The sequence below is a fragment of the Trichosurus vulpecula genome, chromosome X, assembly GCF_011100635.1.
Source record: "Trichosurus vulpecula isolate mTriVul1 chromosome X, mTriVul1.pri, whole genome shotgun sequence".
Lineage (NCBI taxonomy): Eukaryota > Metazoa > Chordata > Mammalia > Diprotodontia > Phalangeridae > Trichosurus > Trichosurus vulpecula.
In genome coordinates, this window is record NC_050582.1 from 7,814,523 (window position 1) to 7,886,209 (window position 71,687).

General features: G+C 44.6%; 2 protein-coding genes across 3 annotated transcripts in view; one reads left to right on the top strand and one right to left on the bottom strand.

Annotated features, from left to right (window-relative positions):
- The first annotated feature begins 28,156 nt into the window (after window positions 1–28,156).
- On the top strand, window positions 28,157–45,314 carry RAB9B (RAB9B, member RAS oncogene family). Its single transcript, XM_036739846.1, has 2 exons — window positions 28,157–28,472; window positions 41,795–45,314. The coding sequence occupies exon 2, from the start codon at window positions 41,837–41,839 to the stop codon at window positions 42,440–42,442; it is 606 nt and encodes a 201-aa protein (XP_036595741.1). The 5' UTR covers window positions 28,157–28,472; window positions 41,795–41,836; the 3' UTR covers window positions 42,443–45,314.
- A 14,997-nt stretch (window positions 45,315–60,311) lies between these two features.
- PLP1 (proteolipid protein 1) overlaps window positions 60,312–71,687 on the bottom strand; it is a 17,071-nt gene continuing 5,695 nt past the window's right edge. Inside the window, exons 2-7 of one of the 2 annotated variants that reach the window (XM_036740347.1) lie at window positions 66,722–66,908; window positions 65,757–65,913; window positions 64,508–64,676; window positions 63,848–63,921; window positions 63,087–63,152; window positions 60,312–62,422 (exon numbers count right to left, since the gene is read on the bottom strand). In XM_036740347.1, the coding sequence (XP_036596242.1) occupies window positions 62,351–62,422; window positions 63,087–63,152; window positions 63,848–63,921; window positions 64,508–64,676; window positions 65,757–65,913; window positions 66,722–66,908 (725 nt within the window). In that variant the 3' untranslated portion in view covers window positions 60,312–62,350. Of the gene's footprint in view, window positions 62,423–63,086; window positions 63,153–63,847; window positions 63,922–64,507; window positions 64,677–65,651; window positions 65,914–66,721; window positions 66,909–71,687 lie in introns of both variants that reach the window. The other variant, XM_036740346.1, reaches the window with a different exon arrangement.

Consider the following 71,687-nt stretch of genomic DNA (forward strand, 5'->3'; position numbering starts at 1 on the left):
GGAATAGGGTTGTAAAGAATGTTGACAAAGGTCAGTTAATATTAAGCGAGGTGGTCTTTCATGGCATTAGGGTCTCATCCTTTAATGGCTAACAGGGGTAAGAATGTCCTTAGGTCAGTCTAATCTGGCTTTGTTGACAGAGGTAAGGGTATTTCCTGAGCAAACTTTTAGAGAGAACAAAGAAGCCCAGGTCCTGGATCTTCATCCAGTTACTCATTAATTCAGGCTCTGGGTCTGGTTGAAATTAAAAATGATATAAAATGGTACAAAACATTCCACAAGAGGAAGGCCATGGATAGAGTCTCTTGATCCCCCCCCCCCAAAAAAAAGAGAAACAAGCAGAAAGAAGGCCACAATGAATCACAGATGTTATACCAGAAGCGAGTGAGACACACGACAAGAGTTTAAGTTTTAAATGGAGAAGTTTATTAGCCAGCGACCGTTCGGGGAAATAGAGTCTCCCAAATCAAAACGGCCCCTGATGCCAGTGAAGAAGCAGTATTTATACAAAAATCTAAGTACAGATGTTAGTTATCTCTTGAAACTTACATGTTATTTTTAGCAGGCTCAATAAGCCTTTGTTAACTTTACAGAAAGAAAGGAACCCCCTAAATAGATTGTAAATACAATATATCAGATAGCTGACTTAAGGGTTGACTGAATTACAACCCAGGATCTCTTCGTCCAATCTGCCATACATCCCACGGGAGCATGAGATAAGAGCTAGGAGCAATCACATAAGAAAAGGAATATCCGGGGCTGAGGCTTTCATCCTTCAAGGCCATAGGCAGACCGGGACAAATAGTCCAGCTGGGTTTTGTTGAGACAAGAGATAAAGTTGTCTCCAAGCCAACTCAGTTAGATAAAGGAAGATCGTTAGGCTTTCCTGGTAACTAGCTTACATTCCATGGGAATATCTTAGGGGCCCAGGGAACTCGCCAAAAGGCAGGAACTCAGCCTGTTCTTTTATAGCACTCTGGAGTTTGCGATTAGGGGCTGGGGGCAGGGTTTTTAGCAATAGCTGGCTACTCAGGTATCACACAGATATTCAGGAGAGTTTTGGAAGTTACTCTTTGAAGCTTTGTTTACATAATGAAGATTCACATTTTCATGTATAATCCTCTTGTGTTCTGCAACTATATGAAAATGTTCATTGCATTGGGTATTTGTTAGGTTCAGAGTTGGGGGAAAAAGGATTTAACAAAAAAAGAAAATAGGAAGTGAAAACAAGGCCCCTTAAGCCTCAAGCAGCACCGAGTGGAAAGACAGCTGGATTCAGTCAGAGGACCTGGGTTCAAATCTTCTCTTTGATATTTACTACCTGTGTTACCCTCAGAAAATCACTTGCCCTCTCTGAGCTTCAGTTTTTTTTCCTTTGTAAAATGAGGAGGTTGGACTATTTGACCTTAAAAGGCTTTTTCAGCTCCAGATCTAGGATCTTATGATCCTGAGTTTGACACACTCTACAAGTTTCTCCCTTCCCAAGATCTCTAACTCCCGATATCTCTGGCTCCCCAGGTTCTATGACTCCCTCTGTCTCTGGCTGTCTGGCCCCCTTAAGTGGAGCAAGCCATGAATGCAAAAGGCTAAGAGACACAGCACAGGTTTTTAACATGGAAGTCACAGTGTTCCTACCTCAGAATATAGGGCAACTGAGTGACCAATAGGAAGGCAAAACCAGAAGTTGATTTCAATGCTCTGGGTCACTTTGCCCCTTCTCCTTTTTACCCCTACAAGGCATGGAAAGGGAGAGCATGGGAACTTGCTCCAGGGCCGGGGGGGCAGGAGTTATCCTTAGCCATGTATCAATCTGGGAACAGAGGAAAAGAGTGAAGAAGCAGATGCAGAAGGGGAAAGAGTCATGGCCAGCAGCCTGCTGGGGGCAGGGCTCTGGCTCTAGCAGAATGGCACCAGGGCCAGTGGTTGGCTCAGCAGGAAGTTTTCGCTTTCTGGAGGGCACAGCTTTCCTAAGGGCCATAACCATCCCATCCAAGCTAGAGAAGCTCAGAGCCAGCCCAGGTCCTTGGCCTTATCACTTGAGAAGGCTCTTGCCTTAGGCTTCTTGAGGGCAGGGCCTTGTCTTCTGGGTTTGTATCCTCAGGGCCTAGCACAGTGCCCAGGCTTGCAGAATTGAATAAACTCCAAAAGACCACCCTTTTACCTTGGAAACAAGACTCAGGTAAGGCAGAGAGGCCTTAAGACTACACTTGTAGGGGGAAAAATGCTCCTTTCTGAGTTCCTGAAAGTCCTCTGAGTTCCTGGGTTGTGTGTATGGGTATGGAACTATGAAGCCATGAGCCGGGGATAAGGCACTGGAAAGATACAAGGAGATTCCCAGAGTCTGATCCAGCTGCTTGGGAGAGAGCCAGGTACACAGTTTCCTGACCCACAGAGAGCAATATTAACGTATTGGGATGGGCTGGAGGCATTTCTAGGAAATGTTCTGGGGCCCATGTTCACCACCAAAATGGGACACAGAGAGAAAGCTGAGCTAAGTGATGGGTCACTAACACCATAGTCACTATGACCCTCAGATCCTTTTGTACATGCTGAAGGATGGCTTTTTGTTCACTTTGGAAATGCGGGGAGCCCCTGTTCTTGGGAGGAAGTGGCCTGCTGTACCTCCTGTAGCAGACGAGGAAGAAATATGCCGGGAATGTGATTCAGATGGGATTCCTCAAGGCCTGTTGGAAATGGAGTAGTTGAGAAATAGGGGAGAGGAGAACACAGGAACGCAGACCTTTCACTCACAGGGCAGGATGAAGGAAGTGAGCGGCTCTATGTGGAATGAGAGCTTTCTATGAATGTCAGGTAGGGTAAACATACCTTTGGTATATCTGATTTGTTCTTACTGCCAAACTACATTCATCTTCCTGGCGATAGTGGCTTACTTGTAGTCAGGAAGATTTTGGTTTAAGTCCCACCTTAGACACTTCCTCGCTCTGTGACCCTGGGTAAGTCATTCACCTGAGTCTCAGCTTTGTAATCTGGAACATGGGGTCACAGGTTGTTGTGAGAATTTTGTACATAAAATGCTTTGTAAACTTCAAAATTCGACGTAAATGTCCACTGGACATGCTCAGGGCTTCTTCGGTTTCTCCTTGAACCTGCCCTCCTGTTGAGTTCACTCTATCTCTCAGTGCCTCTGCTACTCAGTCTTGTGGATTAATCCCGGAGGGCTCACCTCTGACTCTCTCCTCTCTTACTCATGCACAAGCCCTGCACTCTCACATCTGCTCCCTCTCCTCCATTTCTACTGTCAACATTCTGCTATAAGCCCCTTCTCACCCACTAGGACCTGGGTGGCAATAAATACCAGCAGGTAGTTCTTCCAGCCTCTTCTCCATCCCCTCTCCAATGCATAAGGTTGCCAGAGAGACTGGACCAGGTGCCTCAATGGGAGGAAAGACCACCCAGTCCCAGATGCCAACTCCAGCAAAACCCTGATGTTCCCATCTGATTGAATAGTGATTGAGAAATTCAATGAGAAACTGCACAAGAGGTCAGCCAGAAGCCCAAGGGAAATAGAAAAGGGGGCTTGACCAGAGATGCTTGGAGCCTGCCAGGATTTGTGTCCAGAGGCAGCAAGAGTGGAGGCTCTCATGTGGTCAAAAAGCTCCTGGGGTGGGCCTTGGAAGCCCAAGGAAGAGATAGTGACCAGAGAGGCACTCAAACTGGGTCACCCTGGGCCCAGGCCAAAGGAATGAATGAATGAATGGATGGATGGATGGATGGATGGATGAATGAACGAATGAATTTCCTGGCAACCCTAGGCTTATCCCTGGGGAAAGTAAGAGTTCTGACCCCAGAGATTTCTTCCTAGACAGTGAGCTTTCAGAAGAAAGCTAAGCTCAAGTTAAACTAGGCCCAGAGAGGTTTCCAGTACTACAAAGAGAAAGAATCCTAGCCCATATTTCCACACTTGGGGCTGGAATTTCCTGAGTCCAAGGTTTAGTTGTTGTTGTTGTTTTAAAATAACATTGAAGAAAGTGTATCAACAGGCCCTTCCATGACCCAGCATCCAGATCACAGTATACTGCAGAGACCAGGGGGTCAGGAGACTTGGCTTATTGTCTTGGCTTTTCCCTAACTAGCTGTGTGACCCTAAACAAGTCACTTCCTCTTACTGGGCCTTGGTTTTTCTATCTATGAGGGGAGGAGGTTGGGCTGGATGGCCTCAAAAGTGCCATCCCAGATCTGGCATCATGATTCTCCTGCCTTGAACAAGGAGGTCGGGAACAGAGGAAAAAAGGGAAAGGAAGATGCATGAGAAGGGAGCGGAGGAGGATGAGTAATAATATGATGAAATGTCCGACAGTCTGGACAGGCCTCCTGCTTTGAGAGAGAATCTTCCAGGGAAATCGGCCATCTGCCCAACTCCTCGCCTGGTTTCCAGGCTTAATGCATAGACTTGAGGTAAGCATATGGGCCTTTCTGGCGTGGGCAGAGCTGCTGTGCCCAATACTGGCATCTTTCTCCAAGGCTCAGCTCTATGCCTCCATACTAAGTCCCGCACTTTTCCATTGCTCCTGATGCCTATTTTGCTTTTTCATTTATTTTTTAATTTATTTTCAGTTTTCAACATTCATTTCCACAATATTTTGAGTTACAAATTTTCTCCCCATCTCTACCCTCCCCCACCCCAAGATGGCATATATTCTGATTGCCCCTTTCCGTAGTCTGCCCTCCCTTTTGTCACCCCACCCACCCCCTTATCCCCTTTCCCCTTACTTTCTTGTAGGGCAGAATAGATTTCTATGCCCCATTCCCTATATATTTTATTTCCCAGTTGCATACAAAAACAACTTTTTTTGAGCATCTGCTTTTAAAACTTTGAGTTCCAAATTCTCTCCCCTCTTCCCTTCCCACCCACCCTCCCTAGGAAGGCAAGCAATTCAACATAGGCCATACATGTATTATTATGTAAAACACTTCCACAATAATCATGTTGTGAAAGACTAACTATATTTCCCTCCATCCTATCCTGCCCCCCTTTATTCAGTTTTCTCCCTTGACCCTGTCCCTTGTCAAAAGTGTTTGCTTTTGATTACCTCCTCCCCCAATCTGCCCTCCCTTCTATCATTCCCCCTCTCTTATCCCTTTCCCCCCTACTTTCCTGCAAGGTAAGATACTCAATTGAGTGTGTATGTTATTCCCTCCTCAAGTCAAATCCAATGAGAGCAAGATTCACTCATTCCCTTTCACCTGCCCCCTCTTCCCTTCCATTATAACAGCTTTTTCTTGCCACTTTTATGTGAGATAATTTGCCCCATTCTGTCTTTCCCTTTCTCCTTCTCCCAATATATTCCTATTCTGTTGTGGGCATGAATTTACCCACAGCTCTCCCCAGCTGCTCAGGCAGGGCCAATGTTTGCTTGGACCAGTTTTGGGCTGGCTGGCTCCTTGACCCTCTGAGTTCGTTGTCTGTGCAGAGGTTGGATTTTTAGAGAAAGGAATGTTTGGGGTTGACTGGGTGGCAGGAAGCCAAACAAGAAGTCACCACTATGGTGTGTGGGGGCAGGGGCAGGAGGGGAGTTATGTGGTGGGAAGGCTTGGCTGTATTCTGGCCCTCGTGTGTCTCTGTTGGACCACAGCAAAGTCTCTTAGAAAGAGGTCTAAGTGACTGTCCCAATAACTTTGAATGCTGCCATGACTGTAAACTCTCTGAGGGCAGAGATGGTGTCTTATATTTTTCTCGTCAAGTGGAGCACAGTTCTAGAAATTTTATAGGCACTCAACCGATACTGAAACTGAGTGAGTTTGTTTTTGCTGATTTCATGATCTCATCTTGTACATGTATGAACATATACAAACATTTTTTAAATGCCAGGTAGGGTAGGATGCCATGGGGGGTAGGATAGAGGGAGAGAGCACTAGCATCCAGGGAGATCAGGGAAGGCCTTATGTAAAAGGTAGATTGAAGTCTTGGAATTCTAGCATAGAGGTGAGTAGGGAGGATGTTCCAGGCACAGGGAACAGCCTGTTCAAAGGTTTGGAGGTGGGAAATGGGATGTTGTATGTGGATGACACATAAGAGTTCTGTCCTCTACATCATCAATGCCCCTCCCCCTCACTGAGGCTGTTCCCAGCATCTCCACAGCTGCACCCACCCCTAGCCCCACCCTCCTCTGTCTTTGCCCCATCAAAAGACTTCCTAGTTATGGCTCTGCCTCAAGCAAGGGGTTTCTTCACTTTGGGCCCATTTCTGTTTGCTCTGTGAACTACAGCACCAACAGTGGACAATGGCTGAGAAAGTTGCACGTGTGTGTGGAGGGGTGCTATGAGAAGAACTCAAGGACTTGAAAACACAGTGGGAGGCACTGAAGGATGTAGTGGGGAACAAGAGGAGCAGCTCTCATGCACTGCCCCCTTCACCCTCCACTTCTCCTCCGATCAGACCCCTGTTGGGCATGTGACCCATGGGGGCTCAGGGCCTATGGACTACTGCCTTTCACCTGTCTCATCCAAAGGCTTAACCACCAAACCCAGGCAGAGATTGGCAAGAAATTGTGGTTCCTTTTCCTCAAGTCAAACAATTGAACAGTCAAGTGTGGATGATTTTCCTCCCCTATCTGAGAAGGGGAGAAGGGGCCTAGAGTCAGTTGGGTGTGAATGATTTCTCTTTGCTTGCTGCTCATGGGGCAGCCTTTAAAAGGAGTGGCTAAAAGCCAAAGGCTGGAGCCAAAGAGCTCTCTGGCCCAGGCAGACAGCTATTGAGAAAGCCCGGCGCTCTGCCCAGCTGCAGCCTTTCTTCCCCACACAGGCCCGGGAGCCCCTCCATTGGCAGACAGCCTGCCATGGTGCAATTTCATCACCAGTGTCTGAGACAGCCTCTGTAGAATTCATCTCTTGTCTCTACTACTAGAGCCCAATGAGAGTTTCAAGGTGATGCATATGCTCAGGGCTTAGTGCCCTCATCCCACAATGGAGGAAGGTCATGGAAAGTCTTAAACTGGCAGCTTCCCTTGGCGGTAGTGAGGGTGCAGGAGGAGGCCCTTGGCCTATCTGCTAGCTTGTCTGGCAGTATGGCAATAGGCTGTTTCCTGCTGGAGAGATGCTTCATAACTGGCATGGAGGGAAGAGCACAGGAACGGCACCTTGACCCTTGGGGTACACTGGCCTAGCCTGGCATAATATCAGGGTGGAAGGACGGCAGGTTGGGCTCTTCCTAAATCCTTGGCACTATTGGTGTTCCTATAAAATGCCCTGGAGTGGCAAGGTGTAACCAGAATGGCCTTTGTTTTCTTTGAATGACTCAGCTTACCTCATTGAGCCTCTGGATGCTGTGGTTTGCTCTTCCAGGGCAGGAAGCCCAGAGAGCATGTCAGGAAGCGCAGAATACTTCCTGTGTGATGAGTCATGGGGCTGGCTGAGGGGAGGTGTTAACATCTACGCTAGGGGGAGGGGCCAAGTCAAGAACCAATCGGCCCTGGTCATTCAGGCGGTGCTTGATGATGTCAAAAACTCTATAAGAGGGGAGAGGACAGCTTGAAGCTCTCTCTTTCCTTTTCCGGTTGGTGTGGGAGCAAGTGGGGAGCGTGACTCTGGGCCAGCCCTTGCTCTCGGGCCGAGCCCAGATGTTGGTAACTATGAATTGTATTGGGTCTGTCTGTTGATACTTGTAACTTGTTTGTATTTTGGTTTTGAGGTTCGGGGTGCTGGTTTGTTTTCCCCCGAACTAAATGAATGTTTTGAACCTCAGGGTGCTGGCTTTTTTTTTTTCCCCTGAAGTACGTGAATCTGTATTTGGTATATCTCTTGATCGCTTGTCTGTATGCTCCCCTGAACTAACTGAATGCTAACTGAATGCTGGCCTTTTCCCCTGAACTAAATGAATGTTGTCTGTATGCTAACTGAATGCTGGATTAAAGTAAGCTGGTCAACCCCTTCACCACGCTTTCCTTGTTTAAGCAGATAAAAAGAACCTGTGCTTTTCCAGCGTCCAGGCAACGTCCTGGGTGCATCTTACGCCCCCACAGAAGCTGCTAGCTGGGTTGTTAAAACACAAGGGGGCACAGAGGCTAGGTAGTCCAACCAATACCTGCCCAAGAATCCCCTGGACAACAGGAGGCAGTGTAGTGCTCAAGGAGCATGCTGGTTTCAAAGCTGGCCTCTGGATTTGCTCCCTGTGACACCTTGGACAGGCCCTCTCCAGGCTGCAAAAATCAGGGGCTCAGTCTTGGACTCACAGACAGCTCCATGAACTTGGGGGCAAAAAGAATGCTATCTTTATATTCTCTGATCTCTAACAGAAATTTGACATGTTCTTCAATTACGAATGTAGGCAACAAACGTGATTGTGAGCAGGAATGCTCACAATGTGAGCAGGTGGGGTCCATGACACACAGAAAGGTGAAGATTTCCTGGACCGAGATGGGGCCAGGGGAAGAGAGTCCCTCTGGCAAACTTATGCTACGATTCTGCTACATACAAGGTACTGTGCCCTCAGGGGGCTTACACTGAGTCTGGGGGGTACAAGTTATACACAGACCACTAAATATCATTTGGTAGGTGAAGCACTAAGAACTAGGAGAGAATCAAGGAAAAAAACCCTCATGTAGAAGGTGGCCCTTGAAGTGAATCCTGAAGGCATTTGCAGACTCCCAGAGTCAGAAGTGAGGAAGGACAATATTCCAGACTGTCCCTGCAGGATATGAGGGAGTGTGCTTATCTCTTTTCCTGGGAGAGGTGGGGGATGACGGGTGGAGAATACTGTAGACACTGTCCAACATGGTTACTCTGTTGGTTGACTTTGCTTAAATGGCTTGTTGCTTTTGTCATTGCTACAAGGAAAGGTCCACTGGGTAGGTGTGGGGGTGGAGGGGATATTGTTGGTGGTGTTTAGTCATTTTCAGCCCTGTCTGACTCTTCCTGACCCCATTTGGGGTTTTCTTGGCAAAGATACTAGACTGCTTTGTCTTTCCCTCCTCCAGCTCATTTTATAGATAAAGAAACTGAGACAAACGGGGTGAAGTGACTTGTCCAGGGTCACACAGCTAGTAAGGGTCCGAAGCCAGATTTGAACTCAGGAATAGTCGGCCGGTCTCCAGATCTAGAGTCTGTGAACTATGGCACCACCTAGTGCCCATGGGGGGTATATATCTAGAAGCAATTGTAACATAAAAACCAAAGGCATCAAGGAGAAGATAGGGAAACGAGCAAAGAACGAAGAACAGGGATGTGTGACAGTTACAAAGAGATCAGTTTAGGCTGGATGTCTGGAAAGCTGTCCTAGGAATCAGAGCTCACCCAAATTGGGACCGGCTGCCCTCTCCTCAGCCCCTGCCCCTACTCTGCTGCAGGCCCTCATCACCTCCTGCCTGTATGGCTGCAGTAGCTGCTGGGGCGGGGGAGAAGGGGGTGGCGGGAGAAGGGGGTGGCGTCTGCTGCCTACCTCAAGTCTCTCCCCACTGCAGTCCAACCTCCACTCAGCCACCAAGGAGACTTTTCTAAAGTGCACTCCCTTATTCCACAAACTCTAATGGCCTATCCCCTCCAGGACCACATATGAAATCCTCTGTTTGCCACCAAAGCCCTTCCCAGCCTGGCCCAGACAGCTGAGGTCCATGGCCCCCCATGGGAAGTGGCAGAACTCAGCATTTTGACCTTGGACTCTAACTCTAATGCTCACTGGACCACACCTGAGAAGGGGAACACACTATTTCTGAAGTATCTAGGCAGGCACAACCCCTGTTCAGTGTGGGATACTTGTAAATTCTTTCAGAATATTCTTTATAATGTCTCTATAGCTCAGACCCTCACCCCAAATCCCAATGGGAAAAATCAGAATCGGGCTCCCTGGGAACTGACTTTCTACCTCCCACCACCAAACCAAGGTTTCTAAGAATTTAGAAGCCCAATACGACTCCTTCATTTTTGGCTTGAGGGAAGTCCCCCTTCACCTCCAAAGTCCAGGATGTTTTCTGTGAGGCCCTCTCCCCCTCACCTGGATGCTCTCCAGTTTCTGGACATGACTGACTGGGTTGTTCAGGAGTGAACACACTATTCTGGATGTGGTATGCTCAGGATGGAGGCCAGGGGGACCATTAATTCCTGTGATCTCTCCATCATGACACTCAAGGTCGTGTTAGAAAAACAACTGAACACGTTGTCCTGCATCTTCCTTAACCCCATCCCCAGCAGATCTGTGCTTTCCCTCACTGAAGGGGGCCCTCCCTTCGTCCCCATCCCCTTCTCTTAGACCCCGACCTACCCCTCCTCTAAACGTCCTTCCAGGTGCTCAGTTTCATAGCCCCAGTGGCACCCTTGACTCGTCATTCTCCCTCACCCTCCATGGCCCACCAGGTGCCAAATCCTGCCCTTCTAGCTCCAAGACATCTCACATTGACCTCCTCTACTTCTAGGCCCCCTCCTAAATTCAAGCTTTCAGCAGCTCTCACTGAGATTGGTGCAAAGGTCTCCTACTGGGTCTCTCTGCCTCTAGTCTGCCCCCACTCCAGATCATCCTCCACATAGCTGCCAAAGTCTGACTATGTCACTCTCCTACTCAATAAACTCCAGTGGCCCCTCTTGCCTCTAGGACACACTCCAAACTCCTCGGTTTTGCTTCAAAATCGCTTTATGACATGGCTGCAATCTCTCTTTCCAGCTTCATACCATCCCCCTTCACACACTCTGTGATTTGGCCAAACCTATCTTCTCTCCGTACCTGATTCTCCAGGCCCGGTTCTGCACCTTGGCACTGGCTGTCCCTAATCCCTGGAAGTACTGCCTCCTCACCCTGACCTCCCAGAATCCCTCTCTTCCTTCTCAATGAAGCTCGAGCACTGCCTTGTCCACATAGCCTTTCCTGGACCTCCAACCCTTAGTGCCCTCCTTCCATCTCTCTCAGTAAGCACTTGTGAAGTATTTACTCTGCGCCTGGCACTGTATACAAAGAAAGGCAATAAGACAGTCTACCCTCAAGGAGCTCACTTTCTAACTGATGGGGTGGGGGAAGGAGAAACAACATTCCAACACCTGTGTGCATACACAGATCCATACAAGGCAATTGCAGAGGGAAGGCACTCACATTAAGGGGGAGAGTTGGATACACCTAGGCATGTACTTGGTGCCCCACTCCATAACACTGGGAAACTCCTGCAGGGCTTGTTTCATTGTTTTTGCCCTTGTCTTTTCGAGTGTCTAGTTTACTGCCTTCCCGACAAGGGGTGCTTCAAAATGCTTGCTGATTGATTTGGTCTTTCCCTATTGCTATCTCTCCAGCTGGCCTAGCTAGATCTACATGCCCTTGGGGTGCCTGGGGCATGCACCGGTTCTCAGGGTCCTCCCCAAGTATCTAGCCCTTCTGGGGAAAAAGCCACTCCTGTAAGAGCTTGGATGAGTACAGCCCCCTTTCTTCTCCCTCCTGAAAAGGGGGAGCCAAGAAGGTGGAGTTGGATTCTCATTTCAGCAAGCCAGAGGGGTCAAGACCATCCCCTTTATTACCCATCCATTCAAAGCCTGATGACAGAAAGCATCCCCCCAACTTGCTCTCCCCTTACTGTTTTCCAGGAGGCCACAAATAATGTTCCTTTTGAATGTGTAGCTTCAGTCTAGACCTTGAGAAGCAGTAAGTTTGTTGTCATCTGTGGCCTAGGAGACTCTTCCTCACTTCTGCTGCTTAGAGTGCTTGGTTTCCCGTGGGAAGCCTTTTGTTGTGATGGCCTACTCCCAAGATAAACGTGCAGTTACTTGTCTCTTGTTTCCTATTGTTGAACACAAGCTCTTAGAGGGCAGGGGCTAGTTTTCATTCCCTCTTGGCATACCCAGAGGCTAGCACATAGTAGGTGCCTGACAAATGCTTGTTGGGTTCATCGAGAGCATCATAGCTGGGAGAAAATGTGAACAAAGTTAATAATAACACAGTTATAATAGAAATATAACAATAGAAAAGCAACAACTCATCCATACTCATTTGGCCATTTCCAACATTACCCAGGGATCCTGGGAGAGAGTTGGGGAATTGAGGAATGGAGGAGTTCTGATGAATGTCTTGTCCAACTTCGGGAAACTGGGAGGGGTCAAGTACCCCACCTGAGCCAGGGGGCTTATAGGAATGGGATCTGGTGACATTGTCACTGGAAATGGACACCCCATAATCAGACATATTATATAATTTGCAGGACCATTCTTCTGCTGGCTGCTTATTAGGGAAATGGTCAAACGTCCCTATGGGACTGGAATTGCATTTCTGTAGTCAGACCAAAATGTCTAGTTTTCTTTCTAAATTTATTAGTTCTCTGGGATCTACAGTCAGCAACTTGCCCGTCTTTGTGGAGATGCAGCTCAGTAACTCATCTGTAACTACATGGTCTTAGAGGCAATTAAGGAGCTGAGAGGTAAATTGAGTTGGCCAGGGTCACACAGAGAGCACATGTCAGAGACAGGACTGGAAGACCCATTTTCCTGACTAGGAGGCATCTTTTCTCTACTACACCATCTTAATATAGGTTGTGTGTGTGTGTGTGTGTGTGTGTGTGTGTGTGTGTGTGTGTGTGTGAGAGAGAGAGAGAGAGAGAGAGAGAGAGAGAGAGAGACAGAAAGACAGAGAACAGGGGTGAGAGAGAGAGAGAGAACAAGAGAGAAACAGAGAGACAAGAATGAATTGATACTTACTAAAGCTGGTTTGAGCAGGGAGATATCTTATTGGATTTTCCCCCCTTTTTCTTGATAGCTTCCCTTTTTGCATTCTCTTTATTTCTAAATATGACCATCCACCCCCCTCCCCTACTCAGTGAGCCACTCCTTGTAACAAAGAAAAGAGAATGGTTGGGAGGGCGGTGCCCACATATCACCTGAGTGACTGTATGAAGTATTCCACACTGTTAGTCCCCTACTTCTGCAAAGAAAGGAGGGAGGTCCATTTTCTCATCTCTTCCCCAGTGCCAAGCATTTCATGGCCTCTTTTTTTATAGCATAAAATAGATTTTGACATATAACCTCCCCCTTTTCTAACTAGTTTATAATAAACAACTTTAAGGAGCAACAAGACCAATTAAATATACACTAGTTACTTGAATGTTGAAATTCTTTTAAAATGCAAGCAATTTGGGGCAACTAGGAGGCACAGTGGACACAGCGCCAGCCCTGAGTTCAGGAGGACCTGAGTTCAAATCTAGCCTCAGCCACTTGCTAGCTGGGTGACCCTGGGCAAGTCACTTAACCCCAATTGCTTCCTCCAAAATGCAAACAATTTAAACTACTTTGAAGCAGTCAAGGCTGCTAGAAGTTCTTTCTCTGCCTCATAATATTTTGTGCATATGTCTTTATGCCAGGCATTCTTAATTACCTCGTAAGATTCCATTGCTCTGATCCACCAGAGTGTGGCCAGCCTTTCTCCTAGAGTTGGTCATTTGGATTGGTTCCAGTTTTTTGCCATTACAATTAATAACACTATGCTTAGTTTCATAGAGTTCTTTACTTTAGAAAAATAACTCTGAATGTGGAACTCAAAGTTTTAAAAATGAATGTTAAAATTGTTTTTCCATGCAACTGGGAAATAAGATATGCAGGCAATGGGGCATAGAAATCCATCTTGCCCTACAGGAAAATAGAAGGGAAGGGGATAAGAGAAGGGGTGGGGAGGTGATAGAAGGGAGGGCAGATTGGGGGAAGGGGTAATCAAGATGCATGCCGTCTTGGGGTGGGGGAGAGGAGAGATGGGGAGAAAATTTGGAACTCAAAATCTTGTGGAAATGAATGTTGAAAACCAAAAATAAATTAGGTAAAAAATAACTCTGAAGTGTTGCATATTTTAAAAAATTGCATATTTAAAAGCTTAGTTAACAGACATTTCTCAAGCAGTATCTTTTCACCTGTAAATGTTTCAGAGTCCTAATGTGGCTTTGCTCTCCTGTCAGATCCAGTTAGAAAACAGTCCTGGCTAGCCCCCTCAGCTACTACGTGGGTTCTCTGTAGCAGTGCCCTGAACCAGCCAAGCTACAAGACTGTTCATTCCATCCACAAACAAAAGTGGACACAGGAGCCATCATGAGCTAGTGAAAAACAAAGGGCACAATCATTCCAGTCAAAGTAGCAAATGTGTTTGATATTTGGACTGGAAATATGTATCAAAGGAGGCTGGGGGGGAGGGGGGAACTCAGTGGAAAGAAGGTTCCATGACAAGATCCTTGCTTGTCACTGCTTACCTTTGTGACCTTCACTGAATCTCTCAGTTTCCTCTCCTGTAAAATGAGAGAGGAGTAGCAGGCCTCTCTGATTCCTTCTAGCCCTAAATCCATAACCCATTAGACATTAGCACTACATGCAATGCAGTGAACAATCATGGCTTGAGTGACTTGGTGGTGAAACACATCTCCCTTAACTCCTCAGAGAGGTCTAGGGACATGGAATGAGGTATACCTTGTCATACAGGGTCATTGGGTTGACTTTCCTTTGCTTAGTTGTATTTCTTTTGTTTTGAGGGAAGGTTCTGAGTCATTGAAAATTGACAGAGATGGTTTTTTAAAGCATCAATAAAAACATCTTTGTTTTAAAAAAGAAATAGCATTGGGGCAGCTAGGTGCCACAGTGGATAGAGCACTGGCCCTGGAGTCAGGAGGACCTGAATCCAAATCCAGCCTCAAACACTTACTAGCTATGTGACCCTGGGCAAGTCACTTAACCCTAACTGCCAGGAGAGAAAGAGAGAGAGAGAGAGAGAGCGAGTGTACACACATGCATTATGAAATCTGTCAGGTTCTTTCCATATAGGGGCAACACACTAAGTTGTCTAGGGGGTGGCCAAAGATGTGCTTTGGGAAATGTTTGAGTATAAGCTAGGAGCCTGAATCCTTCTTCAGACACTAGCTATACAACCCCAGGGCAAATCACTTAACCTCTCTGGGTTTCAGTTTCCTCATCTGTAAAATGGAGCTGATAATAGCACTGATCTCATTGGTTTGTGGTGAGGAACAAACGAGGCACCAGATGCAAAGCGTTTTGCAAACTTTAAGTCATGATATAGATGCTATAATTGTTATTATACCACAGCTGAAAACATCAGCCCCTGGGAGCACAGGGAAAGATGTAAGAGAAGGACCAGGCTCCGTGAAGAGGGAGAGGGAACTTTAAGAAACCTTATGAAGATGATGGCTTGTAGGCTGCAGTGGGGGAAGATAAGGAAACAGGGGGCCAAGGGCGCTTGCCAAGGAACAGAGTCAGAAAGCTCCATCTCAGAAGAGATAGCATCGTCTCAAGGCCACTGAGGAAGAAAGGAAGAGGGGAACAGAGAGAGCATCTGGAGAAATGCATGAAAGGAAACACTGGGAGAATAACAGACCCAAATTCCAGAAGGAAGAGGAGGATATGGTGGGGTTCAGGGGCAGAAGAGGAGGATTGAGAAGAAGAGGGAGTGAACCTGACACAAAGGGAAGGGTAGGACGGAGAAGTCAAAAGTAGGAGAGGGTCAGGGGGGAGGCAGCAGGGACAAAGAAGAGCAGAAGTTAAAATGGAAACGTGGGGTACAAAGGACACCAGAGACAGACAGCCTGTGGGGCTCCAAGGGCAGAGTCAAAGACAAGGCCAGAGTAGTTTGAATGGGAGGCCAAGTTACTGCCCAGAAAAAGACCAGACTTAGTGGAGGGGATGTCTTCCAAGTGGCCAAGAAGAAAAGAAAATCCCATGAGGGAGACACTTTTGCTTAACACAAATCATGCAAATGTCTAAAAGAAATGGCATCTTAGATGTTGACTGAGGAGGGGAAAGGCTTGAACTCATCATCACAAAGCCTCTTGTGCACTCTGCCTCCCACGCTTGTCCCAACACTGCTGGGTCAGACCCTTGACCACCTTCTAGGCTAGCCAGTGTTGACAAAATGATGGCTCCTGAGGCTTCAACAATGGGCTCACAACAAAAAGGCTTTTAGCCTCGACAAAGCACATCATCAATCCCACCAGTGCTCAGTATCTTTTGAATTCTCTCATGAGAAATACCAAGTTTTGTTGTTGTTGTCGAGTCATTTCAATTGTGTCTGACTCACTGTGATTCCATTTGCTATTTTTCTTGGCAAAGTTTTGCCATTTCCTTCTCTAGCCCATTTTACGGAGGAGGAAACTGAGGCAAACAGGGTGAAGTGACTTGCCCAGAGTCACACAACTAGGAAGTGTCCGAGGCTGGATTCGAACTCAGGTCCTCCTGACCCCAAGGCTAGTCCTCTATCTCTGCCACCTATCTGTCTAATGTGATTCCATTGGGGGAGGTGGGGTCTTTAATGACCATCTATAGATCAAGATTCATTTTTGTTTTTGAAGTCAAGGCAAAGGATTTTTGCATTAATTATTTTCTTGGGCCAGCCCTGTGATCCCACCACACAATTGAGTTCATAACCATTTATAAGCTTACTTTCCTTCTGACTTTGTCCATGTGCCTTTAAAACATTGATAGAGCTGAGTAGAAATCAAAGCTGGCCTTCAGCCCTGTACATTTTGCTGTAAGTACTTCCTCTACCGCCATATTGGCAAAGAAGTCACCATGAATTCAATACGCTTAGAAGATATGGATGTTTTAGCAGCCTTACTTATATGATCTTTGCCAAGTTCACCTGGGTTAATGATGAAGTTTGAATCAATAAAGGGCACTACTTCCTTGGAGGCCAGTCAGTGGGCACTGATGATTGGTGTGGGGTGAACTGTCTGCTTGACTGGTTCATCAGCATCTCTTTGATGTCCTGAAGCAATACTGACCACAGATATCATCCCATCTCTAATTTCTGTATCTTGTGGATCAGCCAGTTCACAAAGAACATTAGCTGCTGGATATTCTGCCTCTAATGAATTCAGGATGACTGTACCACCATAAGTAATAGTCACATAGCCAGTGTTCTCCACCAATATCTTATTCAAGCCAAGTGGGCTGAGAAAATTTTTTCCACTATTGGCAATGGAAACTCCAGCCTTAACCTTCCCAGAGCAGACCAACACCCTGGTTGCCTGTTCCCTGACCATGGACAAGGGACTCTTCTTCTTCCCTGTCTACACATATTTGTGAGCAGTCAGACCCAGTGACCACATGCAAAGACAGGGGTTCAAATGAGGGACAAGCTATAATTCTCAGCTTGGTCTGAGACAGCTTGGAAGGACTTGTGATGAAAAACATTCTCCATCCCCAGAGAAAGAGCTGATGGAGTCTGAATGCAAATCGAAGCAGACTTTCTTTACTTTCTCTATTTTTCTTGGGGTTTTATTTCGGTCTATGTTTTCTTTTACAACATGACTAATATGGAAATATGTTTTGCATGGCCACATATGTATAACCTATATCAAATTACTTTCCTTCTCAATGAGGGAGGTAGGGAGGGAAGGAGAGAATTTGGAACTCAATTTTAAAAACAAATGTTGAAAATTGTTCTTACATGTAATTGGGGGAAAATAAACTACTAAATAAAAAAGAAATGGGGAACATCTGAAGGCATGCATTTCTATATCCTAGCCTAGTGCTCTATCCATTACAACAGGCTGTCTGTGTCCTAGAGGAGCTGAGATCTGGGATGGTAGACACAGCTCCCCAGTTCACCCTGCTGATGAAGTCACAGCTATCACAGACACATGTGTGTTCTGTGCCATTCAAGGTATCTAAAAACTACGGATAGAACGAAAAGATACATACAATGTCTATTCACGAGAATATTTTGCTAACCCAGTCAAATAATGGAGGTGGAAACTGGGAATCTACTAGACTTTTCTCTTCCATTGCCAGCTCAGTCAGAGCTAAAATCTTCTAGAAGCCTCTGTCAATTGTATGTAGCTGAGACTCCCTCTTCCCACTCCCCAACCCCTGACCATTGGTCCCCAGAACTTTCTACCAATAAGCAGTTAGCCATAAGCCCGAGAGTCACAGGGTTGCTGCTTTAAGGCCATGGGGACCCATAACTTATATTCCAAACCCTAGAGAGGCTCACTGGGGGTCCTAGAGATCCTCTGGGCCACACAGTGGCCTATTCTTGGGATGTTTCAGGGCTTCTGGGTCCAAGATAAGGGTCCTTGTCCACAAGCACTCCCACATGACAATATGCCACCAACCCTCTTGGCAAGTAGCTCTTCTCAAAGCCCATGGCTGGGGCTTTCTCAGCCATTTCCTGAGATCAGAGGAACTGGGGAACCAAGTCCCCAAGCTGAGGAGTTGCTGATATCTTGCCCTGTTCTGTAGTACCCCTCTTCCCCTTAGGGACCCACAAGTCATCTTTCTTACTTTCTTGAAAGTATCGCTAAGAAAATCAGATTGAACTATGTCTAACCACACGTGTAGAAATGTATTCCAATGCAGAGTCCTATTTTCAACTATTCTCCTGTCCTTGTAGGAGCTCTACAGCATGGTTTCAAGTGCCCATAACAGAGAGTCAAAAGAGAATCCCGTGAGCCTTCTGGCTAGATGTGGAGATGGTGTCAAGAGGTGCAAACTGGAAAAAAAAGATAGACGTGAGCAGATGGGGCACTACCTGGGAAAGGAAGTCACTGGGGTCTTTCTGAGCTGCCTAGGTGAAGAACTGAACTGGAGAAGCTGATGTAAAGGGCATTGGTATGCTGAGCACGAGATGCCAGCACTTCAGTTGAAATTCAACATATTTGGGTTCCATAGAACTGGCGCCCAGGAGATTGACTCCACATAGACAAAGGTATTCGATCTGAGCCAGAGCTGAGACAAATCCAGCCCTGAGATGCTGGAGATCTTCATGCAGAAGAGGAATGACTGGCTTTCTAGTCAGTCACCCCATCCACCCATCCACAGGAGGGAGTGTCTCCATTCCTGTGCAAGCTTTTCCTAAAAGGCTTTTCCCCTCTTCTACTACTGGGTTTCATACATTGGAGGTAGGAGCGGGGTGTGTGTCAAGAATAGTTCTATTTTCCATTTATGTCTCTCTTGTTACTTACCTTGTTTTATGTCCTAATTAAATGCTTTGCTATTGGCCTTGTGGCTCTTGTATGGTCTGTGCCGAGAAAGTGTGGCACAGCTCTGAGATGTCACAATTTCCATAGCCGGTTTTTAAGGTTCAGCGTGGAGATGTTTTGGACACAATGACAAAGAGTTGGGATAATAATGGGCCAACCAACTTCTTCTTCCCATCTACCTGCTTAGAAAGTAGCAAATTCTCCTAAACTAAAGTTGAGCAAGGCAATATCCAGAGGCAACTCAGTGGTGCTGCAGTAGCTAGAGTACTGGGCCTGGAGTCAGGAAGACATGAGTTGAAATCTGGTCTCACTTACTAATTGTATGACCCTGGGCAAGTCACTTGACCCTGTTTGCCTCAGTGTCCTCATATGTAAAATGAGCTGGAAAAGGAAATGACAAACCACTCCAGTATCTCTGCCAAGAAAACCCCAAATGGGGCCATGTAGAGTCAGACACAATTGAAAAACAAAACAAAACAAAAAACCCAACTGAACAAAAACATGGTATCTAGAATCTTCAAGAAAAGCCCATGAGTGGGTTGCTGCCACCTGGTGTCCTATTGTTGGAGAAGCAATTAGTGATTTCTCAGGACAGTGCTGCCATCTGCTGGTGGGCACATCTCTGTGGGCACACAACACTTCTTAGGTGGTTCTAAGTACTCTTTCCATTCAGGGGGCAGGCAGGGAGGTGCAAAATGAAATGATTACTCAAACTTTTAGTATCTGTATCTAGAAAGTGGTGAGCAAGGCATTATGTAATTGAGAGAGTGCTGGATGAAATTAGGAGAGACCTGGGTTTGAATTCCATCTCTAATATTTACAAACTGTGTGAGCATGGGCCAGACTCTTTACCTCTCTGAGCCTCAGCTCCCTCACTTGAAGACTGGGGATAAGACAAGATGGAAAGAAAACCAAGTGAGATGATGTCCTTTGCAAATCTGAAAGTGCTATATAAATGTCACCTATTGTTATTTATGGGGACTTCCAGGGGTCAGACTCTGGGGAAGAGTCTATTAGAGAGGACAAAACCCCCTGCCCCCACCCTGTCCTCGGTAAACCTATGGGAATGGACCAGGAATCTGCATGACTTTTGTCAATACCATCAGGCTTGAAACTTGGGGCATCTTTGATCCTTCCCTTCTGCCAGATCCCTTGCATACTGCATATCATCCAATGCTGTCTCTATGTCTAAAATCTTTCTCCCCTCATAATAGTGCAAGGCCTCCCTTCCATTCCCACTGCTACTCCCAAAGTTAAGCACTCACCATATCATGCCTAGATTGGTACCATAGCCTCCTAATTAGGTTCTTTGCCTCTAGTCTCTGCCACCCTCTAATCTATGCACTGTTGCCACATCAATCTTCCTAAGACATATCCATTTGATCATATCATTCCTCTTCTCCCAAATTGTCGATGACACCTTATTACCAATAAGATGAAGTAAAGCCCTTTGCCTGACATTCAAGGCTCTTCCAAATCTGATCCCCATTCACCTTGGCTTTATTACCTACTACTCTACTATAACAACTCTTGTCCAGCCACACTCATTGAGTCCCAGATAGGTCTGGTACTTTACCATTTCTTTACCTTTTGCTCATTCTATTTCCCCTCCATGCAACACCCTTCTCACTTTCTTACTGTTTGTCTTTCAAGGCACAGCACCAGACTGAACCTTCTCAGGAAAGCTACTTGGGACCAAGGCAATCAGAAGTGACTTTTTTTCTCCTCTGACACTTATTTCTTAGACCATTATTGTTGGGGTAGATAATGTCTTTGGTCTCTTTGAACTTTTGATTATTCTGTTTTTATGTGTACTGAATTATAAGCTCCAGGAAGGCAGAGATGTCTTATCTAAACTTTGCATCCTCCCCCAGTGCAAAGCTCAGCGCATAGTAGGTGCTTAACATTTGTTCTATTATATCAACATTTACATAACTTATCTCCTCAAATGTGAGTTTTGGGAGGGTGAGGCTCACGTCTTCCACTTGTTTCCCATGGCACCTCATCCAGTGCTCCAATTACAGTAGCCGTTCAATAAATATTGACTGATGAAATACTAATGTAGTTTTAAATGGCTATAGAAGTTAATCTGGGACCTGCACAGTTTACCGTTTACTACTCCCAGGACTTCATCACATTCTAGCTAATCTATCATGAGAAAGGATAGTATTCTAGCTGATACGCCATATCTATGCAGAATGAGCCCCACATAACTCTAGATCCCCTTACCATGCCAACTTCAGTGGGGGAGGGTATTGGGGGTAATCATAGTTATGCAAATATGTCTTGAGCTTCCATCCAGGATCAGCAGAAGAAGGCAGAAATCTTAAATCAAGTAATAAGGCATTTAATTGGGACAGAACAATTAAACAAATAATAGAAAAAAATCATACATAGACTCATTCTCAGCCCCCAACACCCAAAGTAGTACAATTTCCCACAGACTCCCCAGGCAGGGAGTGGGGAGCAGGCAGGAACTAATCAACATATTTTCAGGGACACATATAAGCAGCCAGACCAGAGGGCTCCCCTGAGGATGCCCCAAGATGGTGACGTTGGAAGAGCAGGAAAGGAGGAGCAAGTAGAGACCAGCATGGCATCACAGCACTCAGACCAGGGGTTCTGAGGTCTGTCCTCAGATGCCATAGAGGACTCTGAAGACCCAGAACTCTAAACTTCAAAGATCCAGGGGTGATACTTTAATCATAAGAGGTGGATACCAGCACAGGAACCCAGGGTGAGACCAAGCAGGAGTGATCACTCTACCCAAAAGCACAGTAGGGAGTGGAGCCAAGTCTTGGCACAAAGCTCCAATCAAGGAAACAGAGCTGTAGGCATGACTCAGTCAATAAATATTTCTTAAACACCTACTATGTGCCAGGCACTGTGCTAAGCATTGGGGATACAAAGAGAAGCGTAAGATAGTTTCTACAGTCAGAGCTCACAATCTAATGGGAGAGACAACATGCAAACAAATACATACAAATAAGCTCTAGACAGGACAGACAGGAAATAATCAACAGAGGAAAGGCACAAGAATTCAGAGGGATTGGGAAAGGCTTTCTGAAGAATGTGGGATCTTGGCTGGAAACTGAAAGAGGCAGAGATGAGGTGGGAGAGCATTCCAGGTATAGGGGACAGCCAGGGGAAACGCCCAGAGTCAGGAGACGGAAGAAATCAAAATGGAGACATCAGGGTGATTGCTAGATCCTATCCTGCCTAAGAATGAGGGGCCAGAGGTAGTAGTGGTATTTATATTACTCAGATGAGCCTTTTATGTATTTTTCTGACAGAAGGAGGAAGTAGCAGAGATGCTAATGCAGTGTGAGGCCAAGAATAGGAAACTAAAATTTTTTTTTACAAATGTAGTACATCTGACTGGCCTGGTGTAAGTAGACAGAGCCTTTGTGTTTACCCTAGTTGAACTGATCTCCCATACTTCACTCTATTGTACCCTACAAGTACCACAAGGAAAGTCATGGGAAGTACTTCAGAGACACAGACAAGTATCAAAAATGATCTTAAATCTAGAGATCCCCCAAAAGAAGAAGAGAATAACACTCAAATAAGTGTCAGCAGAGATTCAAAGGAAATAACATGGATTTGCCACAAGAACTATATGAATACCTAAAGAAATGAAGCACAAGGTAAAAATGAAATAAAAGCTCTGGATGAAAAAATTGGAAGGAGAAGAAATGGCTTAGAAAATAAAGTATCAAACCTTACCCAAGAAATGGACTCCCTGAAAACTAAAATAGACCAAACAGAAATCAATGATTCCATGAAGCAGCAAAAAAATATTACAACAAAAGCAAGAGACTGAAAAAATGGAAGAAAACGTAAAATATCTGATACTTAAAAAACAACGGATTGGGAAAACAGGTCAAGGAGAAATAATTTAAGAATCATTGGACTCTCTGAAAACTATGAGTGAGGCAAAAATAAAGCCTGGGCACTATAGTTCAAGAAGTCGTAAATGAAAACCAACCAGATGTATTAAAACCTGAGGGCAAAGTGAAGACAGGAAGAATATACCAATTAATTCCTGAAAAGAACCTCAAAAGGAAAAGTCCCGGTAATGTCATAGCCAAAATTCAAAACTCCCACCTCAAAGAAAATAAACTGCAAGTATCCAGAAAGAATTAGTCCAAATATCAACTGTACCTAGGTGGTCTCAAACTCTCTCTCAGAACAAGACCAGCTGCATCTCCCCTTAGAGTCCTAAGGTACACTGAGGGGTTGGGGCATTTCACTTCTCTATCACCATTAGCTCAAGCCACCCCTCTCCAACCATGGCAGTGTTAGAGTCCTATGACTAGCAGCCCAGTTCCCCTTAAATGACTTCACGTTGATTAACTTTTACAAAGAGACATTTGCTTCAAAGAATTAGCAAATACAAAGTATGGACATCTCCCCTAATACCTCAGGGACATAATCTCCCCTACACCACCTCAGTTTCTGGGGGGATTTGAGACCCAGCGACTTATATTATAAACAGAAGGAAATTTAGAATACAATATTTCAAAAGGCAAACGATATGGTTTTACAACCAGGAATAATGTAACCTGTAAAACTGTGTATAATCCTACAGGGGAAATAAATGAATCTCTAATGAAATAGAGGACTTTTAGGCATTTCTGAGGAAAAGACCAGAGCTAAGTAGGAACTTCAAAATACTAACGCAAGGGTCAAGGTATATAGACAGGCAAATTTATTTGAGCATTTGTAAGGGAATTGTGATGATATATCAGGTGTGTGCAGGAGCCAGCCTGAGTTGGCTCCCAAGAGTCAGTTGTTAAATTTTCAGTGTGAGCATTTACACCTTGGAAATTAGCAAAAGTTGTAAATCAGGGCTTGATTTATTATTTTGTTGGTTGTTTAGACTTAAGAAAGTGATAGTGCTACTATTAATAATGCGGGTTAAATTTAAAAGTGTGTCATGTGTACATTTTTTTCAGAGAAAGCCAGTTGTTAAATATTTTACAGCATAACCCTGAATATAATGCTAACATCCTAATTGAGCAAGAATTAACAAGTATCCCTTCAGGATCTTAATGTCCTCAAAGGGTAGTGGGTGAGTTAAATGAGAAAAAGATGGAGGATCTAGGGAGTAGATGCTCTGTTCTGTGGGTTTGAATAAGAAAAATGGAAGGGTAGGTAAAAAGAGGAAATAGCATAGAAAGAAGGAAGAAGGGGGTGGAACTTGTTATTTCTCATAATTGGGGTATGTGAGGAGCACATGGAGAAAGGGCAGTATATGGGAGTTGTGCAGCTTTTCTGTAAATGGGCTTTCTTTAGGGGCCAAGATCTCCCCATGGACAATCAGAGAAATATCGTAGACTCTGATTCATGGGGGGACCTTCCTCAGTCAGTAGATGGCAACTATTCCATGACATAGTTCCTGAGTCTTAGGGAGCTGGACAGAGGTAAAGCACCTCACAAGCTTTAAAGCAACATCAGTGGTCAGTTATTACCATTGTCTACCAGGGTCACCCTACTAGTAACCGACAGAGGCAGAATTTTAACCCAGGTCTTGATTGATTCCAAACCCAACAATCTATCCACTAAAGCTAAGCTATATTGCTTCCACATTGTTGCATTCTCCATAAATTCAATGTTTACAGATGTAATTGTCTTTTTTGTAAAGATAATTTTAAGCCCTGAGATATACAAACACCCAAACTGAATAACCCATCTATTTGGATATGGATTAGATTGTTTCCAAGGTCCTTTCCAACTCAGAATCTGTGATTTTGCAATATGAACAATTCCTAACCAAGAAAAGTCTGGGCTAGTTCAAAGCTGAGTGTCTTCTCTTGGTTATTTGGCGGTATTCTACATGTTTTACAAAGGCATTTATTTGGGCATTTTTTCTCCCTTCCCTGTTCCAGAAAAAGAAAAAAAGCAACATCATTGTAACAAATGCATAGAGTCAAGCAAAACAAATTCCTATATTAGCCATTTCCAAAAGTGTGCACATGAATCCATCACCTGTCCACCAGGAGGTGGGTAGCATTCTTCAATGTCAGTCCTCTAGAATCATGGTTGGTTATTGCCTTGATCAGAATTCTTAAGTCCTTAAGAAATTGTCCATTTTTATAATTTTGTATAAATTGTTTTCCTGGTCCCACTTATTTCACTCTGCATCAGTTCATGCAAGTTTTCTCAGTTTTCTTGGGTATCCATAAAACTAACTCTCCCTCTCTCTCTCCCTCCCCCGCGCCCCCCTTCATTTTTTTGCAGCACAATAGTAATCTATTGCATTCATATCATAAATTTTTCAACCATTCCCCAATTAACAGGTACTCCCTTTGCTTATTGTTTTTTGCTACTACAAAAAAAGTTGCTGTCGATATTTTTTGGTATATATAGGACCTTTTCTTTTTTTTAATTTCTGTTGGGTATCAGCCTACTAGTGTCCCTAGGTCAAAGTTTAGTAGCTTTGGGGACATAGTTCCAAATTACTTTCCAGAATGACTGAACCAATTCACAGCTCCAACAACAGTGCATCAAATCTGTCTATTTTCCCCATCCCCTTCAGCATTTGTCAATATTCTTTGCTGTCAACTTTGTTAATCTGATGGATACAAGATGGAAACTCCGAGTTCCTTTAATTTGCATGTCTCTAGTTATTAGTGATTTGAAGTATTTGTTTTCTTATGGTTATAGGTTCTTATGGCTTGGATTTCTTGAGAATTGCCCATTTATATCCTTTGACTATTCATCACTTGGAGAATGCTGTACATATTTTAGGTACTTTATGATTCATAAGAGGGTGGGGAAAGATTACCCTCTTTTGTGAGGATTTCCTCTTTAAGGAGGAAGCACAGTGTGCTAGAAAGGGTGAGGTTCAGATCTGGAATCACAAGACTTAGATTCAAATCTCCTCTGACACTACCTATATGAGCAACCTGGGCTGTGCCACAATCATCTCGAGGTTTGATTTCCTCATCTGTAACGAGGAGAGAATAATCCCCGCCTCCCAGGGTTGACGTGAGGCTCAAAAGCTATAACACCAGTAAAAGACTTTGTGAACTTTCTGCTATTTTGATCACTCAGCTGTAAGGAGGCCACTGGCTATGCTGCTCTCTAGCTGGCCATAATGGTTCACAGCTCTCCAAGGACGCCCTTCCAAAAAGGAGCTCATTTGCTATCTATAAGGTAGTCAGGAGATAGATTCTGATCTTTGTCTTACACGTGAGGAAACTGAGCCTCAGGGAAACTGACTTGCCCAAGCTCACGCAGCTGGTAACTAGAATCCAGGTATCCCTGTTGTCCCACACTGCCTCCTCCCCATGTGAGCCCTATATGGGGCTGATTGAGACACTCTGAGTTGACCATGGCAAGCCTCTACAGCTTCAGCTCAAATTCCTCCTGGATTCCTCTGAACCTCTCCCAGCCAGTCACTGTATCATGGTGTTGGCTGCCAGACTCCCACATTTTGGATTTCCTGCTGCAGCATTTCACCCTTGTGAATGTCTGCATGCTGGAAGCTGTTTCCTCTGGCAAAGGATGGAAGGACCTAGTCCTTGTCAACATAACAGTAGTCCATCATCACAAATGACAGGCAGGCTCATGCAATTTCCATCTGGATAGAATAAACTCTTCTCCTAAGACAACACTTCTCTGATAGCCCAACACACTGTGCACCCCATTTTCTCTGTGTGGGTGAACTGTTCCTACCTTTATGGTATAGCTAGGTGGCATAGTGGGCAGCTCGGTGTTGCAGTGGATAGGACACTGGGTCTAGAATCAAGAAGACCTGAGTTCAAATCTGGCCTCATATACTTCCTAGCTGTGTGACTCTGGGCAAGTCATTTAAACTTGTTTGCCTGAGTTTCTTACCTATAAAATGAGACAGAGAAAGAAATGGCAAACCATTCCAGTATCTTTGCCAAGAAAACCCCAAATGGGGTTACAGAGAGTTGGACCCAACTAAAAACTGACTGAACAAGATGCAATATAGTCTGGTGGCCAGAGAACCAGCCTTAGAGTTGGGAAGATAAGTTCAGGCCCTGACTCTGATACATACCAGTTGGGCAACCAAACACAAATTGCTGAATCTCTTGTTGGCACAGGTAATTATAGAAGACCCCGAGTTCCACATGAAATGCTTACATTCTGCATTATCAGAGAGAGTTTCCATGCCTGGAGTACTCTCCAGCAATGAAATCACAGGTTTGAACAACGACAACAAAGAAAAAGAAGATACAACAAAAAGGCAAATGGAATATTCAGTAAAGGCAAGCCAATAAGAAAAATAAAGGGTTGGAAAATAGTCCAAAGTAGAGACCCGAGGGAAGTTTAACAGCAGTTTTCCAGAAAATAAAGGATTATTACTCAGAGTAATGACTCTGTTTTCCACCTGAAGGGAGGACAGAAGTAGAAAAATGAGAAGAAACAAAACTACAGTACCGGGGATTTAGTTTAAATGACGCAGGGAAGATGGGAATAGCTTTAGCCATCATTTTGAGATGCTTTATGTAGCATTTGGTCAGGTGGGAAGATGGAGGAGGAAAGTGGATGACTTCTTGAGGACCTCCCCCCATTCCAGGCAGATGTCAGTTTTAAGGAAGGGAAGGGAGGGAGTGGTTGGGAAGAGCAACAGGAAAAGAAGGGCTGAGCCACCAGACACACTTGGAAAAATGAAATTCCCCAACAATGCGTCCCTGGGATTACGGATGACTGTTGGCTGATGCCCCTGCCATGTGTTAGTTCCAAGTGGTCAGGCCCAACCTACCACCTCCTCCAGGACCATGGACCGGGGCCAGTCATTGACCTGGCACTTTTTCCTTAGTGATTTTAAGGAATGAATAAGTGAGTGTTTGCTGGCTGAGGGTTCCCATTGGTAGAAGTGGAAGTAGGGAGGGGAGAGATGGGCTGCCCAGCTCCATGGAGGAGCTTGGAGGCCATGCCCCTGCTGCTGGCCATCTTCTAGACTGGGAATGATAGGGTGCTCAGTACATGAAGTAAAGAGTCATCAGTACAAAATGATGATCAATTCGCCCTTCCGTGAAGATTCTTCCCTCCCTGCCCCTATGTAGGCCTCAGTTTCCCCATCCTCAGGAAGAGAGAGTTGGACGAGATAATCATGAAAAACCCTGAGAGATCTTTGTGGCTCTCGACCCAGGGATCCTCTGGCAGGGTGGGGGGTGGGGGTGGGGGCCCCAGACCTCTAGCTGCTTCTAGAAGGTTGAGGGACAGACAGCTGGAGGATGGAAGAGGGGCGGGGGTGGGGGTGGGGTGAAGCAACGAGCCTCGGGGCGCGCATGCGCACGAGGGGGGTCCCCGGGGAGCCAGGGCGCGAGGCAGGGCGGCCCAGCCCCGCCTCCGTCCCCGTCCCGACCCCCCCCTTTCCCTCCCCCTCCCACTCCCCATCTCTCGGGCGCAAGCGCGGGCTCGAGACGCGGCGGGCGCGAGCAGCAGCTGTCAAGCGAACGAGGCGCAGAGAAGGAGGCGGAGGTGACGGCAGTGGTGAGGCGGCGGGGAGGTGACTGCGGTGACGGGGACCAGGAGAGCGAGCAGCACTGAGCCAGCCGGGCCCCGCAGTCCCCTCGGCGCCTCCGGCCCCTGGCCCTGCCCCTGGTAAGGTGCCTACCTGGCTGTGGGAAGGGCGAGCTGCCTGGGAGCCAGCGGCAGGCGGGGGCAAAGGGGAGGGGACGGGGGCGGGGGGCGCGCGACGGGGGCGGGCAGCGCAGGGTACGCATGCGCGCAGCCCAGGGCCCGGGGCGGGGGTGGAACGCCCGCCCCCGCTCTCCCTCCCGGGGGTCTAGCTGCCTGCCCCCCGGGCCCCTCCAGCCGCTCCCGGCTCTGTCCATTCTTCCCTGTTCTGTCGCCGACAGCGTAATGTCATCCATCCTTGCCCACCCACTGGCCCCTAGGAGAGACCTGGCGGCCTTAGGGCATTGCCCAATGCCAGTCTGCCGTGCCTTTAGTCTCCGAGGCCTTAGCTGGCAAAGAAGGAGGTCAGGGACCTTAGAAGCTAAAGGAGATGCCAGGCATTGTGGTGGCATAGAACATCGTGGGCGCGAACTGCCCTCCCAATCTAGGTGATGACTTCTGTTCTGGCAGCGCTGGCATTTAGGCTCTCAGCATGGGCACAGGGGCCAACTGTCAACATTGCAGAATGAGTTTGGTGTAACAGAGAGGTTTTGGTTTTCTCCAGAGCATCAGATGGTGTTGGATGCTGCTGCCTAAGGAGTGGGGGTGGGGGGAGGAAGACATTCTGGACTTTAAGAACAAGTTTCTTATCTCAGAAACGGCTATGCTCTTAGCCTAAGGGATCTCCAGTTGATGGCTGTTCCTTTTTTTTTCTTCTTTTTTGAGGTGATTGTAGCTGGAGATGAAAGAACACCGCTCCCCACTCACTAGTGCAGTGTTTTCCACTCAGTGTGATATATCCCAACAGTGAGCTAAGTGCTGTGTCACAGCAAGCTGGGCTTTCCCTGCTGCTGGGCTCCTCCTTGGCGCATACTGCCACCAGAGCCACTCTCTTCCATATATTCTAAGGACAGCCCTGCTTTCTTTTTCCTTTTTTCCCTCAACCAACACCTTTCCCTTCTTGTAGCTAGATATTAGAACCCCACTCAAGATTTGCCACAAGTAATCTATGGATTCCTAATTGGAGAGGCTCCTTCCTCTTACGACAACTCAGATATCATTTCCATTCTCCTGTCTGTTTCTCGGTCCTCTCTCCACGATCATAATAACATTTATAATTTTCAAAGGACTAATTCTTTTCTCCCTCTTAGACCTCTCCACTTCCCATTTTAATGAACGAGTATATAAATGCTGCAGTGTGAAAATTGCTGGGAAACACTGCTCTAGTGAATTCTTCATTCTGGGCACAACATCAGTCAGAGCACTGAATGAAATGGGTAAACGATTCCTAGATAATGTTTCTAAGTCTGCATCTTTAAGGAAAAGAAGGAAAGTTCAGGGCTTTCAGACTCCTGTCGAATCAAATTTTCTCTAGGACAGGCTACTATCAGAATTCTCTATCTGGGTACAAATACCATTCTTATTGTGGGGCCTAGACATAAGGGTTTTGTCTTATATGTTTGTGTTCTCATAGACTTCCTTTGACAACTTGTTGATAAGTTTGGACAGTTTCATTTAAATTTTTGCAACAAGTGTACCTTGGGAGAGGAAAAAAATGGTTTTATTTGCTTTTGTACTTGGTTAACTCTTCTCAAAGTACCCTAAAAGATCATCTCTCTCCTCTGCCAACTATGATTGTATGATAATGGAAGTACTACTACTTCAGGGAGAATTATGGTTTTGGTTTTGGTTGTTTGTGGGAAAGGACCAATGTTCATATCAGTTAAACCTTTTTCTGTGTTTCAGAATTAGAGAAAGAACACTGGACTAGGAGTCAGAAGACCTGAATTCTTGGGCAGAATCTGCCACTAACATCTTGGGCAAGTTACTTCTGTTTTCTGGGCCTCAGTTTCTTTCTATGTAACATGAGGAAGTTGGACTAGAAAATCTCTAAGGACCCTTTTAGTTTTAACAGTCTGTGATTCTATGACTTCCACAAATGGAACCCTCCCTGCTGATTTTTATTTGAAAAGTACTCTAGCACCAAAACTAAGAATAACTAAGGGGATATGTTAGCCTGACCAGACAAGCTGATTAGAGTTCAGGCTCAAATCATAGGCTACAGGAAATGATTACATGAGACCGACTTATAGTTACAGAATCAAGTGAGCTTTTATTGCACATATACACAGGAACAGGTGGGAATCAGGGGGGCTTTACTTAGGTGAGTACAATCACTGCAGACTCTGATACAGACAACCACAATAGCCACATAGATCATCTCAGTTCTGGGATACATGGAAGAGCATGTTGGGCCAAAAATATGAGGTGGCAGTTGGAACACCAGCCTTTTCATGAATGAACCCAAAGGCCCCCTCAGGGGCTGAAGGGAAAAGTACTAACACTGCTGGGTTTGGCTGGGGGGGGGGGGGGGGGGGGAGGGGACGAGGAATGACCCGAGCCTGTAATCCTGTTAGGGGCCTTATCACTATTTTAAGATGAAGTTTTCCTTAGCTTATACAAGTTCATTTGCAAAAATGGGAGGGGGGGGGCAGAAGCTTGAGAATCTGATTCCTGAGAAGCAGAAACTTAATCAGGAAAGCAACAATGAAGACACACAATACACTGGTATGTGGTAGAAGGTAGAGTCAATATAAGATTTAGACCTTTGGAACTGATTCACAGGCCAATAATACAACTGCTTTTCTCCATATCCGATCTCTTTGAAGGAATGTACTCAAGTCTTAATGACATATTGTCTTATTGGGAGAGGGCAGGGATGGATAAACTTGTGTTTTCTGTTGGCACGATGGTTGCCATTGATGTTTACCAGCCTGTACCAGTCATTACGACCCTTATTTACCTCGGGCAAGGAAGCTTGTCACCAGATCTATGGCTTTGGTGACTTATCCTAGTGGTGCAAAAAAAATGGATTCCACATGTAGAGACAAGTAATTTTCAATTTAAGTGGAATAGTGTCTCCCCGAGAAAAAGTTATCTACCCAAGGGGTTATGAGAGTAACTTCTATCAACAAGATATGATGGTAGGAAGAAAATATATAAAACTGGAAATTAAAAAATTTATTATTGGGATACAGTTTTCCACATACCATCCCTCTATTTCATAGTGGATTTCCATGCTAGGGGTATCTTAAAATTGTCCTTTTGTTAATAGTATGTCTCTTCTCATTTCAGTCAACTCTTACAAACATTTGTTTCTTCTGTATATACCAAGTTAGAAGGCTACACGTAAGATTATTATAGAACAATTAGGTGTATTTTTAAGGACTAGAGGAACTTACTGCAAGAGGGGAAGAAAGATATTTTTGTGGTGATATTGCTAGCATTTTAAAGAGTTTTGGTCTAGGAATTACAGACTGATCTTGCATAGTTTTGATGGGCCTAGTTTCTTTAATTCTGTCTTTGTAATGAGTAAAATTTGGTTCCTGAATTTCCAATTCATAATATAGGTCTTCATACTACTATCCAAGGGGTATACTAGTCAGGTGTGTGGTCAACCAGGTGGGGGCTGCCCCTCTCAAGGGAGGAAAACAGTAGGGTCATCAGAAAAGTCCTGCCACCACCTTCGTGAGGCCGCTTCTCCAATTCTTACCTCTGCTCCTATATAACCACCTGGGACTGATTCAATATTCGGATGTGTTATTCAGATCCATTATTATGGCTTCGGTGCTTCTTTCATGAGCACTTTAGTAAGCACCCTGTTGACAGTCTCCCCTTGATAGTTGGTTACAGATTCATTATCAAGCCCATCACATCAATAATAATTTCTAGCAAGAATTAGTCCTTATAATTTAGTAAGTCTTCTTATCAGGTTTCTGATCTGGCAAGTAATAGTAAGGGCAAAATAGAATCAGAATCAAATTGTAAGAAGCAACTATAGTCCCAATAATTTCTTCCCTACACAGCAAGTTCCACTGCTTACAGTCATCAAAAGAGACAGCACAGCCAACAGGCATGAGAGCCAATCAGCTCTCATGCCTGTACATTAAAATTGACAAATACTCAATTGGTTTGCAGCTATAACATTGCACGAACCCTTCAGTGGATCTTTCAGACGTATTAAGTTCCGGTTAAGTCTTTCCAAAGCTTCCAGCTCTTTTCTAAGTTTCCTTCTTTTCCAGTTCTCCTAACTTTCAAATATGGCATATTAGATAATCATAATACAATCTAAATCACACTTGACATCAATATAGGGCAAAATAATAACATGGGGTACACTAATGTTGAGTAAACAGAAGCACTTAAAATAGATTGAAACTACTAAAACAATAAGACCCTCCAACCACACACTCCCATGAGTCCATGTTGTAAAAGTTACAAAACGGTATATGTATTATCCACTCTACACTCAAGTTTCTAGGAAACAAAGCACAGAGATCATCCTTTTTCTCATTTGAGTACATCGTGTAGGCAGCTTCTTCTGGATAAGAAAATTACCCCAGATGACAACTCAAGTTTCACAGTTCAGTTTTTGTGTTGGTGCTGCTAGATGTTCTTAAACACTGCATAACTGCCCCAGTTTTACATTTTCATTGCAGTCAAGATATTGTCAGTTCTTGCAACCTGAGTTGTTTTGAAGAGGTCTTTTCTGTTCTCTGCTCTTATTGTGAGATCTTCAAAGGTGACCCAGCATACTTTATTTCTGGTTGTGGTCCTTCATAGCAGGCAAGACCTCCTTGACTTAGGAGTGCCTGTGACGGACTTTGGGATATATGGCTTCAAACGAAATAATGATTACAAAACTATTCTTCAATCAATGGAATGGAAAGAGCCAACAGTGATAGTTGATGTTGTTCATACAGTGCTTATAAGCAAAGTTTATAAAGAGCTTTATATACAATCCCATATTCAATACTAAAATACTCAGAAATAGATCACCCAGGGTATTCTTTTCATTTATTTATTTTCAATTTCACTTTTCTTAGTGTGCATAGGGTACCTTTCTTTTTACTTAGAATGGCCTTAACTTTTTCTCAGCTATATGCTGTTATAACTATATGCTTTTTCTTTTCCAGTTTTGTGTACTTCAAGTGCCTTTACTGACAAAATGTGTATTTCCAAACTAGACTTACATATACCCAAATCACTCATTAAAACTTCTACTGCAAGACTTAGGTTCCCTCTTCTACTTTGCTACTTCCAAATGATTTTGGCTAAAACTGCCATCTAAAGCCTAGGATTGTTACAACTTGTAACTTATAGGGTTTTGGTTTTCCCATTTTGAACTTCTTTTTCTGTTCCCCCCCCCAATTCAGATTAAAAAAGGCTCTTATAGCTGTCCTGTAAGAGAGAAAAAAGGGGGGCTTACTGTTTAGGAGCTGCCATAGTCATGGTAGAGTCATGAAAGCTTGTGGATTAGAAGACTTGGAGTCTCAACTCCAAGGGCTAGAGAGAGCAAAAAAGGTGAGAGGATAATTGACTTTTTTTATTCCTTTTTCAGAAAAGAAAATCATCCCTAGGATCTCACATACAGGTTTCTCTCAGGACATTCCAGGATAGAGGGGACTGTTAGCTTCCTAGAGTCTGCTCTGGACTACTGGGCCACATGGGGAAAGGGAAACAGTTTTTACTTTGGTGGAGGCAAGGTCGAACTGCCTACCTGGAGTCTAGGAAGACAGATGTGAGCTGCAGGTTACCAGAAAGGAAGTTGGCATAGTAGGGTAGAAATGTTGAAGTTTGGAGGCAATCAGGATGATAGAGTAAAAAGAACACTCCATTTGGGTTCAGAGGAGTTGGATTTGAACCTACTACCACCTACTACCTAGAAGACCCTGGGCAAGTAATTTAATTTCATATGTAAGACGCAGTGGAATGCTGACTGCCATGGACTTGGGCATGCTCCCAAGGCCTCATTACAGAGATAACCTCTGAGGTCTTTTCCAGCCCAAGATCTTTGGGGATCACCAACTGCCACAAAAGGAGACAAATTGTAGAGGCCAATGAGAAAAAAGGGAACCTATACTATTTTGGGTCAAGGCCCAAGTCTACAGTTATAAAAACCAATGAATATTCCAGATTCCTTTCCTAGAGAAGGTATTGGAGCTCCAAGGTGGTTTAAATGAACACAACCAGAGGAAAGAGTAGACATGATACCATAAAGCTCAAATTCTGAATTTTCTTGGTGCCTTATTCACAGGGATTAGATTTAATAATTTGATGTCTGAGGACTGCTCGTTTAATTGACATTTATACAAGAGGTACTTGCTTTCCAAACTACAACTTCCACATCCCAAACCTAGCATCCATAATTCTTTCTCAGTTTACACAAGGAAATATTGCATCGGTGAACATTCAGAAATAGAAAGTTGGGTCAAATCTACCCCAAACTAATTAAGCCATGACTGTAGACATCCCAAAATCCCATTATTTGCCTATGTTCTCTTTAATTGTTGACATTGTTCATAGAAATGCATAGATGTGTTTCTAATATACATTCCAAGAGTCTTATGAACTTTGGGGGTCTTTACTTAGTAATACCATGTCTTCATTGATTGTACCCAACAACTCACATTCTCCTAGGCCTTTCTTTGAAAAAAGGAATGTATGCTTATTAAGGGGATTATATTGGGGAGATTTTAGCCTAAAGACAAATATGCGAGTCATAGCTTATCAGAATAGGCATTAGCCCCATCAGATAAGAACTTTAGGGAACTTAGCTTTAATATCTTCCAATAGGAAATCACCCATCGTACTGGGACAGAGAAGATAAGGTCACAGAAGCGAGTTGCATAGGCATAAGTTCATGAAAGGGAATAAATATCTGGAGAGAGGATATTGGGAAGAGAATCAGAAGCTACAACCTGCAGTAAAGTCCATCAAGAACTAGCCAGAGAAGTAACAAATACCTTTTCCAGTAGTGTCCTGCTGGGGTGTTTTGGAAGGCCCAGGTGGAGAGAACAAGCCAGAGAGTCTGAGTTTTTTGGCCCTCAGAAGAGAGAAAGATCTCAGAGAAAGGAAGGGGGGAGGGTAGGTAGCAAATGCTGGCTGAGCACCCCTTCAAGCCAGGGACACAAAAAGAGGGGGCAAAAGACCCCCCACTCCTTCTCAGCCATCCCTGGTTTTAGGCGGCAACAGAAAAAGGGGTAGGGTAGCTCAGGAAAGAAGTCTGGGTGCAAAGGTCCAAATTATTCAATGTCTGCATCCCCACAATTGAACATTCCATGGTGGGTGAACCCAGAAACCCACCACAGAGAAAAATATGAAATTCAGTGCACACGCAATGTCATTGAAATCAATTTTACATTCCAAACATTGCTGAAATGTCCCCAATAGAATCATATGAAAGCCTGATTTCCTCCCCATTATAATTTGCATCAAATTCATAGTAAAAAAAAAATAGTGACTGTAATGAATTCTTCCAAACTCTTCCTTTACTGGAAAGCAGGATTCAGATTCTTCACACAAATTCACAGGTGTCTGCATAATCCTTCACAATTAATCTTATGCTGAATTTATCCCCCAGTGATAAGGCAGCTATTTATAATCCACAATTTAATAAACTTTAAATGACTAATTCAAAGAACCTGACTCCAGAGTTATCTGAAATTCTTTTCACTGACAACCACTGTCCTCTCTACTCCTACAGAGACAGACACACACACATACGTATATACCTGCATGTACACGGTCAGATGCCAAATTATTTTCCCAAGGTCTTTTGCACTAGGTAGCTTACTAAAAAAAAAACAGGGGCAGCTAATTGGGGCAGTTGATAGAGCACTGGCCCTTGAGTCAGGAGGACCTGAGTTCAAATGTGGCCTCTGACATTTATTAGCTGTGTGACCCTGGGCAGGTCACTTAACCCTGATTGCCTCCAAAAAAATAGTAAATTACAAACTAAATCAACTGCTACCACATTGGTGAACACATAATTAAACAGCAGACTCATACATGTATCTAGGTATACACATACCTACATATCACATGTATATATCAGATTTAACACAGAACCATAAATCCAGACTTCAAAGTTATCGATTGCTTAAAGGAAATTAAACTTTGACCAATATTCCCAAATATGTTCTTTGGATTTTCCCAGATTTGAATTTTCTTATCCCTATTCCCTCCCCAACCCACCCCTAACCCACAAACCCTTTTCAATCCAGTCAGAGGTGGAGAGAGAGGAAAGAGATCACTACCTTTTTTGTCTTCACCAACTATTCTGTTCATTCTTCTCTGGATATATCTTGCCTTCAGTTGCCTCCTCCATTCTCCTCCACATCTTCACAACTGACTGTTTTCTCAGACTGTAGTCTTTCCTTCTCAGCCATTGCTTTCTTCATTAGGAAAGAAATAAGCCTATCTACATCACCATTTGGGTTTGCTTTCATTTTAGTCATCCAGTCAAGAACAGGGAATTCCTTCTCCTTCCCTTTCACTTTCTTCTGCCCAGTCTCTCCTGCCATAACCCTAGTTCAAAAGTACAGTTCTTGCACCTGACTCCTAGTACCAATTTGTATTAGCCTGACCAGACAAGCTGATCAGTGGTAGGGTTCAAATCACAGGGGGCCCCACTGACTAAACCAGGCTGACTTACAGTTGCAGAGTGATTTGAGATTTTTTTTGCAAGGATACACAGGAACAGGTAGCAATCAGCTTCCTGAATCTGGCAGAAATGGCAGGACTCTTACAGGCTGGGAACGTCAGACAGCAGTCAGGACACCAACTCTTCCCTGAATGAACCCAAAGTTCTCTCCCTAGGGCAGAGGTTTTTATATCCCCCCAGAGGTGGGGGTGGAGTACTGACATAGCTGGGATTTGTCACTGATGCTTGTTCCTACAAGGTGGAGGAGGCCAGCCTCTGCCAGTGACCCATGAGAAACTTTATCACTGTTCTAGGATGTAATCCTCCCTCACTCAGCCTCGTATACTTGTTGTTCAGTCCTGTCCTACTCTCCATGACTCCGTGGACCATAATGTCCATGGGGTTTTCTTGGCAAAGTTCCCGGTGTGGTTTGCCATTTCTTTCTCCAATGGATTAGGGGAAACAGAGATTAAGTGACTTGCCCATGGTCACACAGCTAGCAAGTGTCTGAGGCCAGATTTGAACTTAGGTCTTCCTGACTCCAGGCCTAGCACTCTATCCACTGAGCCATCTAATTGCCCCAGCCTTGTATAAGGCATCTACAAAAATTGAGGAAGCCTGAACTGGTGAATCTGATTACTGAAAAACAGAAACTTAATCAGAAAAACAAAACTTAAGACTTGTGGCATATACCTACTGCATAAAGGCTAGATCGAGTTGGTACAGATTTAAGGGGTTTTGAGTTGTTTTATCTGCTACTAATACAATTGTTATCCTTCAGAAACATGAATAAAAATATTGTCAACTTCATGTTGCAGAAGCCATCCATAGAATATATTCAGATATAATCATGAGGGTATATGGTAATACTTATGTTGTAAATGATCTCTGAAAAAGTCTTCACCCCATTTATTAATGCCTCCTCTCAGTAATAATCATCATCCTCGTCATCGTCATAATCACCCTCTCAAAGTGCAGTCCATGATTACATCGCCATCATCATCATCAACGCTTCCTATGAGGTATCAGCCTGGTGGAGTGGAAGGAGCTCTGACTCTGGAGTCACACCCTGCCTCTGCCTTTGGTGATTACTACCTCCGAGACTTTGGGCTCATCACTATAAAATTACACTTACCTCTCTAAGAGAGTTAGACTAGATAACCTCAGAGGTCCTTTGGAGCTCTAAATCTATGCTTCTCAGTTTCTATAGCAGTCTAGATTTCAGTTTACAAAGCCGTTTCGCATACATGGAGGCCATGTAGTAAAGGAAATAGGAGGCAGAAAATCTGGATACAAATCCGACCTCTAATACTTACTAGCTGAGTATGGGCAAGTCAGTATCCTTCTCTGAGCCTCCGTGTTCTCAATGGGGATGATGCTACCTCTAGTTCTTACCTCACAGGGATGTTGTGAGGCTCAAATGAGAATCATAAGATATGAGGTGGATGGGCCTTCAGAGGCCACACTTGAAAAAGAATCCCCAACAAGTGGCCATCCAGTTTTCAGAGGGAATCTACTACTTCCCCAGACAGCCCATTTCATCTTTAGATAGTTCAAATTGTTAGGAAGTTTTTCCTTATGTCAAACCTAAAAGCTATAATATTCTACACACACACACACACACACACACACACACACACACACACACATACATATATACACATATACACACACAAAAGTGTCTCTTCTTCTCCAGGTTAAATATCCTCAGTTCTTTCAACTTATCTTCATGTGACATAAACTTAAAGCTCTCCTCTCCTTTCACCTTGTCAAAGTCCTTCCTAAAATGTAGTATCTAGAACTGAAGACAATTCCCCATATGGTCCAACCAGGGCAGAGTATAGAGGGACCATCACCTCCCTAGTCCTGCATAGTATACTTGTCTTCATGAAGCCCAAGATTGCATTTGGTTTTTCTTTCTTCCTTCCTTCCTTCCTTCCTTCCTTCCTTCTTTCTTTCCTTCTTTTCTTCTTTCTTTCTTTCTTGGCAATACAATAGTTTGTTTGAAAACTATCTGAGGATTTTAATGGATTACAGGTTCAATATGCATCTAGAAGGTGATATTTAGATTTCTGAGCCAAAGAATAGAAGTTGTCGCTGCAAAGGAACTATGATGTATAAGTATCTAATTGTCTCAGACAATTAGTGAAATTTAGTGAAATTGCTGTTAATGAAAAGGTACAGGTTAAAAATCATTTGTGGATTTCACAAAGCAGTCAAGTACAAATAATCGCAGTCTGCTTTCCCGTGCGGTCCGTCCCACTCTTCTACTCTAATCATAGCTCTCTGGTAGTTTGGTTTCCATAGTCACTCCATTGGCCCTTCATTCTATTGAGCTTATCCACAGCCAGGAAAATTACCCTTAATGAATTTGATAATATGATTGCCAGTCTGCTCAGAGTGTGACTGAGTTCATTTCCCACATGCCATTGATGGCTATCATACTATGTCAAGAGTCCTGCTTCCGAAAATTGTCTTTCAGATCCACGCAACGAACAAGAAAGTATGTTAACAGCTATTCTACCACCATTTAAAGACACATTTATCAAATTGAGCTGGTTTCAAGAGCTTCAAATTGCAAATAAAAGATTGCATAAAATGGGTTTTTGTAATTATGAGGGTGCTTGAGAAATCTATAGTGTCACTATGGCTTCGAGTCGTAACTCTCATATATATGGTCTGTGTGACTGTTGGCAAGTCACTGAAATTCTCAGTGCCCCAGATGACTTCAGAGACAAATTGTTGAACTAAATTAATGGAGGGAGTTTTCACAACAGGGAGTTCCTCACACCGATGACATTATACTTCCCCACCCCAAAAGGGGCTGTGCTTAGTGACTAAGCAATTAATATCACTATTGATGACTTAATCCATTATTTTTAGTTGTATTACCTGGCATTTATAATATTAAACTATTAAACAGTTTGGTGGAAAAGGTGCTTTATATTCCAACAGTGTAAGCTGTGACACCCATTTGCTAATTGATTTTCTGTTTAGACTTCTATCACCCGTCTAATCATTTGTCGAAGAGTTTATTTTCTTCATTACTGTGGATGGTGAGAGAGGCAGAGTGGCATTGTGGTTAGAGAGCAGGCTTGGAAGATAAGAAGACCTTGGGTTCTAGTCTTACCTCTGACACTGGCTATGTGACCCTGTGCAAGTCACTCAACCTCTCGGGGCTCTAAGACCATAAGTTGCAAGGAAGTTGCTGGCCTGCATTGGTAGAGGGAATTCTCTCTTCTGGAAGTTCCCTATATCAATAAAATCATTGATCCAGTCCCTCACCTAGTTGTGAACATTAGCTGGTATGACAGTCTGGGGCAGATTAGCCTTTTTTCTGGGGCAACTGCCCTGTTGTGAAAATAGGGCTTTTAGTAGAAAAAAATAGAAGGAAGCCTAGGCCTAGTGTAGACGTTCCCTGTACTTTAGGCCCCTCTGTGCATTCCCTTTACTAAATATCTTCTACTGGCTTTGCTTTGTTTTATTATCAAAGGCCATTTTCTTTAAGGTTATCATACTAAGAAGACAAATTAAATGCATTCTGTTTGGGACAAGTTAAGGTTCTTATGGCTTGAATTTTTTTCTTAGAGTGTTAATTGTGCATATTAAATATGTGCTGTGGATTTAAGTTGAATTTGTTACTTTTTTCTTTTCTTGGTGTATTTTACTATAGATTTTTGAAATTCAGTTTCCTAAGTTTGTTTGTTTTTTTTAGTGGGGGTTGGGGAAAGAAAAAGACTAAAATCATGGAAAGTGAATCAGGTGGGTAGATACCTTTGTAGAAGCATTTGTATGAATCAGACACACACACACACACACACACACACAATTTGTTATTTCTAATGTTTAGTCACTACACATACATATCAAAGAGTTTTGGATGGAGGGAGAAGGCTTCTTAGTGTCTCTTACTAAGCTTGCAATGTATATGCTTCTGGAAGCATTCTGGCAAGGGCACCAGTGGCTCCAGGCCCATCTCTCTTTTTTCTCTTGCTATCATAATATTCCCTTTAACTTCGTCATTCTTACAGATTCATTTAGCTCCCACAATGACCTAATCACTATATGTAATTTGTGTAAGATACCTTCTAGGTATTCCATATGGAGATAAGCTGCTATGGACTCTCCCCAAAACTAGTAAGAAATTCCTTTTTTTCTGTCTCTATAATGCCATCAGAATGTTTCAGAAAAGTCAAGATCACAGTAGATCCCTCACTGATAGGCAAGTCCCACAGGACTAGAAATTCTTTGACAAACTTGACGTTGTTCCCCTTTCTACTTTCAGAACTAGCCCAGGGGTTGCAGGACTAGAGGTCTGCTTCAGTATGGGCCCCTTTCCCTCAGCTACCTTGGAATCTCTCAGTAGCAGATCTCAAACCCCAAATCAGTTACAGAAGTAACCTTCACTGCTTGTGCTTTCCCAGTGTTGGGCCAAAACAGAAACTCTGTACCATTAGTTAGGGTGAAATACTATTTTGTTAACAGATTTGGCCTTGAATATGCAATACTTTGTCAGAGATTGTAGCGGCATTAGACAATAGAAAAGCAAATTCTCTTTTTTCGCACATCATGAAGATTGTGTTCTTTTTGCTATGTACTGTTAGGAGACCCAAGTTAGTTGCGGAAATGATACTATTTCAAAGGCTCTGTGATATCACCAACATGGGTATTCCCTGTAGTGCAGATCACAACCAATATATACCTGCCCATTCTGTGAAACCTTTGTCCAATCTGTCAATTAATGCAGAGGAATTCACTATTGAATGGCTTATAGTTTGCTTGGGTCTAACTATTTTCCCTCCTATTTTTCTCTTATTTTTAGATTGTCTTGGTCACAAGCCCATACCCACCTGCTGCCACTACAATGAGTGGGAAGTCCCTGCTCTTAAAGGTCATTCTCCTAGGGGATGGTGGCGTCGGAAAAAGCTCCCTCATGAACCGTTATGTAACCAACAAATTCGACTCTCAGGCTTTCCACACTATAGGTGTGGAATTCCTAAACCGAGATTTAGAAGTCGATGGTCGCTTTGTCACCCTCCAGATCTGGGACACTGCAGGTCAGGAACGTTTCAAGAGTCTCCGAACACCATTCTACAGAGGAGCGGACTGCTGCCTCTTGACCTTTAGTGTGGATGACAGGCAGAGCTTTGAAAATCTCAGCAACTGGCAGAAAGAGTTCATCTATTATGCAGACGTGAAAGACCCTGATCACTTCCCCTTTGTAGTCCTAGGGAACAAGGTAGACAAAGTTGAAAGGCAAGTGACCACTGAAGAGGCACAGGCCTGGTGTTTGGAGCATGGGGATTACCCCTACCTGGAAACGAGTGCCAAAGATGACACCAATGTCACAGTGGCCTTTGAAGAAGCAGTGAGGCAGGTTCTGGCAGTGGAGGAGCAGCTGGAGCATTGCTTGCTAGGCCATACCGTTGACCTAAACAGCAGCTCCAAAGCTGGATCTTCATGCTGTTAAGGCAACAGCTTCTAGAAGAGTATACCCCAACATTGATTTGTCAATAGTGTAAGCAGAGATGATTTCTAGGCGCATCCAAGAGTGTCCAGAAAAGGGTAGTTAGATGTTACTGTTGACTGTCAATCAGAGCCTTTCAAATTGAAGTTGGGAGTTGAGAAGAAAAAGCTTTATGGGGAGCAAGCCAAATGTATTTGTGTGTGATTTCTGCTATTTTCCCCTCCCTGCATATATCAACCAGGGCCTTCAAGGAAGATTTAGGTCTTGAGTGAATTAAATAGTTTCACATTTGCAGTATTAACCCAGAACCCGCTGTGAAAATGAGGCTTTCAGCAACATGGAGTTGGAGAGCTACAGCTATCACTGAAGGTGTTTCCACTAGTGAACTGAAAAGGGTTTCCAGCAAACTTTTTGAAAAGTAGTTCCTTACATTTCTGCCAAAGGAAAGATATGAGTCTTGAGCTGTGTTTCAACAAAAGCAGTGATGCTTCATGAAGTTGGCATGCCTGGGAATGCAGATTTGTAACAATGTATGTTGCCTTGTTGAAACCCTTCTATATATTTTTCTCCTGCTCTGAGCCTTTCAAAGAATACCACCTCAATGCAAGACAGACTCATGCCACTGGGAACTGTATACTCCTTTTATTTGAAATGAATAGATCCTGTTTAAATATTCCAACCTTCTTTGGAGAGAAATGGTTGATCTGCCTTTACTTTGTACCCTCACTGCATAGAGATGTTGCTTCTATGTCAGCCTTTCATTAACTGAAGAGTTCTGCCTGATCTTCCTAACAACACATGTCTTTAGTCATGATTTGCTGCATTGGACTCAGGTGGTCCTTTCAGCCACCAGGATGAACTCATCAGGAAGGCCATTAGAAAGAAAGTAGATGATAATGAGTCTCCCTCCCAAAGTTCTTTAACTGCAAGTATTTGAAGATCTTTCCACGTAGAAGAGGAAACTTACTTGTCCTTCTGCTCCAAGAGGCAAAACTATAACCAAAGGGTGAAAGTTACAAGAAGCAGAAAAACTTTTTTGATATGGGAGCTATCTACCAGTGGACTGGACTGCCTTGAGAGGGCCTTGTCACATCGAGGCATTCAAGCAGAGGCTGAGTAACAACCTATCAGAGATGCTATAGAAGGGATTCCTGTACTAAGGGAGAGGTTGAACACCATCACCTCTCAGCTCTCTTCCAACTCAAAATCCTGAGTGTATAATGTATGTTTCAGTGCCATGTAATTACAGGTTTGTCATGGGCTGGCAGCTCAGGCCCAGGAGGGCAATGTGCTCATGTCTTAGTCTGCTTTGGTCTTAAAATGCTGCCTTGAAGTGGCTTGTCTTTAACAGCACCTGGTCAGTTAATTCTTTTTGCTTTTGGACAATGGCAGGGGAAAGTCTGGAACTCTAAGTAATCTTAACGTATTTTAATGTAAGCGTTGTGAAGAGAAGATACATAAGTACAACAGGGCTTGGCCATTTTTGGCCGAATGGCTCCTGGATCTAAATCACATTATTGAAATTTATAGTCCAGAACCTAGTTTTTATTGATTGATCCACTTGTCCTGGGTAGCTCTTATTCTATAGATCCATGCTCTCTTTGATAAATATCTAAACCAAAATGGTGAATTACTGATAGAAACTACCAGTAAAGGGATTTTTCCCCGAGGGCAACTTTTACAACAGTCCAGGCTCTCCTTTGTAGTAGCAGTCACATAAGTCTGCTTATGTCACCTATGCAGAGAGGCTTACCTGGCCTAAAAGGCCAAGACTTCCAAAAACATATGAAAATAGAATGAAATGACCACACCCAAATCTCCAGTTAAGATATAGATCTGGCCCCATCAGCCAGACTAGCCTTGATGTTGAATATCAGAACCACAATTGGCCCTCTCCCCTTCCCCCCAGCTCTTAAGTCTAAGCTCCTGTGCTAGCTTCACCCACAGCCACCAACACTGGTTTCCAAGTCATATGATCCAACTGCGGCCATCACATTAAGGCGGAAATTTTCAAGTTGCTGTAGTCAGAACTAGTCATTGTTAATGCTCATTTTTTAAAAGTGCATGGGACATGGGCCCCCTCTTTCTATTTGCATTCTGTTTATGATCACTTCTATTTGTAGATCTTAGGCCATTAGAAAGACCAACGTGGACTGACTCTTCAAAGGACTTGCTTTTGTTGTGGTGGCGTATGATTTGTTGACTAAAAATCACATAAATTTAATGTTCTTAGGCCTGCTTTCTACCCAAGACAGATGTTAATCATCTTGATGGATCAACTGAAGCCACATTTCTCTTCGCAGCCGCCACACTGACCTCCCTGCCAAGTCACTTCATGATCTCTTAACAAGGTACTTAATTGTGATTCAAGCAATGGCATTCTGATGTGTACCACCCACTGGGCTGCTTATGTGTAGTTGGCTAATGTAGAGAAAGGCTAATTTAAGCCCCAGAAACTGTGCAGAAAGGGCTAGTGATTGATGAGATACCCTGGAATATTTTAGTGTTGATGGTTTGGGGTTTTGGTTTGTTTTCTGTTTTGCTTTTAAGGAACACTAGATTTTTTTAAAATGACATTGCTCATTAGAACTATGTATAGTTTTTAATAGTCCATTAAAATGTCATACCAAATTTTTATTTAGTTCATTTTTCTGCATTAGAATAAAACTCCAGGGGCCTCAAAATTCAATTTGTGCCTGCCTTGGCCATCTCAATTTTGCCCTATGGCAATCCACACTCCCTGTTGCTGGTGCTGCTAAAAGTCTCAAGTGTGTTTCAGGTGTTTTGATTCAGCTATTAAAATTCATCTGTGTTCAAGTGAATGCGAGTAATCTTGTGTTTTTGTTACCTTTGGAATAAAGAAGACTGTAATAAACTTGGCCAAGCTCATTTTTTTGAGCAGCAGATAAGCCCGAGCAATGTCACCTTAACTCCAAAATCATAGATGAATGCTGATCTAATACACTCTCCTCATTTGACAGGAACAGAAACTGAAGCCCCAAGAGGTTACCCTCACTCCAAGCCCAAGGCCACACAGCCGGGATTGGAACCCAGGTCCTCCAACACCAAAGCCACTCTCTCCACTGAACCACACTAGAAAACTGCTGCTTATTGTTCAGCCCACAGAAAATAAAAACAAAAAGGGTTTGAGATAGGAGGATTTGAGGTCTATTTTATGGTATTTCCTAACGAATCAGTCAGCATGGACTGACAGCATGGTGTGGTGGAAAGAACACTGAGTAGAGGACCCAGTTTCAAATCCCAGCTCTACAACTTACTAGCTGTGTCATCTTGGACAAGTCACCTAACTTCTCTGGGCCTCAGTTTCCTCAATTGTAAAATGAGATGTTTAGACCAGATGGTCTCTGAGATCTATAATCTAGAAACCAAAGTCCTGCTTCTCCTGGTCTTTGTCATAATTTAAAATAAAATATTCACTCACTAAAAAATATAAATATACTATTAAATATAAACATTTTACCACCTTATTTTCTTAATGCCTAATAACTCACATTCTCATAGTGCTTTTCTCATGGCAACCCTGTGAAATAGAGCTAGGACCAATATTATTATCTCTACAGCTGGGGATGCCTCTCCAAGTGGTTAAATGACCCACCTACAGTCATACAGCCATTAAGGAACAGAACCAGGACCTGAATGTGGGTTTTCTGAAACCAGGTTCTATATTCTTGCTACCATCACTAACCTAGTACACATTGATGGTATTTTGGTTCATACTTTCTGATCAATTAGAAAAATAAAATAACCTAGGCAAGACAAAACAAAAAAAACTGTTCAAGTTGCCTTTGGATGCTGGAGTGGGAGTCAGGATCTGACTTTAAATCTTAGCACTGCCACTTCCTAGCTACGCAACCTTGGGTAAGTCAGGTCCCCTCTTGGGGCCCTATGTGTTCTCTAGAAAATGAGGGGTTAGACTAGATAACCTTTCCAAGGTTCTTTCCAGCTCTAAATGTATGATTCTGCAATTTTGTGTCTCTAAAGATATCTGCATCAGAACACATTGTGCTTGCTAGTGACTTGAAAAATCACATCCTATCTCCCTTTAGGACACAGATCCCAGCATGGTGGATAATTTAGCCACACTACATTCTTTCAATCAAAGTCTCTTATCTTCTTCCTGCCTCTCTTCTTTGTATTAAAATGTTGGACAATTGAAATCTCATGAAAGACCTGATTCTGCCACAAGAGCAATTTCCAATGTAATTATCCATGCAGTTGAGAATAGGGGTTAACTCTCTCGTTAGTAGTATCTAACAAATCAAGGGAGCTGAGGATTCCAAGAGGCAGAGGTGAGGAATGTTTAGATCAATCCCCATTTCTTAGATAAAAAGGTCAAAACACATTTTTAACAAGTCATAAAAAGTGTCTGCTCATTCCTCCTAATTGGATCCTAAATTTGGGTATCTGCTTTGAGAGTGTTTGTGGATAGCACAACTCCAGGGAACTTGGTGTCCGTTCTTTGTGCAGCTCTGACATGGAGAGTGACCTTGGCCTAGACAGACTTGTAATTTCAGTTTTTACTTCTGGTTAAAGCTTAAGGGGTGGGCAACCTGCGGCCTGGAGGCTACATGTGGCCCTCTTGGTCCTCAAGTGCAGCCCTCTGACTGAATCCAAACTTTACAGAACAAATCTCCTTAATAAAAAGATTTGTTCTATAAAACTTGGCCTCAGTCAAAAGGCAGCACCCGAGATAGCTTAGCCATCTTCTAGTGGTAAATGCACAGGCAGTGACAGAACCTAGAAGTGCCTTTCAACCCCTTGTGCTGCCTAATTTACAAAGGTCACTTGCACTTCCTCTGTTACTACTGTTCACCACTGACTGGGGCATCTCTGACCCTACCAGTACCTCCGCATTTCCTTTCTCCTTTCTGTTGACCAGCACTAATTGGCCCAGCCTTCAAGGTTTATTGCTAGCTGCTAACTACTTTGTCCGATTTGGAGGAGGCTGGTTTAGGGAAAGCCTGGGCTTCTTTGCAGCTGTATTCAGAGGTAATTCTGGGGGCCTGTAAGCTTTGGCTCTTCTGACTAGTATGATCTAGGGAGAGGTGTGTTTACTGCTCTCCTGGTCTGTGTGCTTGCTTGTGAGCAACCACAAGCACTCTTTTCAACCCTGGAATTGTGACCAGGGCCCCTGCTCGCTTGTGGCCACAAACTCTGCTGCGTTAGTGCTCCTCCTCACCCTGAGAATAAGACTCAGGACTATGACCCAGATCCAAGTATGAGCAATGCAACAGAGGCCTGCCCCTGGTTCTAGCAAGGGACTCTTATAAATCTCTTTCTGACCCATTATCCCTTACAGTCTGTGGGCTAAGGGGTCTGGAAACTGCCACTGCTACAGTTGCCCGGAGGCCTATTCCTGGTTTTCTGGGGCCCATCCTGCACTGGACTGTGTTCCTTTCTCATTCTGGTCCAACAGACTTTTCCAGCCAACCTTATAAGTTGTCTTGGGCTGGAAAATTGTTTCACACTGTCTTTTTGTGGGTTCTGCTGCTCCAGAATTTGTGGAGAGTCATTATTTAAAGGTATTTGGGGGGAGAGCTCCGGCAAGTCCTGCCTTTACACTGCCATCTTGGCTCCACCCAGTTTCTTTGTCAGATCAGAGATTTCCTTCCACCTTCTCCTTGGGATCTCACGTAAATCAGTATAAACAAGGATAAAGGCAGAGATTTTATCTTGAACAAGCCAAAGGATTTGGGTAGTTAGCTGAGTGACTACAACTGCACCCCTGCTCTGTTTGGGATAGCAGAAAGGACGGTGCATTTGGAGTCAGCAAGAATCTGGGTGTGAGTACCAGCATAGTCACTGATTCTCTGTGAGACTCTGAGAAAGTCACTCCATCTCTTGGGGTATCTGTTTCCTTCTCTGCAAGATGAAGAAATTGGACTAATGGTCACGAAGGTTCCTTCCAGCTTGAAATCTGTGATCACTCAAGGCTGTGGAAATCTTCTTGGGCAATTTCCTCCTTGCCTGTGGAAAGTTCCTTGGTTTATTTGGAAAATGATGTGAGGACAAATCATTAGAAGCTGATGGATAAAGGGGGGGCCTAATGTTGAAACAGCAAAACCCCCAAACTCTCACCTTACTTAGCAGTTGCCCTTTGTGAAATCTTTCTGTGGAGTTTTCAGAAATAGGCCTTCTCACCAAAAAGCAAAAGCCAGTTTAAGCCTAGTCCTTCCTAAAGGTGGGTCACATGAAATCAATAATCTTTCTTCAGTCCTGTGTCTTTTTTTGTTTCCCAAGGCAGAGTGGAGTGCCAAGTCCCTAACCTGGATAGCAGGGGAGTGGGCAGCTGAGGAAGCCCCCTTGCTTTTATTAGGAGAGGGTTAAGGACAGTGACTTCACTGGAATAGATGACTCCCAGGTGTGAAAACTCCCTCTTCCAAGGCAAGTTGCCACCTTCTTCACAACTTAGAGTCTTAGTTGGCTAGGGCAATGGGAGGTTAAATGAGTTGACCAGGATAGTCTCAGAAGCAGGGCTGGAAACCATATCTTCCTTGTTTTAGGTTCAGCTCTACCCATTACACTTCACTGTCTCTTTTTATTAAGATCATCGGGGTAATTCATCAGGTTTCATAGTTGACCAGAATAATGGGGATTAGTGCCTGAGCTTTCTTCCCCTTTGTTGAAAAGCCACCTGTACTTACTGCAGAACATTTCCTAATAATGATAGCTGACATTTATGTGACACTTTAAGATTTGCAGAGCACTTTACATATATTATCTCATCTGAGCCTGACAACAACATTGTGAGGTTGGTGCTATTATCCCGCCTCCCCCCCCATTTTACAGATAAGGAAACTGAGAATGAGAGAGGATCAATGACTCATCTAGAGTCACATAGCTTAGTGTCTGAGGCAAGTTTTGAACTCAGGTGTTCCTGATTACTACTCCAACACACTAACTATACACCAGAAGAGGCAAGCACAGACCTCACGGGCCGAGTACCTCTCACAGCACTCCCAAGTGAGGCCTGAACCAGATCCAAATGGAATTGGGAAACATTTAACCAAATAAGTAAAAATGCAATCAAACATAGATAATATTACATTTGAAAACTAAATTAGTATGTGGGCCACAGGGAACCTTATGTACATCTAGTCTCCTCCCTTTCTATTGGAGATACTCTGCCTCTCCATTCTGACTGCCTCCAGCAAAAAAAAAAAAAAAAAAAAAAAACTAATTGCATTTGCTGCAGGAAAGACTTGCTCCGTTTCACAGTATTGTTAGGTTTGTTAGCTGAATTGTTGGATTTCATAATCTATGCCAGAGGATGGGTGCTCACTAAGGTTTTCTTGGACCAAGCCAGAGGCTTGGCTTTTCTCACATTCTGATCTCTCTGCCCCCTCCTCCTTGAGGGTACAGAGGTGATAAGGATAGGGGCTAGCAACATTTGCTATTCTTCTGGAGATCCTTACAGAAACTGCAGAGGAATGGCATGATTGGGGGGAGGGGTCATGATCTCCCAGGAAGAACAAGCTTTTCCCTGGCTCAAGATATGGGTGATTTCAAGCCCTTGGATGCATAGCAGCTGCCGCGTTCTCTTTGTGTATTTTCTAAAATGGCTTTGTCTGTTCAAAGGCCACCTGCACAATGAAAATGCAGGCAGATGACTGTTTAAGTGGTGCTTTTCTGATAGCTGGATATGTGTGTGTGTGTATGTGTGTGTGTGTGTGTATGTGTGTGTGTATGTTTCAGCAATGCTACAGCCTTTCAGCTTTGTGAATTATAGGCACTTATGTGCATAATAAGCCTTGCTGCAGAGCTTCTGATTTTTAACCAGACTCACAGCTTTATATTCTTTTTTTTAATCGACAAAAAGCATTTGGGCAGCACTACTCTAATGAAAGGAAATAGCACTTAATTCAACATTGACTTTATTGATTAAAATAAAAAAATGGAATCTTGGCTACAGGGTACATCTATGGGGAGGCAAGAAGCAGGTTCTATCTTTTGTCTTTGCCACAGGCTGCCTCTACCTTAGAAATGGCTTATTTAACCCCTGATCCAGTGAATTACTCAACAGAGATTCTTGTATTTGATTGGAAAGTGGTAACAGTTTTTGAAACTTTTCCCATCCTTTCCTGGTTAGAAGCCCCATGGTCACCCATTCTTGAAAAACCTAGGAAGAAAATGAGTCACTATAGGGCCATCTTAGAGTATTATCAGGAACAAGGAAGACTCAGGGGTGGAATTCAACAAAGGAGAAATGGGATATTTTCTGTTTGCATCTTAAACACTTGGGCACAAACAAGCTTATTTGTGTTGCTTTTCTGTGCTTATTTGGGGTGGATTAAAGAACTGGGAGTCTGCGTGGTGACGAGATAGATAATGCAGGGGGGAGAGGAAAAAATCAATCCATTAGTTGTTTTATGGAAATGATGTCATACAACCAGTTTGATGTTGCTGGCTTAAATTGAGGTTTCTAGAGTTGTGTAGACACAGCCCAAGTGGTGGGGACTCTAAAGCTCTCACCCACAAGGGGGAAATGAGAGACCACAGAGTGGCTCAACACTTGACTGATCTCCAAATAGAAAAGCAGACATTTCAGTCTCTTGCTTCCTGAGAGATTTTCCCTAATGCTCCAGATCTAATGCAACATATTTCATTTATTTTGAGTACAATGCTTAATAGAGTTCAACCTCATTTTTATTTTCCTCCATCATGGAGAACTACCATGAAATAATAGAAAAGGCACTGGGGAGGAACTTTATGAGGCCTGTGATCTAACCCAGGCTCTGTCATTGGCTTACTGTGTGACCTTGAATGAGTCTTTTGCTTCCCCTGGAATTCATTTTCCTCCTCTGTAAAAAGATGGATTGGATTTAGGAGTTCTCCAAGGTTCTCCAGTTCCGAGTCTGGGACTATTTCAGCTTCATTTACAGATGTGCTCCATGGTTCAGAGTAGAAACATATTTGTGACATGTAAATGTCCTGAAGATCTTTGAGTCATCACAACACAGGATCTTGTGTGTGACAGGTCAAAGGGATGTGATGGGTCATAGAATGTAACACAAGCAAACTTTTGAGAAAATGTGAGGTTCTCAGAGGCAACTGACAAAAGGAGAAGACATATCCAGGTAGGAGGGTAGGGAAAGAAGTGGTTCCAAAAAGGAAAGGAGATGGGAGAAATGAAAAGAGTCCATAACAATAGCTTACAAGTGTAGGCTTCTGTTGCTTTGTTCCTTTGTTCTAGCCTTTGATGTAGATAGGGCAGCATAAGTATATGGAGAGGGCGTGATGAGGAGGAGCCTGGTCCAGGTGACTCTCATCTGGGAGCCTTTACACAGGCTGTCCCAGTGCCTGGAATGTACTCCTCCTCACCTCTACCTCTTAGAGTACCTTCAAGGTTCCACTCATATGCCACCTCCTATGAAAGGCCTTTCCTGATTTCCTCTCTACAACAATTCTTTTGTATTTATTCCACATATTCTTTATGTATGTCATATGTTGGGCAGCTGGGTGGCACAGTGAATAGAGTTGCCAGGCCTGGAAGCAGGAAGACCTGAGTTCAAATCTGGCCTCAGACACTTCCTAGCTGTGTGACCTTGGGCAAGTCACTTCCCCCTGTTGGCCTCAGTTTCCTCACCTGTAAAATAGGGATAATAAGACCACCTACCTCCTAGGGTTGTTGTGAGCATCAGATGAGTTAATAATTGCAAAGTGCTTAAAAGAGCACCTGCCACATGGCTAGTGTTATATAAATGCCAGCTATATACCCTCCCTATTGTCCCTATCAAAGAAAGGGAGGTAATCCTTGACATTGCTGGAGCAAGGCAACGTTATCTCTGGTGTAGGCAAAAGCTATTAAACCTGCTGTTGGATTAAGACCTATTTCTTTTTCTTGCCAGCCCCAAGTCCCCTTTTTATCAAGCATTTAAGAAAGTACATTTGGGAGGGCAGGTTAAAACTTCGAAGATAAATGACTACTGTGAAAATATGTTTAATAGGAATGTATATGTGGAACCTATACCAGATTGCAGGCTGTCTTGGGGAGGGGAGGGAGAGAAGTGAATGTTTAAAACTAAAAATAAATAAACTTTTAAAAAAACTTACTCATAATGTAAGAAGAGTTAAATGCTACAAGGAATAGCTTTTTTTTCCCTGACATACATTGTTCTGGACTCCTCTGGCTCAGAGATACTTGGCAATTGATTATGGGAATTGCCAGTTAATTGATGCTTGGGTAGTGGTTCCTTGCCTTGTTCATTAGTTTGAGCTCACTGGCACAAAACCAAGGCTGCCAATGGTCGTTTTTTCGACTGAGATGGATGGTTTACAAGTGCCGGACTAGCTGAGCTTAGAGTCTCTGTGAAGGATGGCTTTCGTACTGTCTTCTTGGAGCATTCTCTCACTATGGTGAAGACTGGAGTAAACCTTGATTGATAAGTGGAAAGAATCAGTGGTACCTTTTCCCTTATTAGATCTTGATTCTCTTATCTGGAAAATAGGATGAGTTGCTGAATCTTATCACTTGGCCTAAGTAATATTCCCCCCCTCCCTTTTTTTATTCCTCCTAGCATGAACTAAAATCATTCATTTGAATTGACTCTAACAACATTCAAACATTGGTTGGGTTTCCTGATTATTCAAATCTAATTCACCTATTCCAAAGACTCAGGGTTAAAGGTTTGGTGGGAGGGTTCTACAGTGCCAGGCACTGTGCCAAATGCCAGGGGTTCGATTAGAGGCTCTCAGGGACCTCCCAATTGAATGGGAAAGATAATAGACAAACAGCTATGGAGAACCAAGATGTAGAAAGGAAAACTGGGGGATAATCGATGGAAGGAAGGCACCAGCATTCAGGGGGATCAGAAAAGTCTTCTCATAGAAAGTAGGCTTTTTAACTGGGACTTAAAAGAAGGGAGGGAGGCCAGGTAGGGAGATGAGGGGGGAGAGCATTCCAGGCTGGGGGGCCAGCTAGTGCAAATGGCCAGAGCTCGGTGGGGTCACTAGATCACAGAGTATGTGGAAGGAGGCAGGGCCACCAACTATGTGCAAGGCGTTGTTCCAGACACTGAGCTAGTGGCTGGGGGGAGAGGAGATGTGGAGGTGAATAAGATACAGATCTAGCCATTGAGTAAATTAGGGTGTTGTAGGGGAAGTGAGAAATGAACATAACCTTGTATTCCCAAAGTGAAAGGTGACATAAGATGGACAAGGTACCGCAGAGGTTCAGAACAAGGACACGTCACTTCCAACTGGGAAAATAAGGGCAAGTTTCATATCGAAGGTAGCTGGGCCTCAGATTGATACTTGTGATTATAACAGGTAGGATAGGGACAAGGCATACTAGTTTGGTTCTAGTTTTTTACTTCCACAGAAAGAGTTGCTATGAATATTTTGTTATAAATGTGTGTGTATATATGTATGTGCATCTATATCTATATATATATATATATGTATACACACACACACACACACACACACACACACACACACACACTGAACCAGAATGGTTGAACCAAGTCACAACTCCAACCAAGCACCGGTGTCCCTGTTTTACAAAGTCCCTTCAACATTGCCAGTTGCCATCTTGAAGCATCTTTGACAATTTGTTGGGTATCAGCATTGTTTTCATTTGTATTTTCTTATTACTTGTGATCCGGAGGACTTTTTTATATGGTTGTAAACTAGGTTTCCAACTAACCCACTTAAGCGTGAGTGTAGACCAGTAGAATGCTGATGATCCAGGGCTGCTGTGCCTGAATGGGACAGCGCATTGGTGGGAGAGCTTTGAGGGAGATGAACCATTTCCCTGTCTCTGAGAGGCCAATGCGTGGTCCCAGACGTTCTCTTTAGGGGACCAACTCCAAACAGGGGAAGAACTCTAGGGAGGGACGTGTAGAGGAAGCTGGCTCTCCAGCGTGCCCCTTATTCCCAGCTTGCCTCCCTAGAGACTTCAGGGAATTTCTACTTGGCCGAGGTCAGGCCCTCTTTCACTTTGCATGGAGCTATCTCGCTGGAGGTTTCATTTGCTTGGGCACTTCTCTGATTTCTGTTCACTGTGTGCTAGGGCCACACACATGCCCCGGAGCTCCTCATGCTCTCTGTCCTACATATAACATCAGCACGCAGTCACTGCACCACTTTGTAGGGTGACGCTCTCTATAGTTTCCGTCTATTGCAAGTGCTGCCCACATATATTTGCTTTCTGTTGTTTTCAACAGTGCCATATGTTGGCTACCTGGGATGCCAGGCAAATCACTCTTGTTGTTTTAAAGCAACAACATGAGACAGCTTAGTTGGAGCCACAGTGGAAAGAGTGCTGGGCCTGGAGTCAGGAAGATCTGCGTTCAAATGCAGCCTCAGACACTTGCGAGCTATGTGACCCTGGATAAGTCATTTCACTTCTCTCTGCCTCAGTTTCCTCCACTGTAAAATGGGAATAATAACAGCCCCTCCCTCCCAGGGTTCTTCTGAGGATCAAATGGGATAATATTTGTAAGATGCTCTGCAAACCTTAAGGTCCTATAGGAATGTTAGATATTAAAGCATTGATGTTTGTATTTTTGAAGTATAGTTACAGATTTCAAGCTTACCCTGGCTGATTTTTGCCAAGGGACTGCAAAGTTTCAGCCTGAGGAAGACTGTAACCCACATGTGTGACCTTTGGAGCAGAGAAGACATTTTTCATTATCTTCATGAGGATATGTATGTTAACAGACACTCTTTTGGGGACAGATTCTAAACAGTGGAGAGAGGCACAGACTCTGGAAGCTGCAGACATGTGGGAGAAGCCAGTTCCTCCAAATGTCCCTGATTCTGAGCTTGCGTCTCGAAATACTTCAGGGAATTTCTGCTTGGGTGAAATTGGGACCTCTTTCTTGATTTGATTTATTTGGCTCCCAGCTGGAGAGGCCATTCACTGTACATTTTCTGGTATATTCTAACCCATATAACCCCTCTCATTTCCACTTTCTATTTGCTTGCATAAATGGGTTTACTCTCTCTTCACTATCTGTATGGTCTTTTGTATAACCAGCATTTGATGGGAAGAAGCCAAACAAGGTGGTCGAAGCTGAAGACTAGTGGCCAGGGAAGTGGCTTTTGGTTTTGAGTCCAAGTCACATCCCAATACCAGCAATACTTAGGAGGGCCAATAGATAACATTGTAGTCCGATACCCCTCTCAGAAACTGGAAAAAAGAGCAGTCAATCTTGTGGCCCTTCCTTGCTCCTCCTAAGGCAGGAATTTGCCTTGGAGAGGAGCAAACAAGACTCCAGAGATCTCCATCAATACCCCTTATGATCTCCATGTAGACAACCTATGCAGACGTGAATACCTTGTACACATACCTTACAAGGTTGTTGATAGTTTGTCTTTCTTTGAGGAGGTGTTAGTTCCCAACTTTTGATCGCTTATTTATTGGAAAATGGGTTTTAGTGCAATATGTTTGGTCAATTCTCTATGCATCTTGGACATCAGAAGTGAGAGAGATAATTGAGGGGAAGATCCCCACCCCCACTTGCTCCATTTCTTCTAGGCATATTGCTTTTGTTTGTTCAAGGGCTTTTTAATTTTATATAATCAAAATGGTCTGTGTTATCTTTTATGATGCCCTCTATCCTGTGTTTGGTTATGAATTTTCCTCCCGTGGATAGTTGGAAAAGGAACCTCTTTTCAGTCTCTGAAATTTCCTGAATGCTCTAACTTGTAATAGTGAATATTCTAGATCCGTCTGGAGCTTGTCGGGCTGCCTAGAATAAGGTGCTTTGCAAATTTTCAGAAAGGCCTACTTGTCTTATCAGCCAGCAAGTTCTGCCCGCAGACATTTTGGTTCTTGTATTTACCCACCACTGGCCTACTCCTCGATTATTCCTGGCTCCACTTAGCAGTTGTGCGCCCTTGAGCAACTTTTCGATTTTGTAGCCAATTTGTATCAAATACTTTTGGTGACTTTATAATGCATTTCAAGACTGAGTAATACAATGTTGCCTTGGCTCCTACTTTTTCTTTATCATTGCCCTGGGAGGGGGGGATTCTCAAATGTTTGTTCTTGAAAATGAATTTTCATTTTTGAAAATGTTTTTGTCAAGTTCTTTGTAGATTTTTGATAGTTTGCTATAGCACTAAATTTTTGGAGGCAGTGGTGTGCCCTATGTTGTTGCCACATAAGAAAAACAATCGTTCTTTATGGAAATACAGACGGATATCCCAGAGAAGGCCATGGAGAAGCACAGGCTTCACCACACAACCAACAAGGAACTCTGAGCATCTTCGACAGTAAGAGAAGTTGGACTTCTCTATATAGAAGCAACCTCTTGGGGTATCTGCTTCATATTTGAGAGGCCACCTTTGAAAGGATGACCAGAAAGAGCACTAGCCTGCCTTTGATGAGCCCCTGTTCCCACTTTCTCATCCCTTCTTGAGCCACAGAGTTGCTCAAGCCAGGAGGTGTGTCTCCTGATTCCTGCCATCCCACTCCCTCCCTTCTTCCTGCCTGAGCAGCTTTCTAAAACTCTAGTGTCCCACTCCACCCCCACAATAGGAATTTGCTAACAAAGGAATGCAGTTTCCTATTCAAGAACTACTAAGACAATTCTTCCCCTTTTCCTGCTGATTCTTTGGACCCCATGAGATCCTTTACTTCTCGTTTTGTTCGCTTTCCACACCATGTGAAAGCTGCTGATGCCAAATTAACAATGTTAGCCTTAATTATCCCTAGTTGTATAAAAGCTTTTATTTCTTTGCTTGATCTTTCTCTTGCTGTCTCTTCTTCTTTCTTCTTTTTCTTTCAGTCATTCATCTTGGCTTTTCAAATGGATCCTTCAGCTCTTTTTTGTAAGTGCTCTAAATTTTTCCCCTTTTCGTAAAAAACATTTTAATGGATGATTAGTTTCATTTACTTTCTGGGAAGTGCTTTAGGGTATAGTATTATTTTGCCTTTGCCATATTTCATTTTTGCCTTCTATTTCTCACAGTTGAGGAACAGTCTTGTGTGATTCTGATTGATTTTACTTGGTATATGGGGGCTTCCCTTTTAGCTGATTGTAATAGCTGGCATCTGCTGTTTGGGGTTTCTGTTCTGCTTCACAGCATACCTCAGTGAGGTCAGTTTTAGATTCCTGTCTGGCTAGCTTGTGCACAGCAGGGGGGTTAGTTTCTCCATCAGTAAGAGGCACCCAGTTCTAAGTCTGGAGCCCCAGGGCCCTTTTCACCCTTGGATGTTTTTTTTTAACCAGAAACGTTTCTTGACTATTGACTGTTGAGGTTTCATTTTCTGTTCTCAATGTAATCCTCTTCCCTCTTGTCACAGATATGGCTGGCACAGACTTCGACCCCAAGTTGATCCCTTGGCCCAGGATGCAGGGTGCTTTCACTTAGCACTGGGGTCCGGGCTAGGGCTAGGGAAGTATACATGGGTGGGCATGCTTTTGTTTTTGCTAAGAGGCTGTTAGCTAAAATTTGGCATAGGGGGATGTAGGGAGCCTGAGCAGTGAACACAGGAGGCCTCATTTCTAGAACATTCTGCACCCATGCTGGGGAATAGCGGAGAACAAAAAGTCCAGAGAGTCAGGTAGGAAGCCCAGAGAGGAATGAAGGAGTAAACCAGACTGGCGTGGGCATTTTCCTTAAAATGGAGGTTCTGGGAGGAACTGATCAAGCGGTAGAGGCTTAGGCATAGACTAGGTCATGGTGGAGAAGAGTCCAGAAAGTCAGGAAGTAGAACTTGAGAAGCACCAGAACAAACCCAAAGTAAGGAATAACGGCATCAACAATAAACATGGATTAAAGTCCTGATGTGTGACCCTGTTTGTCTCAGTTTCTTCATCTGTAAAAAGAGCTAGAGAAGGAAATGGCAAACTACCCCAGTATCTCTGCCAAGAAAACCCCAAATGGGGTCAAAAAGAATTACTGAACAACAATGTGCAGGCCATTATTCTAGGTGCCCCCCAAACACACCCGTCCTCGGTCAGAAGTTACTGATCGGCGTTCTTTACCTTCAGACAAGGGGAGGGGAAGGCTCCAAGTAGTGTTTCTACTGTCATGATTGTTCCAGAGTGTTTAGAGTTGTTTTTACCCTTAGTTTAGAGGAACTTAATGCCTTTAAATGGGGATGGGGAAAGGCAGAGCCATAACTAGCCAAGGGCTAGAAGGGCTTTGACCCAAGCCCATGGCAATGACCAGTGTGGGAATGGGGGCTCTGTCACCTACTAGCTGCTCTGCCACCTACTAGCCATTCTATCATTTAGTAGCTCTGTGATCTTGGGCAAGCCTTCACCCTCTACCTTCACTTCACCTCCACTCCCTCCTCCCTTCACTTCTCCCCCAGGTCTTGTTCCCCATGGTGAGAAGATTCCTGGTTGTGGCTAGGGAGGAAGACTCTTGCCTGCGATGTAATGTCATAACAATGTAATGATTCTATCCCACTCTTTTGGAAAATGAACTTCTTTTTTCAGGATATCATTCAGTATCTGATGACTCAATTGTTAGGGACAAAGAAATGCAGTCCAGGATGCCTAGCAGTAGTAAAATTCAAAAGGGGGAAAATTGGGGGAGGGGTGGATGAGGGTGGGCACTGCTGCCTATGTTTTCTCCTTGAATTCTGATAATTATTTGGGGCTGAGAGAAGGCAGCCCAATTAAGCAGCTTTTACTTCTTTGAATCCTGGACCACGTGCGTGCATTCCGTGGGCTCTTGCACATGTATTAATATGTGCTTTTGTGTGCATGAATGCTGTCACATGTAAGGCAGAAAGACAGGGAACTGAGTCACAAGTTGTTGGGGCTAAAAAATCCTAGCTTGTTTTCCCATGGCTTTGGTGTAGGATGCCACCCCCATCCCCACCCTCAAGCCTAACCCCCTTGGTGCACCCTCATAATTCATCCGCCTACTGCTCCCAGCCCATCAGGTTGTTTTTTGACTGTGTCCTGCTCAGAGAGCTCAGTGTGTTCTGGATGAAGCCAAAGCTTCCACACGCTCCCCCTGCATGACTGCGACCACTGCGTCCTGACCCCGAGAACTGTAAGCAAATGTTTCTGGTTTACACTGCTGCTTCGTGCTCTTTGCCTAAGCAGAGCACAAAGGGAGCTCTTTCAGTCCAGAGAAAGAAGGGTTATGATATGTGGGAGAACAGAGAACAAAGGGCCCTCTCTATGAGGAGTTTCTAAGAGCTTGGAAACTCCAGCCCTAGATCAGTCTCAGAGGACTCGGCCAAGTCCAGGGGGATGGAGAACATGACTTCCTTGGGAACTGAGGACAAAAGCCTCCTACTGTATTAGCACCCCAAATCAAGGCTCTCACAGACAGGACCAAGCACCCAAAAAGCCTCTCTTCTCATGACTTTGTCTTGAAGTGGCCCAAACAACTTGGCCTATAAGATTTTTGGCTGCAGGTTCAATAAAAACCACTTCAGAGGAGAGTCCTCGACTGAAGTCCATCCTGCCTACCCCAATTCCCCTTGGCTGACTGATTGATCGATCAATGCCTCTCCTATCACATACTTGCCCAGCTAGGCCATTGAGGCCGCAGGCAAAGGTGCTTGAGAGGTAAGGGCGGTAGTGGCCAATGGCAGAGTACTGGCCTATGCTAGATTTGTGAGGCAAGCTCAGTCAACAGTTCTGTGTAAGCTAAGAACACTTGGTCTGCTTTGGTCTAGCCTGGCTGGAACTCCTGCTGTGGAATCATCTGCCTCGTCCCCCTGCTTGCCACCCAAAAAAAGCCATTCCACAGGCTCATTCCAGTGTAAAGCAACACTAGGGTCGTTCACCAGCTACTCTGTTCATCACATAGTACATAGTTCATCACACACACACACACACACACACACACACACACACACACACACACACGTGTGTGTCTGTGCGCGCATGCGCCGAAGAAAACTATTCACTCAGACAACTTCTTTTGATTGAGAATAATTTTAATTTATTTTCTTTAATTTTATAAAATTCATCTTGTAAGAAGGCTCTAAACATTTTATCCTTTATATATGTTAAAGTTGAAATTCTAAATCAGCAATGAAGAAGATACTTTCAGTTGATTAAATACTGTGTGTGTATATAAATGTGTGTGGGGGTGTATACATATGAGGGAAATTGAGGAAAGGTTGGTTATTAAGTTAAATCAAAAGAAAACTCAAGGCCTAGACTACTTATACTTTCCTTGATCTTGATTGGTTTCTTACTAAATCTTTTCCCTCCCCTCCCCCACACAGTTTATCTAATCTTGTTTGAAGAAATATGTTGTCCTTTTGAAGAGATCTCACATATCCATAAATGCTGCTGAAGCCACTTTGGAACAAAAAAAGGAGGAAGAAATCTTGCAATAAGAGGTACAGTTGTGCACCAAATAAACAAAATCCAAGTAGAAAAAGAAAAGAAGAGAGGATGAATATGCCTGAGCTGGCTGCCCAGCCTCCAGATGCCTTCCTCTCTGGCCCTTTTGCCTTTGGAAAGGCACTTCACGTGACTTTCATGAAGGAGAGTCTGGCCTTCTGTTAGGCTGTACTCTCTGGCTCTTTCTCTCCCCCACTGCCCTCTCCCTCCCTCTCTCAAATACCAGAGGACAGTACTAAATCACATCTTCCCTCCCTGGCTAGAAAGAATGACCAAGTCGGTTCTTCAAATGCAGTTTTGTTTTGCGTAGTGCAAAAGGGCAGCTTAGCAATGTTCTTGACCAAAGGCCCCGCCTGGAGCCTTGCATTTGGCACAGAGATGGCCATATTTCAATGGTACTCAAGATGATTTCAGTCCCTTTTCCCGTAAAAGAAAAACAACCTTAATAGTCAAACAATTATCCTACAGCTCTCTCAGGCACAAGATCAAAGTTGTAAAGAATGAGAAAAAAATGGGAAATGTGACATTTCCTCTGGTCAGAAACAAATCAAGATCTTCAAGCCACTGCCTGGTTACTAGACAAACACCACCCCAGGAAAAGAGCACCATTGTGAAGGTCTGACCAAGTGGAGGGCACCGTACACAGCTGGTTAATGGGGTGGGGGGGAGGCATGCAGAGGCACGTAATCCAAAGAGTCAACCTGTGTCTAGAAGAGGGACATCTTAGCTTACATCATCAGTCCACGGCTCTTTTGGGATCAGTCTGTCTCATGCAAACTGGCACTCTTCTCTACTCCTTGGAAACTACAGGGTTGTCATGGTACCTATCTGTTATCACGGTTATTTAGTGATCAGATGCTAAGAGCTTAATGTTGCTGTTCCCTATCAATGTGTAAGGCTGAAGGTCCCCTCATGCACACAGACACAGTGTTCCCTTATGCTATAAGTAGGGCTGGATGAGTTAAGACTTAAATATCCCATCATGTCAGGGTCAGTGCTCTCCTTTCATAGCTGAAAGATCCTTGCTCTGACCCTCTTCTCCCAGCTGCAGTCGGCAGATTTGGGCAAAATTTTCACATGTCTACAGGGGCAATCCTCCCTTCTCAAATGGTAGTAAGAAGAGGAGAGAGGGCTCCATCATCTAGAACAAGGAAATCACTAGCCCCTATATAGGGTGTTGAGAAAGTGATTTCTCTCTCTCTCTCTCTCTCTCTCTCTCTCTCTCTCTCTCTCTCCCCCCTTCTCTCTCTCTCTCTCCTTTTTTTCCCATCAATGGAAGGGCCTTGGTGATTTGAAGGCACCACCTGGTCCTTGGGAGATTTTTCAAAATTGAACACTTCTTTGTGTCAGAAAGTTCTGTTCTTTGCCATTCCCATTTCTAGCAGGAACAGTTGGAAAGCCCAATGCTTAAAAGAGGGACAGAAGGGAGAGGACAGAGAATGGCCTCCAGCAGCAAGTCTCTCCTTTCTTGTTATACTTGTTGATTACGAAGAGGGCCAGTCAGCGCTGAAGGCAGAGAGTTAAGATGGGAGCCGAAGCATTGCCCGGCTGTGTGGTTAGAGCCCGGCTGTTAGAGACAGAAAGGGGACTCTGGGGAGTGGTGCCCTGGACATTAGAACTTGGTGCCTCGGCCCATGAGTTTCAGGACAGCAAAGTTGTACGTGGCAGCTATCATGAAGGTGAGCTATGAAAAAGAAAAAGTAGAGCAGGAATCATCAGGAAAACTCTCTGCTTTACCCAAAACAACGTGGCTTAGTCCTTCTTCCTGCAGATTTGGCTGGGAGCCTTCCCCTGACCCACATGTTCAAAGCATAGTGGAAGGAGCACTAGACTTGAATCTGGCTCTTCTAAGAGGCCCTGCTCACTGCTGTGTTAGTAGGAGCAAGTTAACGAACCTTTCTGGGCCTCTTTTTAAAAATGGCAATGGTATCTGTACCACTTCCATCACATGACTACAACAAGATGGCGAGGGTGACCATTGGACCTCACAGCTTCCCATGGAGCCATGGGAAATGGCTCCACCTTTCACCTAAGCCTGACATCCTAGCAAGTGCTCAGTGGAGGCCAGAAAGCAGCCACTTCCTCTGAACTGGGAACCTGAGAGCTCCTCCAGACCTCCAAGCCCTTCCCATGCATCCTCTTCCTCATTCCCATCTGCTTTTCCTGACTTGCTACCAGTTATCTGACTGAAGCAGCCCAGAGCACACAGGTCTTATTGTGTTCTAGCCATGTCTTCCAGCCACAGCTGTCTCCTGGGGCCCATAGGACTTCCCTTCCTGCCTTCAGGCAGGGTCCTTACCTAAGCTAGTCCAGGACATTTGCCAAGATAACACAAAGGCTTAACTCACCAGGGAAACCAGGGTGGCTGCAGCCCCGACGAAGGCCGCGATAAACAGGTGGAAGGTCATTTGGAACTGCAAGGAAACAGCCAGCATTGAACGCCAGAAAAGCAGCACACAGATGTTCTGGTGTTGGCTCACATGTGCATTCTGTATCCCCAACTACATGGGGACCTTTTTGAAGACATGCACTGAGCCTTCTTTGCTTTCCCCTGCAGAGCATCCTAGGGTGCCCAACGTTCTCCTGAAATTCCTTCGTGCGCCCAGACCAGCAGCTCTTTGCATGCCCACTATGCATGCCCACTATGCACGTCCCCGAGCCCACCTCCTTCCTCCCTGGGAATTTCCCTTCTTCTACTTCTCTGAGTATAGCACCTTTCTGTCTCCCAGCAGGGATTAAGAAGAAATTCTTAATTTATTCTTAGAATAAAATAAAAATTCTTAGAAGAAAGTTCAGATTGGCTTTGCAAAACCTGTGAACAAAACTGCATAGAGCTTTTTTGTCTTTTCCCCAGAAGGACAGCAGTGAGTTCCCCCCCTCCCCAAAGTGCTTCCCCTCCTTTCCCTTGAGCCATTTTGGCCACCGGGCCCAGCCTTCCTCAAAGACGTTGGTTGCTCCGGGGCAAGGGGATGGGGAGAGGGAAGGGAAATCAACTTAGCCCAAGCCTGGAGTGACTCAGATGAGCCCATGGTGCCATTGCTGAGAGTGCCCTGTGCTGACGGCCACAGGCAGGAGCCCTCGATGCCAGTAACCTCCATGGGCCACTCACCTCCGAGGTTTTACAGATGGACAGAAGATTGGAGCCGCACACCTTTCCAGGGAAAGCATTCCAGGGGAGGACACCTGAGCAAGATAAACATGAGTCATGGTCCGCTCAGTGGAGGCCTGGGACCCAAAGAAAGTCTTCTTGCAGATATAGTGCTCTTCCCAGGAAGATGAAGACCTTGGGTGCCTTGCCCCCAAAGATGAATGCTCTATTGCAAGTCTGTAGGGCCTAGGGGCCTACTTTGCTGTGGAGGTAGCAGCCAACTAGAAGATATCCTTCAGCAGTAAGACCAGGCTAGAAAAGTACCACTATCTCCAAGGAAGGCCTACCCTAGGGAGAAAATTACTCAGGCTTCAATTTACTTGGTAAGGATAAAAAAAAAGAATGAAAATCAGGCCTTCAGAGAGTTGACTCTGCCTTTTGGGGGTGTTTTAATCAGCCTTAAGCCCAGGCAATCAAATCCTCCTTGTCTCTACTTCTCTGTGTATATGTCGTGGAAGCTTCCTAGAGGGAGGGAGGACTGGCTCGCTTTATTTTCTTATACCTGGTGGATGCTAAATAAATGGTTGTTGAATGATTCCCCATCATTCTCCATGCCCTTGGGGATCGCCCCACTTCCCCGCCCTGCGACTTCATGTCCCAAGCCCACCGGGTTCTACTTGCCATACATTCTGGCATCGGCACAGAGACTGCCTATACTGGCTGAGGTCTTGCTGGGGAAGGCAATGGATTGGCAGGTCGTCCAAGTGTTGAAGTATATGTAGACAGGCACGGCAGAGCAGGCAAACACCAGCAGCCAGACAATTGTCAGGGCATAGGTGATGCCCACGAACTAGAAAAACAACCCAAACGACCAAGAAAGGGAGGTTACCAAGCAGACACACTTGAAAGCAGGCTCGCGAGCTAGGAGATCCCTGAGCGGTGTGTGCCAGACACCAGAGATCTCCACCGATTGAAGTGAGAGAAGGTGGCATAGAACAGTTATCTCCCTGGGGACCCTGGGTTAGAGAGGTGTAAAGTTAGTTCCTGGGCAAAGAAGATGCACAAACCCCAAAGCAGGTCTCGAAAGAAAGCCGTGCCCCATCTCTCTCCTGCTTAGGCTGAGCCTGGAAAATGTTCCCAGTCGGGAACTCTTCTGGCCCCCAAACAGAACTCAAAGCCAATTGCAGATTGAAGCTGGGGCTCACAAACAACTTTTCTGAGTCAAGTGCTGGCAGCTGGGGGGTAGTAGCTCTTTAGAGCATTGATGGAGAACATGGGGACCACCCCTGGCCTCAGCAGGGGACTGTTACAGACTCCCTATACGGAGCAATCCAATCTAGTCCAACCCGTTTGAGGGCCTGAGAAACAGGCTGGGAGGCCAGGACTGCCCAGTTTCTGACACTCCTGCTAATCATTTCATTCTCCAATTATATCATGGACACCTCAGCACATTCTAACAGATGTGAAATTGAGCCACTCAGAGGCCCATGCCTCATCGAGCCTCTCTGAGAAAATGGCTCCTTAGCCTAGGAGGAAAAAGAGCACGCCAGCAGAGGACTTAGAAATGTCTTGCTCGAGCAATCACTTCCCAGGACCACCTTGTCCTTTTAGAAACTGATTTTGCCAGGGACCCGTTGGAAAAGGAGGCTGAGCCGGCTGGGCACCGCGTTCTTCCGGAGCCTCTTGCTCCAAAGTGGCCGCCCTCCCAGGCCTTGACAGCTGGGCCCCTGCAGAGGGCCCAGTGTTGGGCTGGAAGGAGGCCACAAACTTACCCCAAACTATCCCCCACCCCTTGTTATTCCCACAAAACCCTGATGATGATCACCTTGTCGGGATGTCCTAGCCATTTTCCCAAACAATGACACACCCTGTCCAAAGAGTGAGCTTGATGTTGGCCTCTGGAACCCCTCCCCTTCGGGCCCCCTGTTACCGTAGCGCTCAGGCCCTTGCCGCAGATGGTGGTCTTGTAGTCGCCAAAAATCTGTCGGACGGCACCAGTGGTGTAAAAGCCCTCGGCCAACAGGAGGGCCCCATAAAGGAAGAAGAAAGAGGCGGTGCCGTAAATGACATACTGGAAGGCGTGGATCCTGGAGTAACAGACAGACAGAAAGGGTGGGGAGGAAAAGCCTTGTTATTTAGGGTCCAGCTCCTCCTTTGCAAAAGAGGTCCTTGGCAATGTCGTGAGATGCTCTTTAGAAGGATCTGTGTTTGCTCCCCCTCCCCAGCAAAAGAAAGGTGGAGAGAGACAGCATGTCCACAGTGGCCCACACACGCCCCAGCTCCAGCCCACTGGTCATCCTCACTTACCCTGTATTCCCAAGTACCCAGCTGCTACTCTCCTTGTCCTAACCCTTCTGGGATGCTATCTCAAAAGGCGACAGGACAGGAGGTGAGCTAGAGATGAAGAAAGAGGATGAAAGGAGTAGGGGTCTAACTTGTTGTAATGTCACCCAGAAAAGACCCAAGGGAAGCTTGGGGGAAGAGATACTTAGTCCTGGGGCTGAGCACAGTCGGGTGGTGAATGGGACATCCCAAGGGCAGCAGCCCCTGTTCTGTCCAGCCAACGTGCCTTCCCTGAGTCCACCATACCTACCCTGATGGAAGGTCCAACTCAATCAATATTCACCACACCTAGCAGAAGTTAGACAGAAAATATGTGAGCAAACAGAAGGTAGGTGGGCAGCCTGCTCTTTCCTGAGCTTGAGGTTTCTTCCTCAGGAGGAGCTGGAAAAGGGGCAGCCCCTGAGAGAAGGCTTAAGGGGTCCCATCTTGCTGACCATCAAGTCCCTGCTGGGACATGAGGGACTAAATCTAACAGCCAGTTCTGGTCACAGTTGGGCTGGGGAGGAAGGGCGAAGAGCAGATCTCCAGGAAGGACAAAAGGAAGGTACTTACACATTCATGAGATACTCATAGTCCTGGTAGTTTTTGGAAAAGTAGGTTTCAATCAACTTCTCTGTGCCAGTCAGTGCTTCGTGTCCACAGCCACAGAACAGTGCCACCCCAAAGAAACACAGCCCAGTGGCCACCAGGGAAGCAAAAGGTGCCCCGACCATACATCTTGCACAGCACTCTAACAAGCCTAGGATGGAGGGGAGGAAGAAAGTTAAGGGTTTGGGGCAACCATGATCACACTGCCAGACTGCCTCATCCTCGTAGTCATAGCTCCATCCAGTCCCCAGGCTGCATCCCAGAAATCCCAGACTCAAGTCGGTGCTCTGGAATTGACAAGGGACTGATTCCTGCTGCTTGAGTACTGGCGAACAAATGACAATGGATGAATAATTGAGAGAAGCTTGGGAAGACTTGTATGCACTAAAGCAAAACAAAGTAAGTTGAACCCAAAAAGCAATATGCAAAACTTCACCTATGCAAATGAAAGCACAAAAGAAGACCTCAGAGCTCAGCTCAACACATGGACCATCGACTCCAGGAAACAAATGCAGAAATGGACCTCCCTCCTCTCAGGAGAGGGCTGGTGGGCTGGAGGGACAGAATGAGACAAGGGAAAATCCAAAAAACATCACATCCTAAAGAAAGGAAACTATGCCTAGAAAGAGTCACAAGAAATCAAGATGAACCTGGGGGTGAGTCAATATACTTAGCCTTTCCTTTTGGTTCCCTTGGTTTATTTTTCCACTCCATCAATAAAGACTTCATGAGCAATTCTGGCATATTCTGCCCTCCAAAAGCTTCTAGTCCAATTGGCAATGCTAAGTAAATCCCCAACAATTTAAGGTGCTACATGAATGGTGCAGACAAAGGCTCCAGGAGCTCGGAGGGAGTGGCTCAGTCCCTTTGGGCTAAATGGAGGAGCTGTAAAGTAAGCTGAGCTTGGAGAGATGGGGGATAAAATGAATCATCCCCATTCCTGGATTCCTAAAGAATGGGTGAAAGCTGGATGGAAATTGATGAAATGGATGAAAGTTAGTGAGGTTTCAGAGGGGGGCTTCATTTCAGCTCTGACATCCATTAAATATCCACTGTGTGTCAGACACCATGCTAGGCACATAGAACCAAAAAGCAAGCAGTCCCTGACCTTCAGGAACTCCCATGGGGAGGGGGGACAGAATTCAAACCAAGGCCCATCTCTCTTCACACACAGCACTCTTTCTCCATCCATCCATCCATCCCTCCTTCTTACCATGATGCATGGTTGGCATTACCTGGATTAGGGAGCTGCATGAACCTGGAATGAGTTTACTAAGGACAATGTCTGTGTTCTCTTAGCTTAGGAACATGGGAGATGGTACGAGGAGTTAGAAATGACTACCAGGAGAGAAGACAACATTGGCAAATGTGAACAGGCTATTGCTCTCTCCAGGCCTAATGATTTCTTTAAATTCTGCATGGCTGCTTTGTTCCTTGTATCCTGGCTTGGCCATTCTCAGCAGCCAATGGACCACATTGTAGTCCTATCCAAGCAGCTATAAAGAGACTTTATAATAAGGCAATAAAGCATGAACTGCCTTTCTGTGATGAGGAAAATATCTCAAAGGAAGGGAAGCAGGTGTCTTGAAAATGCCAACAGTCCAAACCAAGCCTCTTGACCCAACCAGAGCCAGCATGTGCTTGTGATTCAAAGTAGGAAAGAGCTTGCCCCTGACCACTGCCCTCACCATCCAGGGAGCTGAGCCACCCAAAAGAAGAGGCCAAACAGGGAACCAAATGGCTGGGAACACCTGTGACCCAACAAAATGCCTGGGGTCAGGGCCTGGGATGGGCTTCCTCTTGATAGAACCCCTAAAAGGCAGAAGGAAAGAACATGACTGGCTGTTCCTTCCCCATTTATCCAAGGAGGGAAAATCCATGTAAACATCTTTTTGTCCAAGTCATATTTTGTAGAGCACTGTACTTGGAGTCAGGAAGAGCAAAGTTCAAATCATGCTTCAACTGTTAGAGTATCTTGCTATTTAAAACAAATAAATCTGCTCTGAATCCCTTTATAAAGTGAAGAAAACTTATCTGTTTGGTCAGCTCACAATATTCATGTAAAGGATTTTCTTAAAGCAGAGTCCACCTGCAGAGAAGGACTCCATTGCCAGATTTCCTTTAGACCTGGGGCCTTTTCTTTTCAGCCCTGGCCATGTGGACCCAAAATGATAACTGGCGTAGTCCAGCTACATTCCAGTCGAACACTTCAGTGAGAATCTGCAGCCTGGTGGGATTGCCTTCACTCACAGAGCAAGCAGAGAATCACTGGGATCTGTGGAGTGTTCGTAGTCCCAGGTCAGGCTCAGAAGCAGAGACTGGCAGAGCTAAATAGGACCTTGGATATCCCTGAGTCCAATGTCTTCAGGAGATAGAGGAAGCAGAGACTGAGAGAGTTAAACAGGTGAATTCTACTTCCTACTGCTCATCTGCCAAACAACACTGGCTTGGACTTCAAAGCATACCAAAGAATAGGCTGTGCATGGCTAATGGGGAAATGGGTTTTGCATGACTTCATATGAAGAATGGGTATTGTATTTCTTGCCTTCTCAAAGGGTAGGGGAAGCCAGTGGAGGGAGGGAGAGAATTTGAAACTGAAAAGAAGAACTAAATTAAATTTAAAAAAGACTCCACATATTAACACCAAAACCCAACTCGAACAGAAATCATTGGTCATATTAGCAACAAAACCAGGTTCCTCGGCTGTGATGAGTGTGTCAGGCTTGTTGTGAGAATCAAATGAGATAAAACATATTCAGTCTTTTGTAAACCTTAAAGGGTTAAATACATGTGAGATTATTATTATCTTTATTAATGGTAGCAGTGACGGTGGTGGTGGTAGTGGTAGCAGTGACAGTGGTGGTGGTGGTGGTGGTGGTGGTAGTGGTGGTGGTGATGGTGGTGGTGGTGGTGGTGATAGTGGTAGTGGTGGTGGTAGTGGTAGTGGTAATAGTAGTAGAAGTAGAAGTATCAGAGGATTCAGCCTTCGGGCAAAGTGACTATTTCACCCAGCTATACTCTTCCGATATCTGCAACAGTGATACAGATGAGGAATCCTCTCTGACTATACCATCCCTGACTAATGTTTATCCAGCCTCTATTTAAAGGTGTTCAGAGCTCAGTACCTCCTGAAGCAGCCCATTGTACTTAAGGTTGGAAGTTTGGCCTTTCTATTAAGATTAAAACCCACCTTCCTGTCACTTTTACCTATCACTCCTAGTTCTTCCCTCCAGGACCAAGCTGCCTAAATATAATTCTATCTGAACTGCTACAGACTAAGCAGGACAAAAAGAACTGCATATATACTGTCCACAAGGAAGTAAAAGGAAAACCACAGCAGGACATTGGAACTCAGATCCAGCATTGACCTGAATGGGGCATGCTTCAGCCAGTCCTCTGGAGCCGAGAGGTGTCACTGATACACCATAGAGTCATTTGCTGTCATACACGATCCATGCATCTGCTTTGCTTAACTGTATAGTTCTCAGTTATGGGGGGTGAGGGACTGAGGGAGGCGAGTCCTTTTTTATAGCAATATAAAAATAAAATAATATAAATAATATAAAATAATATATAATATATATTATATATATATAAAATAATATAAAAAAAACCCGATTCTTATCTGTCTTCCCTGTGACAGCTGTCATGCCCACCCCACCCCTCTAGTCTCCCCTTTTCCAGGCTAAACGTTCCCACTTCATTTAACTATTCAACCAATTCTTCTATGGCCCGTGTGTCCTCACCCTTCTGGCTTCCCTTCTTTGGCCATGGTCTAGCTTGTTGATGTCCCTTCTAAGACATGGTACCCAAAATTGACCATAGAACTCTAGTGGGGTCCGAACAGTGTTGGGAGTAGCGCTGGATCGCTACTGAGAAGGGAGGCCAAGTTCAGTCAGCAAGAACTTTCCAAAAGAGAGCTTTGACAGGCCTGGGCCTTTATTTGCCCACACAATGGGTAAGAGTGACAGAGAGATGGTGCCTCATAGCACAACCCCTGAAATGAGTCTTCTGCATCTGGGAGTGAAGGAAAGGTATATTCCTTATTCCCAAGCAATCCTAAACCTTTTTTGTTGAGTTAAGAGAAAAAAAAATTTTGAGGTAGACAGAGTTGATGTTTTCCTTCTGTCTCCAACTCTGTCTCTTCCTCCCTGTTCTTTCTCATCCTAATCTCCTCTCCTAAAGAAGGGCCCTTCAATTCTAGAAGGGGTCAGTGACCCCACTGCTCCCTTCTCACCCTGACACAAGGTCAGGACTTAAACAGAGCATTCCCCAATTTCCAGGACAAAGGAGTTTTATTGTACGAGGGCCACCTCTCTCCAGCCTCCTTAAGATTCTGCTGCTAGGGGTTGAGGGTGGGAGGAGGAATAGGCAGCAATGGAAGAACTCTGTGGTGAGTAGAGGGTTAAGGGTGCCACCCACGGCAACCACAGGCCATTGTCCAGGCTGCCCCAACTAGGGCAGGCCCATGCAGGTCTACAGCCCCCCCCAAGCCTAGCACATTTGCCCTGCATGTATATGCTCCTCCAAATAGTGGGAAGGCCTTCCTTTGGGATGCTCCTAGCTCCAGCAAAGGCTGAACGGGGAGGGGGGAAGGGAAGTGCTTGACTCTCCAGCTGCTTCTCTGTCCTCCTTTATCCTGCATTTCCCTAGACCTCCAACACCTTATCATACAAAACAAAGGGAGAGAAAAAGCAGAAGTTTCAGCAAAAAAATCTCAATAAACAGCCCTGGATAAATCTATTGTTTGGTAGCTAGAAACAGCTCCTTGAAAATATGGAAACCCAACTAAGGACAGACACAGACCAGTCATTAGCGCTGGGATCAGCACCAGGAGCAGGGACAGCACCAGGACCAGCACCAGCATCAGCACCAGGACCAGCTGACAAAGGAAAAGCCATGTTGGTGACAAGGCCATTTGCCCCAACAG

What these genes read in the sequence shown, in the direction of transcription:
- RAB9B (XM_036739846.1), top strand. Translation starts at nt 41,837, where the DNA reads ATGAGTGGGAAGTCCCTGCTCTTAAAGGTCATTCTCCTAGGGGATGGT.